The sequence below is a fragment of the Elephas maximus genome, chromosome 5 (assembly GCF_024166365.1).
Source record: "Elephas maximus indicus isolate mEleMax1 chromosome 5, mEleMax1 primary haplotype, whole genome shotgun sequence".
Lineage (NCBI taxonomy): Eukaryota > Metazoa > Chordata > Mammalia > Proboscidea > Elephantidae > Elephas > Elephas maximus.
Window position 1 is genome coordinate 52,788,376 of NC_064823.1, and position 72,089 is coordinate 52,860,464.

Here is a 72,089-nt window from a genome sequence, read left to right on the forward strand (position 1 = left end):
TGACAACTTCATTCTTTTCCCCGTTTATCTGGATGTTGCTTATTGGTCCATTTGTGAGGATTTTTGTTTTCCTTATGTTGAGATGTAAGCCATACTGAAGGCTGTGGTCTTTGATCTTCATCAGTAAGTGCTTTAAGTCCTCTTCACTTTCAGCAAACAAGGTTGTGTCATCTGCATAACACAGGTTACTAGTGATTCTTCCTCCAATCCTGATGCCCCATTCTTCACACAGTGTAGCTTCTCGAATTATTTGCTCAGCATACAGATTGAATAGGTATGGTGAAAGGATGCAACCCTGACACACATCTTTCCTGACTTTAAACCACTCAGTATCCCCTTGTTCTGTGTGAGTAACTGCCTCTTGATCTATGTACAGGTTCCTCATGAGCACAATTAAGTGTTCTGGAATACCCAGTTTTCCCACTGTTATCCTCAATTTGTTATGATCCACACAATCAAATGCCTTTGTATAATCAATAAAGCACAGGTAAACATCTTTTTGGTATTCTCTGCTTTCGGCCAGGATTCATCTGACATCAGCAATGATATTCCTGGTTCCGCATTCTCTTCTGAACCTGGCTTGAATTTCTGGCAGTTTCCTGTCAATGTATTGCTGAAACTGTTTTTGAATTATCTTCAGCAAAATTTTACTCGGGTGTGATATAAATGATTTTTTTTTTTTTTTATAATTTCCACATTTGGTGGGATTACTTTCTTGGGAATAGGCATAAATGTAGATCTCGTTCAGTTGGTTGGCCAGGTAGCTGTCTTCCAAATTTCTTGGCATAGATGAGTGAGTACTTCCAGCACTGCACCCAATTGTTGAAGCACCTCAGTTGGTATTTCGTCAATTCCTGGAGCCTTGTTTTTTGACAATGCCTTCAGTGTAGCTTGGACCTCTTCCTTCAGTACCATTGGTTCCTACTCATATGGTACCTCCTGAAATGGTTGAACGTTGACCAATTTTTTTTGATATAGTGACTGTCTGTATTCCCTCTGTCTTCTTTTGATATTCCTGAGTCATTTAATATTTTCCCCATTAAAAAAAAAAATTTTTTTTCCATAGAACCCTTCAATATTGCCACTAAAGGCTTGAATTTTTTCTTCAGTTCTTTCATCTTGAGAAATGCAGAGTGCGTTCTTCCCTTTTGATTTTCCACCTTCAAATCTTTGCACATGTCATTATAATACTTTACTTTGTCTTCTTGAGCCACCCTTTGAAATCTGTTCAACTCTTTAACTTCATCATTTCTTCCTTTTGCTTTGGCTACTCAAAGTTCAAGAGAAAGTTTCAGAGTCTCTTCTGGCATCCATTTTGGTCTTTCCTTTCTTTCTTGTCTTTTTAATGATCTTTTGTTTTCTTCATGTATGATGTCATTGATGTCATCCTGCAACTACGTCTGGTTTTTGGTCATTAGTGTTCAACAAGGCAAACCTATTCTTGAGATGGTCTCTAAATTCAGGTGGGATACACTCAAGGTCATACTTTGGCTCTCGTCAACTTGTTCTAATTTTCTTCAGTTTCAATTTGAACTTGCATATGAGCAATTGATGGCCTGATCTGCAGTTGGCCCCTGTCCTTATTCTGACTGATGATATTGAGCTTTTCTATCATCTCTTCCCACAGATGTAGTTGATTCGATTCCTGTTTATTACACGCGGCAAGTTCCACGTGTATAATTACCGTTTATGTTGATGAAAAAAGGCATTTGCAATTAGGAAGTCATTGGTCTTGCAAAATTCTGTCATGCAATCTCCAGCATCATTTCTATTACCAAGGCTATAGTTTCCAACTACTGATCCTTCTTCTTTGTTTCCAACTTTCGCATTCCAATCTCCAGTAATTATCAATGCACCCTGATTGCATGATTGATCAGTTTCAGACTGCAGAAGTTGGTAAAAATCTTCAATTTCTTCATCTTTGGCCTTAGTGATTGGTGTGTAAATTTGATTAATAGGCATATTAACTGGTCTTCCTTGTAGGTTTATGGACATTATTCTATCACTGACAGTGTTGTACTTTGGAATAGATCTTGAAATGTCCTTTTTGACAATGAATGCAATGCCATTCCTCTTCAAGCTGTCATTCCTGGCATAGTAGACCATATGATTGTCCCATTCAAAATGGCCAATACCAGTCCGTTTTAGCTCACTAATGCCTAGGATATCAATGTTTATGCTTTCCATTTCATTTTTGACAACTTCCAATTTTCCTAGATTCATACTTTGTACATTCCACATTCAGATTATTAATGGATGTTTGCAGCTGTTTCTTCTCATTTTGAGTCCTGCCATATCAGCAAATGAAGATCCTGAAAGCTTGACTGCATCCACATCATTAAAGTCGACTCTACTTTGAGGAGGTAGCTCTTGCCCAATCATCTTTTGAGTGCCTTCCAACCTGAGGGGCTCATCTTCCGGCACTATATCAAACAATATTCTTCTGCTATTCATAAGGTTTTCACTGATGAAATATTTACAGGAGTAAACTGTCAGGTCCTTCTTCCTAGTCCGTCTTAGTCTGGAAGCTCAGCTGAAATCTGTCCACCATGGGTGACCCTGCTGGTATTTGAATACCAGTGGCATAGTTTCCAGTGTCACAGCAACACACAAGCCACCACAGTATGACAAACTGACAGATGCACTGGGGAGCATAACTTTAGGTATCCTTAAGAAACTAGTATTTTCTTGAAACCATATAATGGATTGTATTATCCCTTTAACTATATAAAGGATAAGATTTCTTTCTGTCTTTGCCATCTCTTTAGTGGATTGCCTGTGATGCATTATGTAATAGTTTAACAATTTTCGATAATAAAACTTTTCTTTCTCTTCCGTTTTTTGTAGAAAGTTTTTCTAAATTGAGAGTAGATTTTATTTTTAGTAATCTTTCCCCAACACATATCACCAACCTAGTTTATCCATGGAGTAACCCATTGCCAATGAGCTGATCCTGACTCATAGGGACCTTGTAGGACAAAGTAGAACTGCCCCATAGGGCCTCCAAGGCTGTAAATCTTTATGGAAGCAGACTGCCACACCTTTCTCCCCCAGAGCGGCTAGTGGGTTCAAGCCGCAGAACTTTCAGTTAACAGTTAAAGGCTTTAGCCACTGAGCCACCAGGGCAGCCTATCCATGGAGTAGGCCCTGGGAAAAGTTTGAAACTAATGGACATTTTGTGTGTGAACATTGGAAGGGCTGGAAAAGGGGATGGACAAGAAGAGGTTCAGTATTTCAGTTATGCTGTGGACATCTGTTAGTAAGGAAGGCATCCCTGAGGTGTGGAAACTGAGAAAAAAATCAGTTAGGTCATGATTTAATCAACCACATTTTTTTAAACTTAAAAATTTAACTAATAAATAAATAAAATGTGGTAGTAAACTTCTTTCTAATTAACAAACATAAAAACATAAAGTTTAAAAGTCTAAACTTTCAAGTATAAGTTAAGTCTTCCAAATAATTGCAACTGTTATTCTGGTTTTCATTTTCACGTTGAAGAAAATTTTGAACTTATATTTTCTTGAGTGCTTAAAGATGACCTTCTTACTGTGTATTGCCTTTTTGACCAAAGCTTAATTACTTCCAAGTAATATTAAAAGTATTTAAGCATCTATTTGCAGTTAGCCAAGTAGTAGACATCAATTTGTCTCCTTACACTCTTAAATACCTGTGCAAGTTCCAAAAATAGCTCACTTCCTAGCCAGCCATGGTAGCATTCTCTCCTTAAATGCCTGACATTCTTCCCATCAGATTCATTCTTTACCCAAACTCCAACTTTCTTTACTTAAGTTTCTCTTTCCGTCCTAGCTGTTCTTCCTAGGTGAAGTTATCCACACTATACCTTTATGCAAGCGATACCCAAATATGTAAATCACACCAAGATTCCCACTCTCCAGGCCCTCATATGCGACTGCCTCTGAATGTCTCCACTGGACAACCCATCTGTACCTCAAACTCAATATGTTCTAGAGGAATTTATCATATCCCTTCTAAAATGTGCTCTTGTGTGACACCATCTTTCAAGATAATTAAGCTCAAAATCTTGATGTTGTCTTTGAATCATCTTCTCATTATCCACAGCAAGTAAATTTTCATGGTCAATGTGTTTTGTTTTTTATTTCCCAATCACTCTGGCATAAGCCTCTAACTTTTCACTTACAACCACCCTGCCCATGTTCCTCTCATTGGGACTATTATTATCATCATTTAATTGATTTCTCTGCCTCCTGTATCTGTCCCTCTCTAAATCATTTTCCCTCTGCTTTCAGAATTAGCACTCTTTCTCACCCTTACTAAACTTTCCATACATAATTAAAATCCAAACTTTGCCACCTGACATACTGGCTCTGTCTTTCCTCCCAGGTTTCCCTGTTATTATAATCCCATCTCATTGTCACCTGTTGAAATAATAACCATCAGTACTGGCTAGCATAGGCTTAGTTGTGCTGCAGTAAAAAAAGCCCCAAAATCCACTTCTTTTGAGTAGGCTGCAATTCTACCCCATGTTGTTTTCATTTGAGGACCCAGGTGAAAAAGTCTTTTCCTAGAACATCATGATCTTGGGACAGAGGGAAAAGAATGATGTCAGAAACATGTAATGACTCCTTAAGCTTCTATCCAAATTTCACTAGTCAGAATTATACCTCCTACCCTGGCATTAATGGGGTAGGAGGTATAATTCTCTCACGGGGAAGGACCCAGTAGTGAGCACCAGTAAATATTTTAGACAGATGATACAAAATACCACACCATCGTTAAAGGTACAGCATAAGTCCCACGATGTTTTCAATGTTTCATTTCCTCTATAGCTAGATCTCTCGACCTCACCATTACTGACATTTTGGACCTGATAATTCTTTGTTATGGGGGGCTGTCTGTGCATTGTAAGATGTTTGCCAGCATCTGTGGTGTCTGCTCAATAGATGCCAGTATGCCCCCTTCCACACACTCACCTGCTGTGGCAATCAAAAATGTCTCAGACATTGTGAAATATTCCCTGCAGGGGATAAATTGGCCTAGAATGTGACCCCTTACAGAGCAGGAACTATGTCTTAGTCATTATTGCATCCCCTGGTACCTGGTAGGATAAATGGCATAAGCTTAATAATTATTTTATTATTAAAATAATTATTACAGAATGATATTTTCTTCAAACATCAAGGGCAATGTTTATCTCTCAGGTTTTTTTTTTTTTTTTTTTTTCCTAGAACAAACACAAACTTTAGAGACAGAAAGACCTAAATTTTAATCCTGGCTTCTCCATTCTATGAGAGCCTAGGCAAGTTGCTTAACCTCTAAATCTCAGTTACTTCATCTTCAAAATGAGGGCGATGGCATTTTTCCTGTAATTTTGTGGTGAAGAGTAAGTGTATATTGCCTAACACGTGGTATGAGCTCAATAAATGGTGGCTACCAGCATCATGGAGCCTGGGTGGTGCAGTGGTTAAGAGCTCAACTGCTAACCAAAAGGTCAGCAGTTCAAATCCACCAGCTGCTCCTTAGAAGTCCTATAGGAAAGTACTGCTCTGTTCTATAGGGTTACTATATGAGTCGGAATCGACTGGACAGCAACAGGTTTGGGTTTTTTTGTTTTTTATCAGCATCATCATGAGGCACTGGTGGTTCAGTGATAGAATTCTCACCTTTCATGCAGGAGGCCTGGGCTCAATTCCCGACCAATGTACGTCATGCGAAGTCACCACCTGTCTGTGGAGGCTTGAGTGCTGCTATGATGCCGATAGATTTAAGTGGAGCTTCCAAACGAAGACAAACTAAAAAGAAAGGCCTGGTGAACTGCTTCTGAAAATCAGAGAAAGCCTTCTGGATCACAGTGGAACACTGCCTAATCTGCAAGGAATCATGGGGATGGCACAGGACTGGGTAGCATTTTGTTCCATTGTCCATTAGGTTGCCATGAGTCAAGGTTGACTTGATGGCAACTGACAACAACGACAACAAGAATCAGTATCAGCAGCAGGAGCAAGAGAAACACCGGTTTCCCAGTCGCTCCCATAAAATATGAGATGCTTAAAATACCGTTTGCTTCTTTGCGTAGAAAGGTCAAAAGTTACTCCCAGAAAGGGAACAACATAGTTCCACAAAATATTGCCTGCTTTTGTTTCTCCATAAATAAGACTTGTTGTCAAGAAACTCGAGATCAGTGCTAGTGAATTTGCCATGAAATACGTAAGCTTGGAATTGAGCAACAGGTTTTTGTGGCACTTTCCTGGGTGTCAGCAGGAACTCTGAAATCAGGCTCAAAAAGACCAAACCATATACCCTCAGCAACTTGCCAAAAACCAATAAAAGTTGCTGATCATAGAGCCCAAATCAAGGAGGCAGACAGGGACAGTCTGGGGCCACAAACCCCAATAAAATTACAAATAAATGCGTATCACTTTAGTATGATCCTGACTGAACAAAATCATTTCAAATGGTGAAAAGAATCTTCCCATAGCTACATAGGAGCCCTGGTGGCGCAGCGGCTAAGAACTAGGGCTGCTTACCAAGAGGCTGGCAATTCAAATCCACCAGCTGCTCCTTGGAAACCTTATGGGGCAGTTCTACTCTTTCCTTTAGGGTTGCTATGAGTCAAAATCGACTCCACAGCAATGGGTTTGATTTTTTGGCATAGCTACATACCATACGGTCAGGAAACATTAAAACGATAAATCTCTTTTAGATTCTTTTAAATCCAGCCATTTAGATAAAGATATGTTGACAGTTCAGTGGTTTTGCAGTTAGGAAGTGTAACTCAGCATCATAGAATTGGTCTCTGCTCAATAGATGCCAGTAAACCCCCTTCCACACTCTTCCATTTTGGCGATCGAAAAAAAAAAAAAAGAGAGAGCGAGAGTGGCATATTGCAACATTTGCAAGGGACGTGGCATTTTATATCCAGGGGCAAAACGCCTCTTTTGTTTTCTGGTGAAGAAGTTCACCGCATGGCAATCAACACAAGTTTAAAAGAGAAAGAGAACAAATGTCTTAGTTTATGAAAAACAGGCAGTGCGTTCTATTTTCAAATTAGTTTAATTCACAGGCCAGTGAAACTAAAATTTGAAAGACTTGTGGCTTTGTATGTCTTCTTTTTTTTTTGTTTTGTGTATGTGTGTGAGTGTGTGTGTGTTTAAAGACCCTGTGAGACTTTCAAGCTGGTAGAAAGATTTAGACCTGAAAGCCCCGGTGATAAAATGTTCCCTTCCCAGCCCTAGCAGCAACTACTGCTGCCGCAGCAGCAACATTAAAGAGTTGTGTTTCCATCGGAGCTAAAATTTCAATTCCAAAACCAGCCTCTGTGATTCAGCCTGTTTCTTCAGTTAAACTGGGGTCAGCCAGCTCTGAGGATTAACCGTATTTGACCCTGCGCATCAACACTCACAAACACGCTGCCGCAGGGGTCGCGTTCCTGCATGCTGTAAGCAGATCTCTTCCTCCACGGTGGCGGAGCGGCACCACGTAACCCCCCCAGGATACCTGCCTGCCATCTGGCCCAGGCCAACAGGGTCGTAGTAACCAGCTGACTTGTCAGCAGCAACAACACACCCGGCTCTAAAGTGTATTTTCTTCCCTTGCAACATTCCCGGGCCTGATGTGGAAGTCTGGCTTCATGAGTCCCAAAGATATGCGGTTGCCACGTATCTGCACTGAATTCTAATTAGACAATGACACCGGATATCAAAAATATTTATTTATTTCTGTAGATTTCAAACAAAGGCTGATATTCGTGCAACCAAAATCCCGCCACCCAAAAATTCCCAATCACTTTTTGAAATAAAGAAGTTAAAGGTTTAGTTCCAAACTGAAAGCTTTTTTCTAAATTAGTAATTGCCTTGGTCAAGGTTCTGGGGCTGATCAAGGATATTTCTTAAGGACTGAGAGAGAATGAGTACAGAGACCCTCATTCATACATGCATTTAGTCAGTAAATAGTTATTCAGCACCCACTTTGTCAGGCACTGTGCTGGGCACCCAATAGTAGTAAGGTTCTACGGTTGAAGTTGGGATTTAAATGATTTGAGAGAAAACAATCTAATGACGACAGCAACAAATATATGTATGTATATACATATACAAAAGGGTTTTATATATATATACACACACACACAGATATGTAATTTAGACTAAAAAATAGCCTGTCAATCCTTAGATTTCATGTTTATTTACACTGACCTCAGCATTTCATCATGGATAACCAGCCAGACACAAGAACTTCCTTGTGCGCTTTTTGTTTTATATACTTTTTGACTCTTTCCATTACGAACAGATATGCAAACTAGAATAAGTATTACCTTTCTGGAAGTAGTTTTGGTACACAAAGCAAAAGCAGAAACCTAAAGCGACTTGCCTGTGGAAAAATTGTTTTAACTGAAGATAAAAATTGTCGATAGGAATTTCATGCTTTACTGTTCCTGAAGACTTTTAGGGGAAATGGGACGATTTCCAGTTGTCAAAAAGTTTTCTGGGGACATTGAGGCAAAAATATTAAAAAAAAACCTTTTTAATGGGGAATAGCTGGCTTATCCTGTCTTTCTCTTTTCTTTCATGCACCCAAAAAATGCGTAACTTTTTTATTCAGAGTTTTTCCATTCCTTTTGTAGAAATATTTAAAAGGTTACTTAAATTTCCCTAGACATGTTCTTAATTTTCTCTTATTTTCTTCCGCATTTGCCAAATCTTTACTACTTCTTCTCTTTGGGAAAAAGATTGACAATATATTATATAAGAAATTAAGTGCAGAGTGTGGTATAGTCTTTTCTTCTTCTTTCTTCATACCTAATTCATCTCTTCAGGGAATTAAGGATATTATTTATATTCCCATAGCAAGCCTTTGGCAAGACAGTGTTAACCAGAAATATCAGAGAGCAATGTTAGACTACTCTGCACCCTGGCAAACACTAGGTGGAAAAGCGAAACATTCAAACATCTGGAAATTTCCCAGATGTTTTGTTTCACCTGGACACAGTATTTCAATTATTAGAAATGACATATTCGCTTTTCACCTGGCTGTGTGTTTTTAATAATAGCCTTAGAGCTAGAAATAAAATCTTGGCAATATTAGAATTACTTCCTCAGTTTAGCTTTCTCCAAGAGAAAGATATAAATTAATTACGGCTGATGGGAACAATAGCATTATAACATTACTATAGATGGAAATGAGTCCCAAAAAATGTGTATCAATTTGGCTAGGCCATGATTTCCAGTATTCTGTGGTTGTACACCATTTTATAATCTCAAAGGATTATCCTATGTGTTGTAAATCCTAACCTTTATGATGTTAATGAGGCAGGATTAGAGGCAATTACATTAATGAGGCAAGACTCAATCTACAGGACTAGGTTGTATCTCGAGTCAACCTTTTTGAGATATAAAAGAGAGAATTGAGCAAAGAGGAGAGGGACCTCCTGCAACCAAAAAAAGAGTCTAGAGCAGAGCACATCCTTTGGACCCAGGGTCTCTGCACTGAGTAACTCCTACCTAGACCCAGAGGAAGATTGATGACAAGAGACTTTCCCCTGAGCCTTCAGAGAGAGAAAGCCTTCCTCTGGAGCTGGCACCCTGAATTCAGACTTCCAGCCTCCCAGGCTGTGAGAGAATAGATTTCTCTTCGTTAAAGCTATTCACTTGTGGTATTTCTGTTATAGCAGCACTAGATAACTAAGACAAATATCAACTATGTTTTCTATCACAGCAGACTGGGAAGGGCTGATGTGATAAATGCTCCTCCTTAGGCCATTCTACCATGTGTTCCTCTTCTCTAAACACCATCAGCAATTTTAGAATAACACACACACAGGCAACCCTTTATCAGAGATGTGCCAAATAGACCGTTTTTTTAAACTACATTTAGTGATGATTTCCACCATGGAATTTACCAAGCTTCTTTTGAAATATATGTCAGCTTAAAACCTGTTGCTGTCAAGTCAACTCCAACTTATGTGTGTTAGAGTAGAGCTGTGCTCCAAAGGGTTTTCAATGGATGATTTTTCAGAAGTGCGTCGCCAGGCATTTCTTCCAAGATGCCTCTGGGTAGACTCAAACTTCCAGCATTTCAGTTAGCAGGCAAGTACCTTAACTCAGAGACTTATGCCAGCCTAGCTAGGGAAGTTTTTCTTTTAAAATATATTAACAGTAACTATTAATTATGGCTTATTTTTATTGATATCAAAACTCTCTCTCATGGTGGAATCAACTCAACTGCACACACAAACAGTAGGATCCATACTGTGTATCCTGTTATGCTGGCTCTCCAATGAAGACCCTGTATGCAACTTTTGGAGTTAAGGGCAGAAGGAACACAAACCTGAGGCACACAAGTGCTGAAATCTGAGACCTGAGTCACAGATCTGCAGGCTAATCTGAGTCAATGTTAAGTGATATAGGGAGCCAGGTGCAGTAGCAGGGAAACGGGTTGACAGAAACAAGGCTAAGGAAACCAGGCTACAAATTCGGGCTAGAATTTAGGCCCAGAAGGCAAATCCAATGAAAACGAGGAACACAGACGAAGGCAAGTGAGGCAGATGACTGTGAGTATTAAATAAGGAGGCTGCAACATGTTGCAAATTTCAGACAGGTAGCAGGGTCTACGTTCACTCCAGCCGCCTGAGATGTAGGTTTCAAACCATTTCCAGATCCTACTCAATGATGAGAACACATGCAGCTCCTAAACTCCTACCAATGGTTCAAAGAGCAGGCAGGGCTCTGTCTGCACTGACAGCTCCATAGCCCCTTATCCAAAACCTTTGGGCTAAATGTGTTTTGGAGTTTAGGATTTTTCAGATATTAAAAGGCAATATGGCACAACAACTTGTGTGAATCTCCCAGACAATTATGCTGAAGGAAAAAAATTCAATCACAAAAAGGTTGCAAAATGTACAATTCCATTTATATAACATTAAAGAAATGACAAAATTATAGAGCTGGAGGATAGATTAGTGGTTGCCAGTGGTTAGGGAGTTGCGGAGGGAGAGAGGTGACTATGCCCATAAAAGCATAGCATGAGGGATCCTTGTGATGGAACAGGCTGCATCTTGACTGTGACGGTGGTCACACAATCTGCTCATGTGACAAAATTGCACAGCACACAGGCACACACATACAAATGAGCGAGTGCATGTAAAACTGGTGAAACCTGAAAAGGTCAATGAATTCTGTCAATTTCCTGGTTGTGATACTGTACTATAGTTATACAAGATGTTACCATTGTGGGAAAAAAGATGATGAGGATAGTACATCTGTCCGTATTATTTCTTAGGACTGCATGTGACTCTACAATTATCTAAAAATAAAAAAGTTAAAAAAAAACTTTTTTTTTAAAAAAAAGCAATGAAGTGCACGCAGCATATATTATGTAACGCTTAAGGCAGTGTCAAGTGCATCACTATTTCTTCAGCAAAGCGTGTGACTATTCACACCAAGTGAAATGTATGTTATAAATAGCCTCTCGTCAGCTTGGGTCAGGTTTTATGGCCAGATGACTTCAGGTTTAGTCAGGTTTTACTGCCTAATCAGTCACAAAACCCCTTTAGTTTTTTCAGAGCTTTTTGGATTTCAGAACTATAGATCAAGAATTATAAACCTAAATCCCACACTGGCCACCTAGAGGAGGCCAGGAATGGAAAGCACTTACTGATTTGTTTGATACCTCCTGTTTCTGTTTATTCTTATTTTGCATTTAGCAGAGAAAATTTTAGGAAGATTGCAATTTTTTAATATAATACTTCTATCACAGAAGGTTTGAAAAAAAGAGCTGTTTTGTGCATTCTTTTGAGAAGTTAACCAGCAACAACCAGAATAAAATTTGATGGATGGAGGCTGTGGACAGAAAGGCACGATCCACATGGAACAATAAGGAACGCCCTTAGATTCTCCCAGGGTGTCTTCATAGTACCACTCTCTTATTTGATTGGGAATAAATTTTCAATACAAATAGCACTACAACCACAGATACAGGGTATAGGATTCCAACACATATGTTGGGAGGACACAATTCAACCTGTAATAGACTCTATCTAAAAATATTTGACCATAATGCAAATACTTCATGATCATACAGCTTTTCAGCATTAAATGAGGATAGATGTTCAGAATTTGCAGTGAACCTAATTCAAATTAAATTTAAACCCAAGCAATGTGGAAGGAACCTAATTTATTCACCTTTAACTTGAGTCCTCAGGTTTTGTCCTAGTCTGTGCTATTCTCCACACTGCAGTTAGAATTATCCTATTGAAATATAAACATAACTATGTCACTCTCTTTTCAGTCTTCTCTGTAGCTAGAACAGTATCCTCACTCTCTAGGGTGAAAGAAGAGGCGCACAGTGACATGAATGCAGGTGATCACAGTTAAGAGTCACATGTCTCTCCATTCTCCCCATTCCAGGTTATGCTCCTACCACACTAATTACTTCCAGTTTTCTGAATGGGCCATGCTTCTTCACTTCCATATTTCCTGCCCTCCTATAACTTAATGTTTTAGATTAACATGGATGCAAGATTCCTTCCTAGATGAAGAGAGAGGCCTCAACTGAATAAGCACATCATAAATGAATGAGGAGAAACCAACCGAAATAAAACCTGGTGCTGTTGAGTTGATTTCAACTCATAGCAACCTTGTAGGACACAGTAGAACTGCTCCATGGGATTTCCAAGGCTGTAATCTTCAGGGAAGCACATTGCCACATCTTTCTCAAACAGAGCCACTAGGTTGGTTTGAACTGCCTATCTTTTGGTTAGCAGCTGAGCATTTAACCACTGTGCCATCAAGGCTCTCACATATCACTAGGATTTGCATTTGGCTGTAAATAACAAAGACCAGGCTACAGTAGCTTAAACATATTAGGACTGTATTCTTTCACATAAAATGATGTCCAAAAGTAGGCAGTCCGGAGCCCAAATGGTAGCTCTACTAAGTTCATCGGGGACCCAAGCTCCATCTATCATTCTGTTCTACCATCCCAAGTGCATGACTTCTACCCTCAAGTCGTAAAATGGCTTCTGAAGTTCCATCACATCCATTTTCTAGCAGGAAGGAATGAAAAAGCAAATGGCAAAATGTGCAAAAACCCCCACTCAATGGCCACTTACTAGTCATTCCTACTAAAAAAGGAAGGGAAATAGACCTTGGGTGGACAGCTAGCAATCTCTATCACAGCTCAGAAATTAAGGGCCAGATTATTGATCAGGACTTAATAGCAGTCATGAACTTATCAGTACAAATTAGGTGGGAGAAAAATTTGTCTCTAAAAAGGGAACAAAGGAAAAACTGGAGGAGGAACAACGGTGTACATTGTTGTTGTTAGGTGCAGTCGAGTCAGTTCCAATTCATAGCAACCCTATGTACAACAGAACAAAACACTACCCAGTTCTGTGCCATCCTCATGAAAGTCAATATGCTTAGCCCATTGTTGTTGCAACTGTCAATCCATTTCATTGAGCATCTTCCTCTTTTTTGCCGACTCTCTACTTTAGCAAGCATGATGTCCTTCTCCAGGGACTGATCCCTCCAGATAACTTGTCCAAAGTATGTGAGATGAAGTCTCGCCATCCTTGCTTCTAAGAAGCATTCTGGCTGTACTTCTTCCGAGACAGATTTGTCCATTCTTTTGGCAGTCCACGGTATAGTCAATATAGTTCCCCAACACCATAATTCAAAGGTGTTAATTCTTCTTCCATCTTCCTTATTCATTGCCCAGCTTTCACATGCATATGAGGTGATTGAAAACACCAGGTCAGGTGCAACTTAGTCCTTAAAGTGATACCTTTGCTTTTCAACACTTCATAAAAAAAAAAAATAGAGGTCTTCAAATCTGCTGATTTGCCTGATGCAATGTGTCATTTGACTTCTCAACTGCTGCTTCTATGGGTGTTGATTGTGGATCCAAGTAAAATGAAGTCATTGACAACTTCAATCTTTTCTCCATTTATCATGATGTTGCTTATTGGTCCAGTTGTGAGGGTTTTTGTTTTCATTTTGTTGAGGTGTAATCCATATTGAAGGCTGTAGTCTTTGAGCTTCATCAGTAAATGCTTCAAGTCCTCTTCACTGTCAGCAAGCAAAGTTGTGTCATCTGCAGAAAGCAGGTTATTAATGAGTCTTCCTCCAATCCTGATGCTCTGTTCATCTTCATATAGTCCAGCTTCTCAGATTATTTGCTCAGTATACAGACTGAATAGGTATGGTGAAAGGATACAACCCTGACACACAGCTTTCCTAACTTTAAACCATGCAGTATCCCTCATTCTGTTTGAACAACTTCCTCTTGATCTATGTACAGGTTTCTCATGAGCACAATTAAGTGTTCTGGAATTGCCATTCTTCACAATGTTATCCATAATTTGTTATGATCCACACAGTAAAATGCCTTTACATAGTTGGTAAAACACAGGTAAACATTTTCTGCTTTCAGTCAGGATTCATCTCACATCAGCAATGATATCCTTTATTCCATGTTTCCTTCTGAATCCAGCTTCAATTTCTGGCAGTTCCCTGTCAATGTACTGCTGCAACAGCTTTTGAATGATTTTCAGAAAAATTTTACTTGCATGTGATATTAATGATATTCAATAATTTCTGTATTAGGTTAGATCACCTTTCTTTGGAACAGGCATAAATATGGACCTCTTCCAGTTGGCTGGTCATAGCTGTCTTCCAAAATCTTGGCATAGATGAGCGAGCACTTCCAGTGCTTCATCCATTTCTTGAAACATCTCCATTGGTATTCTGTCAGTTCCTGAAGCTTTGGTTTTCGCCAATGCCTTCATTGTAGCTTGGACCTCTCCCTTCATTACCATCAGTTCTCAATCATATGCTATCTCCTGAAATGGCTGAACATCAACCAATTGTTTTTGGTAGAGGGACTCCGTGTATTCCTTCTATCTTCTTTTGACGTTTTCTGCATCATTCACTATTTTGCCCATAGAATCCTTCACTAATACAACCCAAGGCTTAAATTTTTTCTTTGGTTCTTTCAGCTTGAGAAATGCTGAGTGTGTTTTTCCCTTTTGTTTTTCTAACTCCAGATCTTTTCACATTCCTTTATAATACTTTGATGATGATGGTGTATGGGAGATTCAAAACAGGAAAACTTCGCAGCTTAATGAGGACAGGGTTTTCAACACTTCAAAATGATGGCTCAAACCATGTCACTGAGGGATGAGCTTTGAGGTGGGGGATAAATACAATAAGCAAGATGTTTGCAAAATCGTATCAACTCTCTGTGACTATGCCCTGGCCAACCTTGCCAACTATATAGCAATCACTCAATAAATATGTGTTAAATGAATTAGTCATGGTACACTTTACCACTAAGATTGTCCATTTCATCAGAATCCTTCTCACTCATCTCTCCAGGCAGCCATCACCAATCAATCAGAGATGTAATGAGAAGGGAAACATACCTGCCACCTTTATGTTTGAATCCAGTTATCCTATGCTCAGCAACCTATACCTTGGAAACTTCAACTCTTCCTCATTATTTAGTCAAGGCTTTTTTAAGGAAAAAAAAAAACTCAACAGGATCAAGAGTAAATAAAGAAAAAAAAAATTTCCTCTTGGCACAGAATTTAAAAAGAGATAGTAATAGTATATGCCTAAGCACCAAATAAGGTGGAAGAAACAGGATTCCACATGAAAAAAAATTCCACATGAAAGTAAAACTTGGCAAAAATAGGAAAACAGCTGCCTTCCCCACATGTAGGTTCCCCTTGAGGGGTGTGTGTGTGTGTGTTGTGTTTCAAAAAAAGCAATGTCTTTACAATTCAAAAACTCCATTTCCCATTTAACCTAAATAAAAGATTACTTGTTGATGATCCTCTGAGGAGAGAAATGAGAATAAAGTCACCCAAACCATAAGGAATATTTCAGAGAGAGTTCATTCAATTAGTATTTGTTAAGTGCCTACTATCTGTGTGGTTCAAAATCGTAAAAGGTGTACATCAGTATTGTATCCCTTTACCTTACTTATTCAATCTGTACACTGAAAAAATAATCTGAGAAGCTGTACTATATGAAGAAGAACACAGCATCAAATTTGGAGAAAGACTCATTAACTATGACGAAGAACATAAAGTCAAACAAATAGAAAACTATCATTAGAAAAGTTAAGGAATTTGTCGTACATGATACAGATAGGGAAAAAAAGGAAATTAGATGAATAATAATTTCATGAATATTACCAATGATCAGCAAGATTCAAAATGAGAAGCAGCTGCAGATATCCATTAATAATCATAACATGGAATGTGCAAAGTATGAATTTAGAAAAGTTGGAAGTCTCCAAAAATTAAATGGAATGCATAAACATTGCTATCCTAGGCATTAGTGAGCTGAAATGGACAGGTATTGGCCATTTTGAATCAGACAATCATATGGCCTATTACGCGAGGAATGACAAGTTGGAGAGGAATGGTGTCACACTCTCTGTCAAAAAGAACATTTCAAGATCTGTCCTGAAGTACAACACTCTCAGTGATAGGATAATATCCATATGCCTACAAGGAAGAACAGTTAATATGACTATAATTCAAATTTACACACCAACCACTAATGCCAAAGATGAAAAAATTTAAGATTTTTATCAACTTCTGCAGTCTGAAATTGATCAAACATGCAATCACGATGCATTGATAATTACTGGTGATTGGAATGCAAAAGTTGGAAACAAAGAATAAGGGTTGGTATTTGGAAAACATGTCCTTGGTAGTAGAAATAACGCCGGAGAACGCAGGATAGAATTTTCTAAGACCAAAGACTTCTTCGTTGTGAATACCTTTTTCTAACAACATAAGTGGCGACTCTACATGTGGACCTCGCCAGATGAAATACATGGGAATCAAATTGACTACATCTGTGGAAAGAGATCATAGAAAAGCTCAATATCATCAGTCAGAACAAGGCCAGGGGCCGACTGTGGAACAGACCATCAGTTGTTCATATGCACGTTCAACTTGAAGATGAACTTGCTATTTTTTACTAGGAATAACCAAACTTCCTGTATTGACTGACTGATCCACTAATTCATCAATTCAGCATACATTTCTTGACCATCCATTGTAAGAAGAGTCTTTGTAGGCATCATCAGAACGCAGGAAGAGTATGGGCTATAATCATTACCTTCAAGTTGCCATTGGCTTCTCTGACAAAAAAATGCTAAACTATCCAAAAATATCACTAAAGTTCAACCTACAGGGTAACATTCCCAGACTTCTTGATGAGGCAGAGAAAGGTAGAAATACTATTCAGCAGCTGACATTTGGAGTTTCGTTTTGGAAAACTTTAAAGAGTTTGGCACCAATAAATGTTTATTGAATACAGCAGTGAATGAAGTGCAGTAGCTCAATTCTCCCACACACCCTACTTTGTCCAGTTCTTTTGATTCACTATGCAGATTCCACTTACAGTTTGGCCTTTTGAGACTACTTTTGAATTCTGCAAAATAAATCACATCCACTAGGAAATAAAGTCTGCATTGTGTCTCCCCTCTCTTCACTCTAATATAAATGGGACCTTCCTGAAGTTTGAGGTTATAACATCTTACAGCTTGCATTCTTTGGTGCATTTACTTAGAGGTATGATCCACTTTTCCTTATTTGGCAAAAATGTAATCTAAAGAGTAAGACAATAGCCTTCTCCTTCTTTATGTTTTTTTAACGGAATTAAAAAAAAAAAAAAAAAAAGCAGTCCAGTAAAACAAGGTTTCATTTTATAGAAAATAGCTATTTATAAAATCTTGAAATAATTTAACTACTAACAATTCAAGTAACTGAAATAACTATGATATGTATTATATGCTAGGTACAGGGTATCATATTATAATTATTTAAGAGTGAAAGCCCCGGGATCCAACTGCCTGCCTTCACATCCCAGCTCTACCTCTTTTTTGCTGTGTGACTTTGACAATACTTAACTTTATTCACTTTGGTCTTATTATCTTTAAAAGGCGAATGAAAATATTTATCTTGTAGGATGATTTAGAGAATTGAATGCATATAAAATCCTTTCCAAAATCCTCAGAACATAACAAGCACTCAATAAAGATTAGTTTCATGGATATAGTCTCTCTCCTTTCTACAAAACTCAAAATCTATTGGAGAGAAAGACAGGAAATGAGTAATCATGCCCAAAATGCTATTAGTGAATGTTGAAAGTACTGTGGAGCACACAAGAAGGAGCGAGTCATTCTACCTGGGGAATTAAACAGAAGTTTCAAAGAGGAAGTGGCATTTGATTCTTCTACTCAGACTATGTCAACAAGTGTAAATTCATCTCATTAATGTGACTTAATTCATGTTTAATTATAAACCGATGATCAACTGACTCAAAATAATGAAGATTTCTAGTTCCAGGACCAAAATCTGATGTGCAAGTATAAGCTCTTTCCTCTTTTTTTCCTTACACCTTCCATTTACTCTTCCCTCTAATACCTTTACCCACTTCCTGTCTTTTCTTTTCTTCTTCTATCCTTCTTCTCTTCTCTTTGCCCTTCCTACTCTGTTTCCTCATTCACAGGAAACCTTCTAACTCATATTTTTCAGTACGGCTCTGAAATTTTATTCAAGATGATAGACAGTAGTGTTGTTTGTCTGCCTTCCATGTTTCGTCTCTGGAAGACATAGGGAACAGATGGAATTCTCTCCTACCTTGAGTCAGTAAAAACCGGATTTTCTCATCATCTGAGACTTGTACAATGTGACAGGCTGGAAAATGACTCCGTGGAATCTATGAATGTTACCTTATATGCAGAAAAAAATGCCTTGAGATGGGGAAATTATCCTGGATTACCCAGGTAGGCCCTAAATGCAATCACGTGTATCCTTATAAGAGGGAGTCAGAGGGAGGTTTCACACATAGAAGAAGAGGAGAAGGCAGTGTGACCACAGAAGTAGAGATTAGAGTGATAGGGTCATAGGCCAAATGCTGGCCACCACCAGAAGCCACTAGAGACAGAAAGTGCAGCGCACCTAAACCTGTATTTTAGCCCAGTGAAACTGAGTTTAGACTTCTAAAAAATAACAGTGCCGTCAAGTCGATTCTGACTCATAACTTCTAGCCTGCAGAATTGTGAGAGAATAAATTTCTGTTGTTTTAAGACACCAAGTTTGTAAATTTGTGGTAATTTGTTACAGCAGCCATGGAAAACTAATACATAGGCTTAAAGGTGGTGCCTTGTCCTTTACCATGTTTTAAACCTTCTGGCTTTCATGGTTTGGAAACTGCTGATACTCATAAAAATAGGCCTTGAAAATTTTCCTTAATATTAGTCTTGAATCACTTGCCTTTACTTATTTTACATTGTGCATTCAGACACTACCAATGCCTAATCTTATTGCTCCTCATTATTCCCTATCCTATTTACATTACCCCATCCCTACAAGAGTATATCCCTATTAACCGTGATTTGGATTCCTCTTTACTGTATTGATTTGGTCTTGGATTTTTCTAATTTAGCCCAGCCTCTGCCATTCATACTATGTCTGTGAATTCACTCCAGCATTTCAGAACTAGTCTTCTTTTGGATAATTTTGAATGATCTTCTACTACCTAGTTCTCCTGATCCTGTTTAAAACCAACACATTACATCAGTGCCATTACGCCTTGACTTTGGAAACATTTTCAATTATTCTGAAACATGTCTGAGCCTAATAACCTCTAAATAAAATCATTTTTCTCCCAACAACAACAAAAAAAAAGCCCCAGGCCCAGACAGCTACACTGGAGAAATCTACCAAACATTCAGAGAAGATTTGACACCAATTCTATTCAAACAATTCCATAACATAGAAAAGGAAAGAATACTCCCTAATTCATTCTATGAAGCTAGCATAAGCAAACCAAAAATAAACCAAACCCAGTGCTGTCGAGTCGATTCCGACTCATAGCAACCCTATAGGATAGAGTAGAACTGCCCCATAGAGTTTCCAAGGAGCGCATGGCGGATTTGAACTGCCAACCCTTTGGTTAGCAGCCATAGCACTTAACCACTACGCCACCAGGGTTTCCAGCATAACCAAAACCAGGCAAAACACCACTAAAAAAGAAAATTACAGAACAATGTCTCTCACGAATATAGATGCAAAATTCTCCACAAAATTCTAGCCAACAGACTTCAACAGCATATGAAAAAAAAATACATCATGATCGAGTGGGATTCATACCAGGGATGCAAGGATGGCTCAACATTAGAAAATCAATCAACTTAATTCACCACATAAATAAAACAAAGGAGAAGAATCACACTATCATCTCAATTGACAGAAAAAGCATTTGATAAAATCCAACACCCTTTCCTGTTAAACACTCTCAACAAAGTAGAAATAAAAGGGAAATTCCTCAATATAATTAAGGACATATATGCAAAACCAACAGCAAACGCTGTTCTCAATGGAGAAAGATTGACAGCATTCCCCTTGAGAATAGTGACGAGACAAGGGTACCTTTTATCACAATACTTAGTCCATATTGTACTGAAAGTTCTAGCCAGAACAGTAAGGCAAGAAATGGAAATAAAGATGATGAATTTAATAAGCAAGAAGAAATTTAATAGGCCCAATTGAAAGTTATTCCACATTTCTCTGTAAATCAAGGTTTAAAAAAAATGATGTAATACCTATAAGAAAGCATAAATGCTAACTAGCTGCTCCTAAAGCCATATTTCTCCCAACATATTTAAACAGTAAAGTCCTCTAAGTAAATATTGAATGTACAATGTTGACTTTTTTAAACTGCATTTATCTTTTTACATACAAGTTAATTAGAAAGAATCAAGAGTTCACTGTACTCAGTACAGTCTCTTGTAAAGAGGTTCTTATAATTTTTCAGAATTGAGAACATGAAAGATTGTACCACCATCATCTGTCAGTTTGTCGTGCTGAGGTGGCTTGCATATTGTTATAATGCTGAAACCTGGGCCACCAGTATTTCAAATGTCACCAGGGTCACCTATGGTGAACAGGTTTTAGCAGAGCTTCCAGACTAACACACACTGGGAAGAAAGGCCTGGCAATCTGCTTCCAAAAGTTAGCCAGTAAAAACCCTATGGATCACATCAGAATATTATCTGATACTGTGCTAGAAGATGCACCCACTAGGTTGGAAGACATTCAAAATACACCGTGGCCACAACAATGGACTGGAGCATGTCAACAATTGTGAAGATGATGCAGGACTGGGCAACATTTTGTTCTGCTATACAGAAGATGGCCATGAGTAGGAGATGACGACAGCAGCAACAACTGCCAAGACTAGATTTTCAGCTTTAAAAAGTGAGGAATTCCATATTCTCTATGATTCCAAGTTCTAAGAATTAGTCACCTCGTTTTTTATCTCCTTCGCATTACAAGTACAAATTCTAATGTTCTCTAAAGATAAATTTCGAAAAGTAAATAGCTGAGGGGACAAAAAAGGAAGTCAAGCTATGGGCATTAGTCAAAGGAGTTTCTAACATAATAGGACTTAATAAAAAAGAGGAAGGCCTTTGTGTATTGTTATCCTTCACTGTCTGAAATCCAAGTATCTGAGAACCTTATGTGCAAAGCTTGCCTTTTTTCTATTTTCTACCAAAGACTCTTTTTTTTTCAAGTCACACCAGTTGTGTATCACACATTTATTAGAGTTATTATTAACAACAGCAGCAAAAATACCTGGGAAGGTCTTTAATGATCACTCACTTGGACTTTCTTCTTTTAAGGAATGAAGGATTTAGGCCCAGATCATACAATGAATTTGTTAGTGGTTTATTGACAATCAGAGCTGGGGTGCACCAAATGATTCTGACCATTCCCTGTAGGTCTTTTAAAAAGTCTAAATTGCCCATGCCAGTGTGCTAGAAGCGTAGGAGTCACTGCAGGGATTAGCAATCCATCTCCAGAATCCTTCCAGATCACTTCAGTTGGCTAGCTCCCTCTGCTTCTTTATCCTGGCTGTTCTCCTCCACCATCTCCCCCAGATAGAGACTGCTCTCTCAGCTGGTCGTTTGTGTCCGGTTCAGTACATGATTTTTGTATTTTTCTCCCTCTGGCCCTCCACACACACACTACATCAGTGTGGTGAAACGATCCTTCTCTAATGTCCCAACGGGGTCCATGCCATTTTATAAGAGGCAGCCTCTCAGGCACAGGACCCTTACACTGTGGCCCTACCTTGCCTCCCCTTCTCTTGGCCATTTGCTAAAATACTTGTAACTAAACATAGCCACATATGAGGATTTAGTAAATTTCACCTCATAGTTACAACAAAAATATTGGATGTAATTGATATTTTCAGACCAGAAAACTCTAAGTATCAGCTGATTTGATTAGTATGTAGTACCCCTAGGCTTTGCAGACATTTTTCCCTATGAGACAGAAATTTTCTTTTACTCTTCTAGCTCTTTGTGTTTGAATTAAATGCCAATGATGTCATGAAGTGAAAGGGAAGGAAACACATAATTCAGAAAGAGTTTTAAAAACCAAATCAATAACACCATTGCTGAAGTGAGTGGGGCGGGGGGGGAGACACAAAAGCCAGTAAAAATAAATCAATAAATAAAACTCAGATCAACTGTCATGCTGTGATGCTACAGAAAAATTCCTCAGGGGAAAATAACACACACGCACATTCACACCAACAATCTGGCTTAATTAAAGTTCATTCCTTGTCAGCATTTTGTCTCCGTAAAGTTTTCACTTTAAATATAGCAAAGTGACCCAAACTGTCTTTTGTCATTTTCACGTACGTAATTTCTCACAGCTATTCTGTCAATATGCAAACCTGGTTTTCAATCTGTTTACCCTCCCACAGCCTGATAACTGAAGTCTAAAAAGAAAATGAAGCATGTTTTTACCATTCCCACCCCTAACCGTTTTATTCCTTCATGCAATGAACCTCACATTGGCTCTTATCTTGATAAATGTCCTTTCACATCCTACACATCAACATTTAAAACAATTTAATTGCTCTGTCCTTTAGAATTCCTAAATTATCCATAGTCTGCACATTTCTAAGTGATTCTCAAACACATTTTTGCTCTCTTCTCTTCCCTCCCCGAAATTAATAGCTCAAGGTAATTTATTTTTACAAGATATACACAAATGGTTTTACCATTTATGACAGGCCACTCTGAGCAGTCCCGTAAGGAACAGCCATGTTGAACTATAGATACAGAATGCAAAAATCATAATGTATAAACTAAATGGTCTATATCCAGTGAGTAGAGTAACTATTTCTAATAATAATGCTTTCAAAATAATTGAGATGGCTCTAAGAATTTATTTCCCTATAAAGACTGCTGTATATTGTAATTTATGTACAACACAATTTTATAAACTAAAACAGTATCTCCTAAAGAGAATTTTCTCACTAGGCAAAATATTAAAATTAAAAAAAAAACAATATGGAAAGAAAAAATAAAGGCTACCATTTATTTAGCCCCTACTGTATACATATGAGGAGGGAGACCTGGTGGTGCAATGGTTAAGCATTTGGCTGCTAATCAAAAGGCTAGCAGTTCGAATCCACCAGCCACTCCTTGGAAACCTTACGGGACAGTTCTACTCTGTCCTATAGGGTCGCTATGAGTTGGAACTGACTTAACTGCAATGGGTTTATACATATTAGGAAGCCCTGGTGGTATAGTCATTAGGAGCTCTGCTGCTAACCAGAAGGTCAGCAGGTCAGATCTACCAACTGTTCCTTGGAAACCCTATGGGGCAGTTCTACTCTGTCCTATAGGTTCACTATGTGTTAGAATGAACTCAATGGCAATGGATATACATATTGGAACAAATTCAACAGCAAATAATAAGAAGAAATGTAAATGTCATCTTTTCCCTTACATTCGTCCTGTCAAATAGTTGTTATTAGCTGCATTTTATAAGACTAAGATAGATTAAGATGTGGCCAAAGGGCACAGAGTTAATAAATGTCAGAGTGGAGGTTTGAATCTGGCTCTCTCAGATGCTAAAACTTAAGACTCCTTCAACTAAGCCTGCTACCTCCCAAAGGCACCTGACATCTTCAAATAAAAAGGGAGAAAGTGTTTGAAAAGAAATAACATTAGGAAGAGAATCACATAGGAAAAATAATATTAAATACCTCTTCCTTGTAAACAGTATGAAATATTATGTCAAAGTCTCACAAACCTAAAAGCTCGCACATTTTACAAATTCAAGTATGATTTGGCCAATGTGTTTATCCTGCTTTAGTCATTAAGAAATGTTTAAAGAATTAGTGTAGGTCTCTACCAAAACCAAAAATACGTGTGTCGCATAGTTCAAGAAAAAAAAAAGTTTTCATACTTCAATTAACGTAGGTATAAATAATCAATACCGATCTCAAGCCATTCAGTCTGGTGGAGGAAATCAACGTGGCTGCAGTTAAACCCCAGGGTACTTCAGTTCTACTATGGCCATTTTCTTGACGTACATAGACAGCTTTGGATCAGAAATACGTACACATTCTATCAAGTGCAAAAAAAAAATTCTTGTTCTGGAAAATGCATGGGATCATTTCGGGGAATGGGGCTGGCTGGATGAAAGAAAAAGGCAGGCAATCAAAACGTGAAGCAAGCCAGCGCTATGGGGTTGACGTTTTATGTATAGTAGCAATTTCTTTGAGGTAGACCAAAGAGTGTCTTGTCTAATATAAAAGTATCTGGCCTAATAGACCATGAAGAAAAGCTGAATTGTTTCTCTTGGGACCTTTATGCTTTTGTTGACTTATCTTGCCCATCAGGAGTTAGACTCCTGAATTTAAAAGACTTATTTTGTCTTCAATCTCAAGGAGATCACTAAATTGATACTTTTTTTTCTCCTCAGATTCCAACTTTGTATTTATGACTATAAATGTTGTCACAGCCTTATAAAAGTGAATCACCCAGGGTAAATAGAAACATGTTTATGCAGCAGCTCCCTTTGGACTTTGAAAAATAAAAAGTGATCTGATACAAAAGGAACACTGAAAATCATTAGTAAGGATTGAAATTTCCCTCATAAAACTACTTATCATTTTCTTAATTGGCTGTATTTACCCTAGTATGAAAAGGTGCATGTTTGAAAGATTTCCCGTGGCTCCTGAGAGAAACGCTCTGGCAAAAAGATCTTAAGTGTGTCACTTTATATTTGGTGAGAGAATTGTTCATACCCTAATTATATTATAAAGGACACCTTCATTAACCAAAGTGGCAGCAATAACAAAAAACACCTAGTACTTATTCCACCTGGACGTTTCACAAAGCCCAATGTCTTTTCCTATTCAAAACTGCCTCTCTAGAGCATTTATCAAAATGAGCTTTCAACAAAACCATTGGCTAGAGAGAGAAGATCTCCTCAACAGTGCAAAAACCTGATTTCCTCTTAGTTCCGAAACAGCTTCATAAATATTTCAGTACAGGGGTGAGGGAAAACATTTCGAGATCAAAAGTTATGGCAGCATCTACAGATTTAGGACTAAAAACCAAACCCACCGCCATTGAGTTGAATCTGGCTCATAGTAATCCTATAGGGTTTCTGAGGCTGTAAATCTCTATGGAAGCAGACTGCCACACCTTTCTCCCAAGGAGCCACTGGTGGTTTCAAACCACCAACCTTTCAGTTAGCAGTCAATCGCTTCGACCACTGTGCCACCAGGGCTTCATCACAGATTTAGGAATAGTCATAAGTAATTCATGTCAATTCCCCTAATGGGCAACTTTAGTTCAAGGACTCTCATCTTCATGGCTGAAATTTTCTTAGAGCTGTGCTGGAGTCTAAAGACTCTTCTTAATCTCAACTTCCTGTCTTCCCTCTCTTCCTATTGTTATTTAATTTCTTGAAAAGTTACATTTTCACAAACTAAACCCATTCCCGTTGAGCCAATTCCAGCTCATAGCAATCCAATAGGACTGAGTAGAACTGCTGCATAGGGTTTCTAAGGCTGTAAATCTTTATGGAAGCAGACTGAAACATCTTTTTCCCACAGAGCTGTTGGTGGATTCAAACCACTGGCCTTTCCGTTAGCAGCCAAGTGCATAACTATTGTGCCATCAAAGATTACAGTGAAGAGCAGTTCTACCCTATCGAGCAGTTTTATTCTGTAACGCAGGGGGTTGCCATGAGTTGGAATTGACTCAACAGCAATGGGTTTGGTTTTTGTTTAGTCCCCACATAGGCATAAATCAGAGAAGTGATCAATATAAATAGCAATGGATTTGCATTCTTAAGTGGATCAGAATCCACTTAGACCTCCTTCCTCTTTTCAGGACCATCATTTGAAGGATCAACTATGAAGCATAGCTCTTAATGGATGACTTCCACATAATGATGAGAGGTCGCTAACAATTGTTCTAGCCTTCCAAAAGGACAAACGGCCCAGAAAAAAAAAAAAAAGCATATCCTTTGGACTACGCCTTTTCATTAGTCTATGCAAACATCATGGACTGCATCTACATAAAACAAAAATACTCCATTAAGAGAATTCATCAAGAAAGCTAATGTGGTATTGTGTTGATAAAAATAAGAAGAGAATAGGCTGATTTTGTTTTTTACTTTTTAATTGCTAGCATTGGTGTCATGTTAACTTAGTTTCAGAATCAACCTAACTCTGTCACTTCTGATCATGTAATATTTATAGGGTTCTTCTCCAGCCACAAAGGAACCTGTGCAATTGGCATTTCTATGACAATAAACGAAGACTCAGTCTGACTAAAACAATAGAGGTACAGATTCTTCTACCAGGCACTATCAAATTTAGATTTATACTTATATATAAAATCAATTTTTCCTTTTTTTATAATTACTTATATTTCTTTGCTACTATTTTATTATTCACATTCCTATTTTAAGCAATTCGAAATCCTTCTGGAATTGTTGGTGAATAGATACATGAATAGGCTTAGAGAGAGGTCATGAATTTTATATGGAACACAACAAAGAAAATGGATATATAATTCAAACTTTCTTGGTTTCTTTTATAGCACTAACCTAAGAAATTGAAATTTAAATGATAAGTTAAATTTTGTTCCCAGCTTTTACAAATTCCTGAAAAGAGTATGACCATCTGTAGTGGGAGCACACTGATTTTTGGAGACAAAAGATGAAAAACCATGCATTGGCTTCTATAAAAACTACTTTAAATTAATACTCTAACTATTATGGATTAAAAAAAATGTGTGTCAACTTGGCTAGGCTATGATTGCCAGTATTGTGTGATATTTCACCATTTTGTCATCTGACGTGATTTTCCTATGTATTGTAAATCCTACTTCTATGATGTTAATGAGGTAGGATTAGAGACAGTTATGTTAATAAGGCAGGATTCACTCTACAAGATTAGCTTGTGTTTTAAGCCAATCTCTTTTGTGATATAAAAGAGAGAGGTGAGCAGAGAGACATGGAGACCTCATAACATCAAGAAAGTAGTGCCAGGAGAAGAGCACATCCTTTGGATCTGGGGTCCCTGTGCTAAGAAACTCCTAGTCCAGGGGAATATTGATGACAAGGACCTTCCTCCAGAGCCAACAGAAAGAGAAAGTCTTCCTCTGAAGCTGCCACCCTGAATTTGGACTTTTAGCCTACTAGACTGTGAGAAAATAAATTTCTATTTGATAAAGCCATCCTCTGTGGTATTTCTGTTATAGCAGCACTAGATGCCTAAGACACTAACTTTAATCATCTCCCATAAAAAATATTTTTATCAAATAAAGATGCAAGAGGTGGCATATGATCAGGAATCGATGGTACTGAAGGAAGAAGTCCAAGCTGCTCTGAAGGCATTGGCAAAAAACAAGGCTCCAGGAATCGATGGAATATCAATTGAGATATTTCAACAAACAGATGCAGCACTGGAGGTGCTCGCTCGTCTATGCCAAGAAATATGGAAGACAGCTTCCTGGCCAACTGATTGGAAGAGATCCATATTTAGGCCTATTCCCAAGAAAGGTGATCCAACTGAATGTGGAAATTATAGGACAATATCATTAATATCACACATAAGCAAAATTTTGCTGAAGATCATTCAAAAACAGCTGCAGCAGTATATCAACAGGGAACTGCCAGAAATTCAGGCCAGTTTCAGAAGAGGATGTGGAACCAGGGATATCATTGCTGATGTCAGATGGATCCTGGATGAAAGCAGAGAATACCAGAAGAATGTTTACCTGTGTTTTATTGACTATGCAAAGGCATTTGGCTGTGTGGATCATAACAAACTATGGAAAACATCACGAAGAATGGGAATTCCAGAACACTTAATTGTGCTCATGAGGAACCTTTATATAGATCAAGAGGCAGTTGTTCGGACAGAACAAGAGGATGCTGATTGGTTTAAAGGCAGGAAAGGTGTGCATCAGGGTTGTATTCTTTCACCATACCTATTTAATCTGTATGCTGAGCAAATAATCCGAGAATGTGCACTATATGAAGAAGAACGGAGCATCAGGATTCGAGGAAGGCTCATTAACAACCTGCGTTATGCAGGTGATACAACCTTCCTTGCTGAAAGTGAAGAGGACTTGAAGCACTTACTAATGAAGAGCAAAGACCACAGCCTTCAGTATGGATTACACCTCAACATAAAGAAAACAAAAATCCTCACAACTGGATCAATGAGCAACATCATGATAAATGGAGAAAAGATTGAAGTTGTCAAGGATTTCATTTTACTTGGATCCACAATCAACAGCCATGGAAGCAGCAGTCAAGAAATCAAAAGACGCATTACATTGGGTAAATCTGCTGCAAAGGACCTCTTTAAAGTGTTGAAGAGCAAAGATGTCACCCTGAAGACTAAGGTGTGCCTGACCCAAGCCATGGTATTTTCAATTGCATCATATGCATGTGAAAGCTGGACAATGCAAAAGGAAGACCGAAGAAGAATTGACACCTTTGAATTGTGATATTGGCGAAGAATATTGAATATACCCTGGACTGTCAAAAGAATGAACAAATCTGCCTTAGAAGAAGTACAACCAAAATGCTCCTTAGAAGGGTGGCAACACTGCATCTTACATACTTCGGACATGTTGTCAGGAGGGATCAGTCCCTGGAGAAGGACATCATGCTTGGCAGAGTACAGGGTCAGCGCAAAGGAGGAAGACCCTCAACGAGGTGTATTGACACAGTGGCTGCAACAATGAGCTCAAGCACAACAATGATGGTGAGGATGGCTCAGGACCGGGCAGTGTTTCATTCTGTTGTGCATAGGGTTGCTATGAGTCGGAAATGACTCGACGGCACCTAAGAACAACATTTTCTTGTTTGGGATGCTTATAAATACCCTTGGCTTTTATAAGCAGCCCTAGTGGTGCAAAGGTTAACTGCTCATCTGGGTAAGCACTCGATTGCTAACTGAAAGGTTAGTAGTTCGAACCCACCAGCCACTCCCTAGAATAAAAATGTGGGAGTCTGCTCCCATAAAATTATAGCCTCGGAAATCCTATGGGGCAGTTCTACTCTGTCCTGTATGTAGGGTTGCTATAGTACGGATCTACTCAATGGCAACAGGTTTTTTTTTTTTTTTGTATAAGCAGCAGAAAGAGGAAAATATATACCCCCATCATTGTCAATTACCCTGCAGAACAACTAAAAAGTCAAAGGACCCATTTTCTTTACCCACTCTGAAATACGTAACCAAACTTTTGTTCCATTCCTTCCACAACTGTGTGCTATTCAAGATTCTATCTGAGCCTATCTCAGAATATTTCATCTTAATCTGTCTTAGAATGTCCAACCCCTTAGGCTAAAAAACCTGGTCCTACCATTCCTGCACATAAGAAATGAGGGTCTACGTTTTTTTTTTTTTTTCTACTGCTTGAAATTTGCTCCTTTTGTATAATTTATCCTGGTAACAATCCTCCAAGATTTGCTTGGACAGCTTGATTAGGTTAAAGGAAACTAAAATCTCAGGCTGTTTTAACTATGTCTTTGACCTTGTTGTTGGAAATGAGCCTTACCTGACACTTGATATTAATCACAGACACTGGAGAAACAGCTCAGGAAGCCAGGATTGTCATCTGCAGCCAATCAAGTCTCACTGGACACAGCCACTGCTCTGTGTAGCTTTAACTTGTGCTGAGATGTCACACCTGTCACCCAGCTAGCACTTCTTTCCAAGGACTTGCTAGGGTTAGTTTTCTCGTTGTCTATAAATGCAAAATATGTTAGCAACTTTCATTGACAAATTTCATCAGTATTTTTTTTCCCCTACTCGAGCTGTTATCGCAATTGTCAAATACAGGAATTTCTCTTTAGTCCACGAAGAATTCAGAACCACAGTCAGAGCTAGGGGAAAATAACAGCATTGATTGACAGCACATTCATCAAGATTTCCCAACAGTTGCTTAGCTGTTTATATATGCTCCCCCTGCCTCCCATCTCTCCAGCAAATGGAATACTGAGGAATAGTACCTGAACTTTGTATAGATACAAACAACTGAAAGTCATCAATATAGATTAAGTAGTAGTTTAATGAAAGTTAGCCATTGTGGTATAGTGGTTAAGAGCTCATCTGTTAATCAAAAGGCCGGTAGTTCAAATCCACTCTTTGGAAACACTAAGGAGCAATTCTACTCTGTCTGTAGGGTCATTATAAGTTGGAATTGACTGGACGGCAATGGTTTGTTTGTTTGTTTGCTTAATTTTAAATTATCCATTTACTTGGGGTTAGTAATTTTCTTTACGGGCTAGCCTCTTAAATGACCCCAACATTATGTCTGGGCTCTGCCCAAGAGGCCAGAAAGATTGATGGTGAGCAGAGGGAACAAAAAGCAGGGAAGATACTAAGGATCAGGTGGAGCTTGGAGATGCTCCTAAGAGATCGTCTTTAAATTATTAAAGCCACATAGAACAAATATAAGCAATAGTGAATATAACTTTGCTTAAAGGTAGATTTAAAAGAGGAAAGGCTGAGAGGTTGGTACTGAAGAAAATTGAGAGAATGGAGTGAGGGAATTTTGGGATTGGGTAAAACTAGCTTGTCATATATTCAAAACCATGAATACTGGAAATGAAGCTGAGTATTCTTTTTAGTGGATCCTAAGACACCTCTTTGGGACAGAGTTTCCTGAAATATTCTAGGTATATGTTGTGTTCAAAACACTTAACCAGTAGCCAGTTGCCCTCAAGTTGACTCTGACTCATGGTGACCCTGTGTTTGTCAGAGTAGAACTGTGCTCCCTGGGGTTTTCAGTGGATAATTTTTCAGAAGTAGATCACCAGGCCTTTCTTCTGAGGTACCTCTGGGTGGACTCAAATCTCCAACTTTTCGGTTAGCAGTCAACCTGTTAACTGTTTGCATCATCCAGGGTTTCCTCAAAACAATAACAACGGTGCAAAGAGAAAGGAGATAAATGACCCAGGGACTCCAGAAGGAACATGGTCCTGTGGCGCAATGAATGACTTAATATGGCCCTTCTAGCCATAGTCTAGAATGTGGAAATTATCAAACAATATCATTAATATCACATGCAAGTAAAATTTTGCTGAAAATCTTTCAAAAGTGGCTGCAGTAGTATATTGACAGGGAACTGCCAGAAATTCAAGTTGGTTTCAGAAAAGGACATGGAAGCAGGGATATGATTGCTGATGTCAGTTGGATCCTGGCTGAAAGCAGAGAATACCAGAAAGATATTTACCTGTGTTTTATTGACTATGCAAAGGCATTTGACTAGGTGGACCATAACAAATTATGGATAATATCACAAAGAATGGGAATTTCAGAGCACTTATTGTGCCCCTAAGGAACCAGTACATAGATCAAGAAGCAGTTGTTTGAACAGAACAAGGGGATACTGCATGGTTTAGAGTCAAGAAAGGTATGCGTCAGGGTTGTCTTTTTCACCATACCTACTCAATTTGTATGCTGAGCAAATAATTGTACACCTGTACACCAGAGTACAGGAAGAATAGGGTATTGAGACTGGAGGAAGACTCATTAACAACCTACATTATGCAGATAAAAACACCTTGCTTGCTGAAAGCGAAGAGGAGTTGAAGCACTTACTGATGAAGATCAAAGACCACAGCTGTCATTATGGATTACATCTCAACATGAAGAAAACAAAAATCCTCCCAACTGGACTAACAAGCAACATCATGAATATTGGACCAAAGATTGAAGTTGTCAAGAATTTCATTTTACTTGGATCTACAGTCAACACCCATGGAAGCAGCAGTCAAGAAACCAAAAGATGCGTTGCATTGGGCAAACCTGCTGCAAAAGAACTCTTTAAAGTGTTGAAAAGCAGAGATGTCATCTTGAAGACTAAGATGCACCTGACCCAAGCCATGGTGTTTTTAATCACCTCATATGGATGTGAAAGCTGGACAGTGAATAAGGAAGACTGAAGAATTGATTCCTTTGAATTACGGTGTTGGTGAAGAATATTGAATATACCACGGACTGCCAAAAGAACGAACAAGTCTGTCTTGGAAGAAGTACATCATAATGTTCCTTAGAAGCAAGGATGGTGAGACTCCGTCTCACATATTTTGGACATGTTATCAGAAAGCCTCAGTTCCTGGAAAAGGACATCATGCTTGGTAAAGTAGAGGGTCAGCAAAAAAGAGGAAAACCCTCAATGAGATGGACTGACAAAGTGGCTGTAACAATGGGCTCAAGCACAACAATTGTGAGGATGGCCCAGGACCAGGCAGTGTTTCATTCTGTTGTACATAGGGTCACTATGAGTCAGAACCCACTCAACTGCACCTAAAACAACAACAATACAATAAGCCATAGCCTTTTTGACTCATACACAATGATTGAGTGGGCCCGTGCAAATAAGGTATATGGAGACTTAACAAAGAGACTGGTCAATTTTGCCATCCCATTAAGCATAAAATAAGCCATCCCAGAGGCAGGAGGGGAGGATCTCAACACCACCAAAAAGAAGAGCCAGGAGTGGAGCGTGCCTTTTGGACCTAGGATCCCTGCACTGGGAACCTCTTAGATTCAGGAAACAGAGACTGGAGCTGTAACATGAAGACAGAGAGAGGCAGCAGAAGCAGCAGAACCACAACAGAGATGGGGAGATGTAACATGGAACACAGAGAGGGAGAGCTGTAACACTGGAGATGGTGAGAAGTACCAGCAGAGAAACAGTGGCAGCAGAACTAGGAGACCAGCAGATGAGCAGGAGACAGTGCAGTGGGTTTCCTGGCCCACAGAGTGAGAAAGATGAGCACCTTCAGGCAGGAGGCTTGCTGGTGAAGTAGGGTGCATCCAGGCACTTGGCAGAGTAGGGTGCCTCCAGGCACTTAGTGCTAGTGCCAATGGAAGGCTTTCTTTCTCTGTCGGCTGTGGGGGAAGGCCTTTGCCATCAATCTTCTTCTGAGTCTATGTGTTTCTCAGCACAGGAACCCCAGGTCCAAGGGACATGCTCTGCTCTTGGCTCTTCATTCTTGATGGTAGGAGGTCCCTCTCCTCTTTGCTTAATTCTGTCTTTCATATCTCAAAAGAGAGTAACTCAAGATACAACCTAATCCTATAGATTGAGTCCCACCTCATTAACATAACTGCCTCTAATCCTGCCTCATTAACCTCATAGAGGTTAGAATTTATAACACATAAAATAATCACATCAGATCACAAAATGGTGGACAATCACACAATACTGGGAATCATGGCTTAGCCAAGTTGACACACATTTTGGGGGGACACAATTCAATCAGTAACACTCCACCTTTTGGCCTCTAAAAATTCATGTCCTTGCCACATGTAAAACCCTTTAATCCTGTCATGTCATCCCAAAAGTCTTAAATTGACTCCAAACCCAAATTCCATCCTGGGGCAAAATTCTTCGTCTGTGAAATCTAGAATACAAGTTACCTGCTTCCAAAGTAGAATGGTAGAATAGGCACAAGCTAGACATTTCTATTACAAATGGGAGAAATTAGAGAGATAAAAGGGATAACAGGCATTAGGCATGTCAGCAGAACACATTATATTAATTCTCAAGGCTTCAAAATAATCCTCTGTTCTCTGAGAACATTTAGACAATGGCCCTGCCCTCCAGACTCTGGGTGTTGGTCACACTCTCCAGATTCTGGGTGGAGGCTCCTCAGGCCTGGGATTCAGCTCCATCTTCCATGCCCAATGGGATGACAAATCTGCTTCCTCAGATTTGGGCAGCCCCACTTTCCTAGTCTGCCTGAGAGGCATCCCTAACCCTTCAGCCACAGCAGGCCCTGTTCTTCTGTGCCTTGGGCATGGCAGTGCCACCCCCTCAGCTTTGGGCGGTGAATCTGGCTCCATATCACTGGCGCTCATAAAAGGCAGCCCCACATTCTGGAACTGAGTTGGTGAAGATCTGACTCTTTGAAACCTAGGAGGTTGTAGCCCCACTCTTTGAGACCCTGCAGTCTATGGTTCCACACTTTGAGACCCCACAGATTCTGGCCCTACCCTTTGAGACCAAGGCAGCTCTGCTTCCTGTGCTTCTTGTCTCTTCAGCTTCTGCTTTATGATTCCTTGGCCTCTCAGCCCTGGGGTCCTCAGACCCTCGGGCCTCTTGGGCTGGCCCAGTGTCTGCCCTGCTCAGGCAAGTGTTCCAAAGCTCTTTAGCTCTACTGATAACTGCCTGGAAGTACACCCACGCCACCAATAAACCTCAGCCAAAAGGTACTCAGCTGTTTTGCTCCATGGGTCACGTCCACACAGTCTAGCACCCATCTCTTGGTTCTGCTAAAGCTGTTTCTCTACTGCTGCTTCTTGCTATCTGAGCCATCTCCAGTGTTACAGCTCTCCTCACTTCCTTCTGAGCCCTCACCAGAATTGACTTTGTTGTACATAATTCCACCAACAGACTCTCCAAGTCAATATAGGTTTTCACTATCTGTCACCTTAAAACTATTCGAGCCTCTACCCATTCAGTTTCAAAACCACGTCCACATTTTAGGTATCTGTTAGAGCAGCACCCCACTCTTCTGGTACCAAATTTCTATAGCACCAGAGACAGTGAGAAGCAGTGGCAGAGAAATAGTGGCAGCAGAACCAGGAAACTGAAGGAGAATGGCAGGAGAGGGCACGGTGGGCTAAAGCTGAGCACCTTTGGGCAGAGGCTTACTGGCTGAGTGAGGTGCCCCTGGGCACTTATCGGCAAAGCTAAAAGAGCTTTGTAACACTTGCCCAAGCAGGGCAAAGGCCAGATCAAAAGGCCGAGGAATGAAGGGCAGGGAGAGGCTTGCCTGTGGGCACAGCTGAGAAGAAGCTGTGCTGATTGGAAGAACTGCACCCTGAGAGTTCCCAAACCTGAACTGTAATTTGTTACTTCCCTAATAACCCTCATAATCATGAGTACTGTCTGTGAGTTCTGTGTGGCCGTTGCAATGAATTGTCAAACTCAGCAGAGAAGGAGAGAGTGCTGTGGGATGGACAAATGTTGCCAGAGTTGGTGAAAAGTACCGGCAAGAGGAAGTATGCCTCATGGGAATCAGCCTCGGCCTATTGATCTTGATTCTCCTTCCCCCTTGTGAAGTTACAGGAGGTCAGATACTGCCTCCACCATGCCATTTTTACAGGTCCAATAATTGTAATTTTGATTTTACATAGAAGATTGTAAGTTTTTTGTTAAATTGACCTTTCTCTAGTTTTGAGAAAATGAGAACATGTTTGGAGTCTGGTGAAGCCAAGATCTGTCATTCATCCAGAGCAGCTTTGAGAATGCAGTCCTGGCCACAACCATGACCAGGCTGGAATAAAATTCAAAAGCCTTTGCCAATCAGAATTTGCTTCGTGTTTCCCACTGCAGCTGTATCATTTTACACTTAAAAATGTCACTAATCATGAACACGGTCTTTTGAGATCCTAAGATCCCACCTGTGTTAAATCATGAGTAGAAGATTTAGAATTTTTTCTCTGTCTCAAGCAAGCAAAGTCAGAAATGCTCAATTCATTAATAATATCCCTTAATGTCCTGGACTCACATGGCAGATTTATTCACAACGTTAAAAGTTAGGGTCTTTTTTTTCCCCCCCTCTTTTCATAAATACATAAAGTTAAAATATGAGGTTAATGAAAAGCAGTTGTTTACATAAGCTACATTTTTATGTAATTTATCTCTCTGGTAAAACCAAGGGATGAAGACTTGAGTTCACTGTCATGTAAAAGAAAACCCTGGTTGATCCATAGAGTTGGCAACAAATTGGACATGAACTACATTATGCTGGGTCCTTCGAGGAGTAGAGTAATGTAATAAATCTTTGTTCGCTCACTTGCCCCAAGTCCTTTGCAAAGTATTTTGTACCCTATCTACTATTAACACCTACCTGAAATAGAAGGAGAAAAGTTGATCTCTCAGTGAACGATTGCATTGGCCTAAATTCCCTAGGATCCTGTATCCGGCCAGTCCCTGAGGCAGTATGCTCTTAGCCCGATCATACCTGGCAGCCTAACAGAGCATGCTCCCTTCACTCAGGACATGACTGCAAACCCTCAAGGACAGCATGACTTACTCTGGTTTCACCCTTACCTCTGAAACGTATCCATCGTTGGGGCAGCATGACTAATGATAATTAGGAGGCCACATGGTATGATGGAAAAAGAACTGAATTTGGGATCAGAAAGCAAGCATTCTGGTTCCAGTTGTAACCCTTGTTAGCTACATGACTCTAGGCAAGTCTCTTCAAATCCCTGTCCTCGGCCTCTCATTTAAAAATATCGATAATGAGAATTTACCATACCAAGTAGCTTTTGAGACTCATATAAAATATGTGAAAGCACTTTGTAAACAATGAAACAATGTGCATGTGTGGGATACCACATGTAATTAGTAAATTTAACATTTTCTGATCACAGGATGTCAATTAATTTGCCTACTCCCACAGAGTTGCAGTAGTTGATTTTTCAAAAAAGGTCGCTTAACCAAAGGCCCTGTGCTCCTTGGTCGAAAGTGCTTTAGCAGAATATTTACTCTTCCAAGATGGCTGTAATTGTGTTGAGACTCCAGGATATACTTGAGTCGTGCAATATTTTCAGAGATTTTGAATCTACGCTGATTTGTCCACATTTTTCTCCTGACTGGGTGAGAGGAATGAGTAATGACAAAAATAAATGCTGCTCCCTTGACAATTCTTGGTTTAAGAGACTTTTTTCAGCTACATTGAATTATAGGTAATTAATCTCAGAATAAAGAACCTTGCCCTTGCTTTCCCTGGGAAAATAGGTGAATGATATTGACAGATAAGGCTCACATGTAACCTTGGCTGCAGCTGGCAGAGGAAGACTCTGCACTAGGAGTTAGAAACCAGTGAGGGCTAAAAGCACATGTCACCTCAAACAAGACCCCCAATGTCTTTGGAATCTTTTTTTCCATTTATTAGATGGGAGAAACATGAGGATTAGCATTCAATTATTCTCAGTTTGTGTGTGTGTGTGTGTTGTGGACCTATATAAACATTAAAATCACAATCGCATATGAAAAGGTATTAATTTATCACCATCTTATTTTCAGATAACTGAATCTTAGAGTATTTGATTAATACAAAATAAAATTTGCACCCACATAGGCCATCTACAGAGGACTTTAGGTTAAGAACTTCTGAATTAAAGCACATAATGTTTACTTATGAATTTCTTTTCTAAAATGAAAGTCACATGTTTCCATGTATTATACACAAATCATGGTCTAAAGTGTCCAATTTATGTGCAACGATAAAAGAAAAAATTACCTACCAATGGATATTCAGGAAACCCTGGTGGTGTACTGGTTAAGTGCTATGGCTGCTAACCAAAATGTCGGCGGTTCGAATCCACCAGGCACTCTTTGGAAACTCTGTGGGGGCAGTTCTACTCTGTCCTATAGGGTTGCTATCACTTGAGGGCAGTGGGTTTGGAATGGATATATAAGACTGCTATACACAATAAGATAACAGCACATCTTTTAATTAATGTCAATGTTTCTATGTAATAGAAATAAATTCAATTCATCTTAAGGTCACCCAGAGAAGCTGCTGCCAGTAGACCCTGAATTTGCCCTAAGTCTACTCTCTTCCTAATGCAAACTAGATTGGCCAGTTTTGTCAGTGATGGGGGACTCTCACTTTTTGAATCCTCCCTTTTATAGATCACAGCTTTGTGAAATCTAAGTCAATACTAAGTAAAAGTTTGAATGTAATAAACAGGACTTTTGGCCAACAAGGCACCATAGACAGAAGCCCCACACCATCTCGCCACAGCAAAGGCCTGAAAAACTAAGTAAGACAGAGACAAACATCATTCCTGGAACCTGAAGTGTCCAATGAAGAGATAAAAATCTCAGCCAAACACTGAATGAAATAAAAAAATGACATAGGAGAGAGACGTGCACAGGTCCCCTATCAGCTAAAGCAGCACAGATGCGCCATCTTGGACTCCCATCGAGGATTTGGTTGACAGGGAACACGGGAAAGCAGCTTCACAGAGCTCCTAACAGGAGACAGAGCACCCAGTAACTAGCGAAACATGCTTTCCCACCCCTCATCCTCCCCCGCTGCTCTACCTCCGCGCTTCCTGGCTGGCTGTGGTGGCTTGGCCAGCTGCGAAGTGTGGTGTCCCTCCTGCTTGGCTTCGCCCCACTCACATCGCAGATCAGCAAACACAGAGTATGGAAAGCAGCTTCATGTAGTTCCCAGCAGGAGACAGAGCACCCAGTGACGAGCAATACACTTTTTCCTAACCCCCACCCTTCTTCCCCACCCCTTTTCTGCCTCCTCTGCAAACCACTATCTACAGTCTCCTGGCCAGGAGGCAATGGCTTTGGCCTCAGGCTGCTTGGATTCATCCTGCCCACACTGGCCAGCTCCCTGAGCTGATGTTACTTCTTTCCCTTTCTTTTGGTTTCTTCCATGCCTCCCACCACCTCCCCCTCCTTTCTCTCAAACGCATGGCTCTGTGTGCCATCTTCGCTTTTTCTTGAAAGGCTTTGAAGCCCGGCTCGACGAGGAACCACTCCCCTGGGCCCCGACACCATGTTGGTGGGATCACTGGGGCTTTTTTTTTTTTTTTTTGCTTATTTTATTTTGTTTTGCTTTTTTTCTGTTTTGTTTTCTTTGTTGGTTTTCTTTTTGTGGCTTGGGAGAGCCTTCTAGCTGAGCTGCATTGCACTGCTTAGGAGCCACTCCCCCAATCTGTGCAGCCACATAGGTGGGATCCCTGGGGGCATTTCTTTTTTTCTTTTTTTTCTCTCTTTTCCCCTTTCTTCATTCTCAGGTCTCATCTTTCTATACTTACCTTCTTTTCCTGTCTTCTGAATACCTCGTGTTGTGTGGTATCTATACCCCCTCTAGCCATGCTGTACTGAGCAAGCTGGGAGTCACTTCCCTGGTCTTTGTGGCCCCACTGGTGGGACTCCAGGGGCTTCTCTTTTCTTTTGTTTTTCTTTCTTTTCCAGTTTTTTACCTAGTTATTCTGGTTTTCTTTTTCCATTTTTATTTTTCCTTTTTGCTTTTCTACATTTCTCAGTTTCTTTTCTCTCCATTCCAATGGCAATGTCCCTTAGCATTCTTTTTTTTTTTTTTATTTATTTTGTTTGTTTTTGGCTCCTGTATCTCTCTCCTTTCTCTCCTCTTTCCCATACCCATATTAACTCCACACATCACAACCTCCACCCTCTTTCTTGCCTACCTGCGCCATGGGTTGAACATCACACCCCCAAGCAGCACAGGCATGGCCTACCAGAACCTGCCCAGCACTGACTCCTGGCCTGCCCTGTTGACCCTAGTATATGCCACAAACAACCCATCCCATCCCCTCCCCTTCTGGTGGACCTACAGTGCTGCACCATAGCTGAGTGAATGGCCGTGCCCATTGGAGAGAGAAGTGAAAAGTATTGTGACTACAGACGAGCAAACAACAAAGAATGCACACCCCACCTGCTCAGATAAAACCAAATTAAACAAAAAAGCTGGATGAAACAAACAAATCTAAAATCAACAAACAAAGAAAATAACTATTGAATGTCCTGAATACAACAGATAATATCAAAACATATTAAAAAAAAAAAAAAAAAAGGACAGGATCATTCCAGTAGGTGTCGAAAATAAAGCATCAGACGACTTTCCAGTAGAAGAAAAGGCACTAAAACTACCTGGCAGGTAATTCAAATCTCTAATATTCAGAGCAATCCAATAGTTGAAACAAATAGCAGAGAAAAATGAGAAAAAAATAGACAAATTTATGGAAAGTACAAAGAATTGGAAAAATTCAGTAAAATAATACAGGAACAAAATGCCAAAAGAAATTCACGACTAAAAATCATACAAAAGCAATTAAAAGTTCAAAAGAGAAATAACAAAATTTCAGAAATGGACAGTGTCATAGAAAGGCTGAGGAGCAGGTTTGAAATGGTGAAAGACAGCAACAGTGAAAATGACGATAAATACTTGGATAGAACTCTGTTTCAGGAAAAATCGAAAAAAGAATGAAGAAACTCTGAGCATTACGTGGAATACAACAAAAAGCAAAAATTTGAGAGTGATTAGAGTTCCAGGACAGGCAGAGAAAATGGAAAACATGGAGAGGATCATTGAAGAATTGCTGACAGAAAACTTCCCTAATGCCACAAATGATGAAAAACTGACAATCCAAGAACCTCAATGAACCCCATATAGGATAGACCCCAAAAGAAAAACACAAAGGCATATCATAATCACACTCACTAAAACCAAAGACAAAGAAAAAATCCTGAGAGCAGCTCAAGAAAAACAAAAAGTCACATTCAGAGGAGAAACAATAAGACTAAGCTCTGATTATTCAGCAGAAACCATGTAGGCAAGAAGGCAATGGGATAATATACAAAAATCCGTAAAAGAAAAAAATTGCCAACCAAAAATATAATATATCCTGTAAAACTTTTGTTCAGATATGAAGGTGTCTTAGTCATCTAGTGCTGCTATAATAGAAATATCACAAATGGATGGCTTTAACAAAGAGAAATTTATTTCTTCATAGTAAAGTAGGCTAAAAGTCTAAATTCAGGGTGTCAGCTCCAGGGGAAGGCTTTCTGTCTCTGTTGGCCTTCTCATCAGTCTTCCCTCAGACTAAGAGTTTCTTTGCACAGGAATCCTGGGTCCAAAGGACACGCTTCACTCCTGGCACTGCTTTCTTGGTGGTATGAGGTTCCCCAGTCTCTCTGCTCGCTTCTTTCTTTTATACCTGAAGAGATTGCCTCAAGACACAATCTAAACTTGTAGATTGAGTACTGCCTCACTAACACAGCTGCCACCCATCATCCCTCATTAACATCATAGAGGCAGGATTTACAACATATACGAAAATCACAAAATATTGGGACTCATGGCCCAGCCCAATTGATACACACAATTTGGGGGAGACATAATTCACTCCATGACAGATGCTGAAATTAGGACATTTCCAGATAAACAGAAATTAAGGGAATATGTAAAATCCAAACCAAACTAACAAGAATTATTAAAGGGAGACCTTTGGTCTCAGAACAAACAACATCAGACCACAGTCTGGATCTAGGACTAGAGATTGTACCAACCAGATACTAACTTCAGAAATGAACTCTCAAGGACTACCCAAAACCAAAAGAATTGCAATAGGGAACCAGAGAGGTTAATCTGTAAATGACAAAAACATCAGAAGGATATAAGAGGGAATAAATGGTGCAGGCATAGAACTTTCTAACAGAGAGGAAGGTAAGGCAATACCAAGTAATAACAGACTGGTTCAACCTAGGAAGATAAGGGTACATTTCAAGGTAACCACAAAGAAAGTTAACAAACCTACTCATCAAAATAAAGAAGAAAAACATAAAGTCTCAATAAAAACAAAATCTACAAAAACAAAAGAAATGAAAAAGAAAAACACGAACAAAAGGAACTCAGCACGGGAGCCTAGAGGAACAAAGAAAACGTTAGCACCACAAAAAAGTACTACAAAATGACAGCAATAAACTCACACCTATCAATAATTACACTGAATGTAAATGGCCTAAATGCACCCATAAAGAGACACAGAGTGACAGAATGGATAAAAAAGCAGGATTAATCAATATGCCTTAAAAACAAAGATGCAAATTTATTAAAAATCAAAGGATGGAAAAAAATATATAAAGCAAATAACTACCAAAAAAGAGCAGGAGTGGCAAGACTAATCTCAGATAAAATTGACTTTAAAACAAAATCCACCATAAAAGACAAGGAAAGGAACTATATAATGATTAAATGGATGATCCATCAAGAAGACTTAACCAATGACAGGGCTCCAAAATACAAAAAACAAATTCTAACAGCACTGAAAAGAGAAATTGACAGTTCCACAATAATAGTAGGAAACTTCAACACACCACTCTTGGTAAAGGACAGAACATCTAGAAAGAAACTCAACAAAGATACAGAAGCACTAAAGAACACAATCAGCCAACATGACCTCAGAGACATATATAGAACACTCCACACAACAGCTACAAAGTACAGTCTTTTCCAACTCACGTGGAACATTCTCCAGAATAGACCACATCTTAGGCCACAGAGCAAGCCTCAACAAAATCCAAAACATTGAGATAATAAAAAGTATCTTCTCTGACCACAATGCCATCAAAGTAACAACAGGAAGGGTAAGGAAAGAAAACAATTACATGGAAAATGAATAACACCCTGCTTAAAACCACTGGGCAATAGAAGAATCAGAGATGGAATAAAAAAATTCCTAGAACCAAACGAGAATGAAAACACATCATGACAAAACCTTTGGGACACAGCAAAGGCAGTGCTCAGAGGTCAATTAATAGCAATAGATGCACGTATCAAAAAAAGAAGAAAGGGACAAAATCAAAACATTAGCTATACAACTTGAACAAACAGAAAGAGAACAGCAAAAGAACCCCACAGCCACGTAAAGAAAGAAAATAATAAATATCAGAGCAGAAATAAATGAAATAGAGAATAGAAAAACAATAGAATCAACAAAACCAACAGGTGGTTCTTTGAAAAGATCAACAAAATCAACAAACCATTGACCAAAGTGACAAAAGAAAAACAGGAGAGGACATAAATAATCCAAATAAGAAATGAAATGGGGGACATTACAACAGACCCAACTGAAATAAAATGGATCATAACGGAGTATTATGAAAAACTATGCTTCAACAAATTTGAAAACCTAGAGGAAATGAACAAATTTCTAGAGACACACTACCTACCCAAACTAACACAAAATGATGTTGAAAATCTGAACAAGCCCATAACAAAAGAAGAGATCGAAAAGGAAAAAAAAAAAAAAAAAAAACTCCCAACAAAAAAAAAGCCACGGCCCAGATGGTTTCACCGGAGAATTCTACCAAACATTCAGAGAAGAGCTTACACCAATACTAGTCAAACTATTTCAGAACATAGAAAAGGAAGCAATACTTCTGAATTCATTCTTTGAAGCCAGCATAACCCTGATACCAAACCCAGGCAAAGACACCACAAAAAAAAGAAAATTACAGACCAATATCTCTCACGAATATAGATGCAAAAATTTCCAACAAAATTCTAGCCAACAGAATTCAGAATTATATACATAAAAAAAAATACACCACGATGAAGTAGGATTAATACAAGGTATGCAAAGATGGTTCAACAATAGAAAATCAATCAAGGTAATCCACCACATAAATAAAAGGGAAGAAAAGAATCACATGATCATCACAATAGATGCAGAAAGGAGTTCAACAAAGTCCAACACCCATTCCTGATTAAAACTCTCAATAAAATAGGTGTAGAAGGGAAATTTCTCAACATAATAAAGGGCATCTATGCAAAACCAACGGCCAGCATCATTCGTAAGGGAAAGTAAAAACATTCCCCTGGAGAACAGGAACAAGACAAGGATGCCCTTTATCACTACTTCTATTTAACATTGTGCTGGAAGTCGTAGCTAGAGCAATAAGGCAAGAAACAGAAATAAAGGGCACCAAAATTGGTAATGAAGAAGTTAAACTGTCCCTATTTGCAGATGAAATGATACTATATGTAGGGAATCCAAAAGACTCCATGAGAAAACTACTAGAACTAATAGAAAGATTCAGCAGAGTAGAGGATACAAGATTAAAAAAAAAAAATCAGTTGGATTCCCATACACCAATAAAGAGAATGATGAAAAGGAAATCAGTAAAACTAGCCCCTAAAAAAAAAATACTTGGGAATAAATCCAACTGGGGATGAAAAAGACCTATACAAAGAAAACTACAAAACACTATTGCAAGAAACCAAAAGAGATCTACATAAATGGAAAAATATACCATTCTCATGAAGAGGTAGACTTGACATTATGAAAATGACAATCCTACCCAAAGCAATTTACAAATACAATGCAATACCAATCCAAATACCAACAACATTCTTTAAAGAGATGGGAAAACTTATCATCAGTTTTGTATGGAAAGGAAAGAAGCCCTGGTTAAGTAAAGCACTATTGAAGAAGAATAAAGTAGGAGGACTCGCACTACCTGAACTCAGAACCTACTATATAGATACTGTAGTCAAAACAGCACAGTACTGGTACAACGACAGGTACATTGACCGATGGAAAGGAATAGAGAATCCAGATATAAATCCATCCACCTATGGTCACCTGATCATCAACAAGGGCCCAAGTCCACCAAATGGGGAAAAGACAGTCTTATTAACAAATGGTGCTGGCAAAACTGGATGTCCATCCTCAAAAAAATGAAACTGGACCCATACCTCATACCATATGCAAAAACTAACTCAAAATGGAACAAAGACCGAAATATAAACCCAAAAACTATGAAGTTCATAAAAGAAAAAATAGGATCCACTCTAGAGGCCCTAATACAGGATAATACATTAAGAGGATACAAACCACAACCAACAACATACAAGTTCCAGAGGATAAGCTAGATAACTGGAATCTTCTAGAATTAAACACTATGCTCATCAAAAGACTTCACCAAAAGAGTAAAAAGAGAACCTACAAACTGGGAGAAAACTTTTGGCTATTGTGAATCAGACAAAGGCCTAATCTCTAAAATCTATAAGCAAATTCAACACCTCTACAACAAAAAGACAATTCAATTAAAACATGGACAAAGGAAATGAACAGACACTTCACCGAAGAAGATATTCAAGCAGCCAACAGACACATGAGGAAATACAATCTCTAGCCATCAGAATAATGCAAATCAAAACCACAATGTGATACCATCTCACCCCAGCATTACTGGCAGGAACCAATAAAACAGGAAATAACAAATGTTGGAGAGGCTCTGGGGGGATCAGAACTCTTATGCACTGCTGGTGGGAATGCAAAATGATACAACCATTTTGGAAAACCACATGGCCCTTTCTTAGAAAGCTGGAAATAGAAATACCATATGATCCAGCAATGCCACTCCTAGGAATATATCCTAGAGAAAGAAGAGTCGTCACAGCAATGTTCATTACAGCACTGTTCACAATAGCAAAAAGATGGAAACAACCTAGACGCCCATCAACAGATGAATGGATTAACAAACTGTGGTACGTACACACAATGAAGTATTATGCAATGATAAAGAACAACAATGAATCTGTGAAGCACCTCATAACATTGATGAATCTGGAGGGCATTATGCTGAATGAAACGAGTCAATCACAAAAGGACAAATATTGTATGAGACCGCTACTGTAAAAACTCATGAAAAGGTTCACACTGAAAAAGAAACAATCTTTGATAGTTATGAGGGAGGGAAGTGGTGGGGATGGAAAAATACTTAATTGACAGTAGATAAGTGGTAAATCTGGTGAAAGATAAGACAGTACACAACACTGGGGAAGCCAGCACAACCTACCCAAGGCAGGGTCGTGGTAGCTCCATAGATACATCCAAACTCCCTGAAGGACTGAGTTGCCTGGCTGAGGGCTGTGGGGACCATGGTCTCCGGGAACATCTAGCTCAACTGGCATAACATAGTTTATAAAGAAAATGTTCTACAGTCTACTTTGGTGAGTAGAATCTGGGGTCTTAAAAGCCTATGAGTGGCCATCTAGGATACTCCACTGGTCTCACCACTTCGGGAGCAAGGAAGAATGAAGAAAACTAAAGACACAAGGGAAAGATTAGTCCAAAGGACTAATGGACCACATCTACCACAGCCTCCACCAGACTGAGTCCAGTACAACTAGATGGTGCCCAGCTACCACCACTGACTGCTCTGACAGAGGTCACAACAGAGGGTCCCAGACAGAGCTGGAGAAAAATGTAGAACAAAATTCTAACTCAAAAAGAAAGACCAGACTTGCTGGCCTGAAGAGATTTGAGACACCCTGAGAGATTCCCCCCCAGACACCCTTTTAGCTCAGTAGTGAGGCCACTCCTGAGGTTCACCCTTCAGCCAAAGATTGAACAGGCCCATAAAACAAAATGAGACTAAAGGGGCACACCAGCCCAGGAACATGTGCTGCAAGACAGAAGGAAACTGGAAAGCTGGTAATAGGGAACCCAGGGTTGAGAAGGGAGAGTGTTGACATGTTGTGGAGTTATTAACCAATGCCATACAACAATGTGTGTACTAACTGTCCGATGAAAAACTAGTTTGTTCTGTAAACCTTCATCTAAAATACAAAAAAAAAAAAAAAAGGAATGGAATAAACACATTTTCAGATATCCAAGTTCTCCAAAAATTGTATTTATGTGCACCATTTTTTAGATGAATGCTGGAGGATGTGCCCCATCAAAACAAGTAAGTACACCAAAGAAAGCAAGATATGAAATCCAGGTAAGGTGAGCTGTAATTAAAGAGAAGCCCCAAAACCACAGCTGAGCAGCAGGCCTAGAACAAACCATCAAGATTAGAGCAAGGAGAGTGTGTGGAAAATAAGATTGAAAGTTATTCTACAGACCTGTTGGAGGATGTGGGAGATCTTAGCCAGAAACATGAAGAAAGCCAAATGAAAGAAAAAAGAGGTAACGAACTATTGGCAAAAATAAAAGCTTATAAAGAAATTCACTCAGGAGTGAATACTTAAATAATCAAACCAAATCCATTGCCATAGAGTCGATCATGACTTTCAGCAACCCTGTAGGACAGAGCAGAATTGCCCCATAGGGTTTCCAAGGCTGTAATCTTTATAGAGAAGCCCTGGTGGTATAGTGGCTTAAAAGCTCAGCTGCTAACCAAAAGGTCAGCAGTTCAATTCCACCAGCCACTCCTTGGAAACTGTATGGGGCAGTTCTGCTCTGTTCTATAGCATCACTATGAGTTGGAATCAACTCGACAGTGATGGGTTTAGTTTTTTTGGTTCAATCTTTACCGAGTAGGCTGCCACATCTTTCTCCTGCAGAGCTACTGATGGGTTCAAACCTCTGAGCTTTTGGTTAGCAGCCAAGCGCTTAACCACTGCACCGCCAGGGCTCCTAGTGAATATTTACAATGTCATAATAATGAAAACTCTGAATACGAACTTAACCATAAAGTTATTTCTGCAAGTTTTCAGGAAGAAGAAATATGTGCATGTGAGAGGTCTAAGAGAGAAAATCCTTGTCCTTTACAGTCAATAGATAATATCTAAAATGTAAAAAAGCTAAAGAAATAGTTGTGAATGCATGCTATTACAAATACATGAGTAATTACTAGAAGCAACAGCTTGAGGAGATTAAAATGGTTGCACTTGGGGCGTGGGAAAGGCGATTGTTAAAGGGTGAAGCCAACTTTGTAACTTTAGACAATTAAAACTATGTAAAATAAATATTTTGAATAAAAAATTAAACAGAAACACAATAATAAGATAAAATAAGCAGCAGTCATATCTGACCCACACTGGGGAGGGGTAAATGCTTTTATTGGTCTTCCCTTCTAATTCTGAGGAGGCTTTGAGTTCATCTGCAGAACCTCTTCCTCGACCTCACAGTGGAGGCTGCAGGTCCTCTTGGTTCCATGAAGCTTTGGAACGAAAATTGCTTCATAGACTTTCATTATTTTCCCTTTAAATGTGATTTAGAAGTAATATGAAAAGTTTTGGGCAAAAAGATATTACTTTCAATTTATCATTGTGTTTTAAATAATATTTTAACTAAAAGATCTAGTGCAATATTAATGCAGTATTGTTGAGTCAAGATCACTTGTGGGTAGTCTTGCTCTCATCTTCTCAAGTTCAATGTGGGCATTGCTTTCAAAAGCCCTCACTCATTATACTGCTATGTTACCTGGTAAGTAATTCACACAACTTGTGAACTTACAAACTCTAAACTAAAAACAAAATGACACATGAATCAGAATATCCTGACCAAAGATATACTGAAATGTGGAGTATGGAACAGAAACATATCCCCCAATGCTTTTGGATGCTAAAAGGAAATGTCCTAAGTTGCTACTGCCTGCTCAAGGTTTGAATGTACTAAAAATGTGCAAATACTTGCTCTTTCCACACTTGGTCCTTCTACCTTTTCCAGTATTACTTAGTGTTTCCACCTCCGAAAAACATAAAGAGTGGGTCTCTTAGTAAGAAAACTGTGCCCACCCAGAAGCTACAATAGATATTGCACTTAAGCATGTAGCTAATGAGACTAGAGCAACAGATTTTATTTTAGGAAGAAGTGTTTAGCTTCTTCCAGCCACAGACTCCAAGCACCAGGAAAAAGATCTCGTAAATCCACATCTTTGAACACACAGGAAACTGAAAAAACAATGTGGATGGTTTACTCTCATTGTTAGTAAGAGCTCCAAGTATAAGTCCTAATAAAAATGCATGAATTTCCAGATCCATTTTTTCTAATCTACATAATATGTTGACACACATATTTTCGAGTTGAAGGAGATTTTTAAGATAGCCGAACCACTCATCCAATGCATATTTCTCACTCTGCCCCTGCCTCTGGAGACACAGATCTCACTTCTTCCAAAAGCAGCCCAGTTGTGTACACCACTGAGACTTGGTCTATTGCTCAATGGCTTCAACCCAATAAACCTTGTGTTTCCTGTGGAGAAATAAAATAAAAACGAAACTCTCTTTCACGTTATAGCCCTTAAGATATTTGATGACAGCTTTCATCCCTCCCACCACAAATCATCTCCTTTTTTCTCATTTAAATGTTCTCAGTTTCTTCAGCTTTTCTCATATACCATGGCCCTAATTCCTTTCACTGGATGGGGTAACATGATGAGTAGTGTTGCACAGGGCTTTGAATAGGGAATTCAAATTCAGACAAACATGGGTTTCATTTCTACATCTGCCCTGTATATACATGACTTTGAGCAAGTCAACTCTCTAAGCTTCAGTCTCCTAGTCTATAAATAAAGGAAATAACAATAAACGCCAGAATCGGTTGCTGTCAAGTCAATCACGACTCATGGCAAGCCCATGCGGATATGTGCCACCTAGAGTTTTCAGTGGCTGATATTTCTGAAGTAGCCTACCAAGACTTTCTTCAGAAGTACTCTGGGTGGACTGGGACCTCCAACTTCTCAGTTAGCAGCCAAGAATAGTAATTGTTTATACCAACCAAGGGCTCCAGAAATAGCAAACCTTACCTGTTAATGATATAATATGGGTAAACCCTAATCAAGCTGCTGTGGTAGTCAGGTGTGGCTGCAGTGTACTATTCTCTGATGAATTATCTTGGTGAATGCAGCTCAATATCTAAACTGAGTTAAAAAAAATACAAGGGACCAAACAACTTATGTGTCCATGAGTTATATTTTTTATTTTATGAATATGGCTTTTTGTAGAGAAGAGAAATTCATAAGGTCTCTGAGCTTTCAGAATAAGAAACCACAGCAAAGATGGCAAGGCTAAAATTATACAAAAAAGTTATCTCTGGAATCTAGTAGCTAGAGCACTAAATAGAGATCATGCACTTTGGTACTTATTTTTTTCATAATAATTGCAGCATACCAATAATTCAGGGAAAAAAAAATAACTTTTTTTTCCGGTTATTTCCAGACACACCTAAACTTTGTAGAAACTAGGCAAACCATTTTAGGCTGCCCTTCACGTTTAAACAGAAGAGCCACACTATCAACCTGAAAGCAAAGATCTGTTTATTGAGTAGTGAATGGATTCTGGAGAAAAGGAAAAAGAATGCGTTAAATGAAACTAGTGTGACTACAGAGGAAGCATCGAGATTTTTAATGACATATAAAAATGATGAAAAGAGGAATGCTTGCCCAGTGAAAAACACAATTAAAAAAATAGTGGAACTAAAATAATGTCATGGAACCAAAATTCTGAAATGAAGAAGGATCGTCAAAAGAGCTAAAGGTAATAAGAGGGACCTTTAAGTTAGTTTAAAGCAGCAAGGGAAAATACCACTGATTATGAAAGATGGTGTTATGTTCGCAGATGTCTGAACGAAGATAGAAGTCTCTTTTTGTGCTTATCTTTCCCAGTGAGAAGAATGGGCTTCATATTAGAAAGCGTAGATGATCTTTCCAACTCCAACAGAAGGGATTCGAGGAATGTTTCACTTCTCAGCAGATTGCTTGTGCTTTGGATAAACACCACCAGACATACGAATTCAAAGCCAAAAAACTTCTTAGAAGTTTAATAACTAAGAAGCAACTCTTCACAGAATAGGATACCTGAAATCAAAAGCTTAAATACATTATATTAGAACTATGGATATGTGCACACATAATATCACATACATATGCAAAGAACTGCAATGTGGCACACAACTAAAAATATAAAGCTTAAATTTTGCAGGCCAGTGTTACAGAGTATAACCTTTAACATTTCAACAGCACTCATTGTTTTTCTTCAAATATTTGAAATCATAAATTATTTGAGAACATATCAGCTATTCTATTTTTCAGAACATTTCCTTAGTAGTAAAGAAATCCAGATCATGTTCTGAGTTGCACCCAGAAGTATAAGCCAAACTTCTTTTTCACTAAGAAAACTAATAGTAATTTCCCCTGTTAATCAAAATCCTGTGATCAGTCCCCTACCATTTTTTTAGAATTAGATAACATGCAAAAATTAAATTTCTGAAAGATACTAAGATAAGTGTAAAGATAATTTATAGGCTTATAATTTTTATAATTATAAGTATATATATATATATAATTTGGAAACCCTGGTGACACAGTGGTTAAGAGCTACTGCTGCTAACCAAGAGGTCAGCAGTTCGAATCTGCCAGGTGCTCCTTGGAAACTCTATGGGGCAGTTCTACTCTGTCCCATAGTGTCGCCACGAGTCAGAACTGACTCGACGGCAGTGGGTTTGGTTTTTTTGGTTTATATATAACTTATTTATCATTCTTATAATTTATAATTTATAGATGCAAGGTTAAGTATAAAGATAACTAGTATGGGAAAACAATTTAAAATGTTAAAAAAAGTTAATTTGTTAAATTTGTGGTATCATAAAATTCATCTTAAATTGACTGTTTCTTACACAATTCTCAGTTAAAAATGTAATCTGGTACCCACATTCTTACTTCAGCAACTAAATTTTTTAAATTTTAAGAGTTAATAATTAAAAAATTAAATATATGCGTGTGGGTAGATAGATGGATGATGGATAGATTAACAGGTAGATAGATAGGTATACACACATACAGTTTTTTTTTTTTTTTTTTTTACTGTTTAGTCTGTTTTGCTTTTTAGTAAAAGATGTCAGGCTACAAGATTTTTTCTAAGAAATGTGCTCCTAACCTGAAATGTGTATCTGTCTTTAGGAACTATCTGATCAGCCTTGTTAATACCTCAGTTGTTGTTGCTGGGGTTACGGTGCTCTGTAATGGAAGTAATATTTAAAAATATATATATACTTTCTGTTTTGTCTTTTTAAGTAAATTTCCTGGAACTTTTTGTTGTTGTTGTTGGATGGGGAGAGGTGTGGCTAGTGATTAGAAATCCAAAGAGAAAAGACAAATTCTGATATTCAGACTAGAATTAGGCAGCAAGACTTACATTATTGTTTTGAGAGATAATTTTCAAAATAATTAAGTCCAACCTCCTTTGAAAAATTGGGGCCCTGGTGGCACAGTGGTTAAGAGTCTGGCTGCTAACCAAAAGCTCAGCAGTTCTAATCCACCAGCCGCTCCTTGAAAACCCTATAGGGCGGCTCTACTCTGTCCTATAGGGTCACTATGAGTCAAAATCCACTAGATAGCAATGGGTTCCATTTGGTTGTTTTGAAACATCTGTCACTAAGGAAAGAGGAGTCAGTTCCCACAGTCTTTTTAGAGTATACAGAAGATACCCTTGTCCTCTATTAAGCCTTGGCTAGAACTAGAAAGAAAATAAGATATAAGGGAAGGAAAGGAACAATACTCCTAGGTTCAATGAGAAGCCCTGGTGGCACAATGGTTAAGAGCTTGGTTGCTAACCAAAAGGTTGACAACTGGAATTCACCAGCAGTTCCTTGGAAACCCTATAGGGCAGTTAGTTCTACTTTGTCCTATATGGTCTCTATGAGTCGGAATCAACTGGATGGCAACGGATTAACGGGTTAGGTGTAATGATGCTGGCAAGAAGAAAAGGGGGGAAAGCAGGAGAGTAAAATCACCTAACATGGGTCCTAATATTCCTATTTGGGTTTTGGCCCAGATAGGGAGAAAAGAGCTATATCAGTGAGGGTCAACTGAGGTCAGAAACATACTATCATCACCCTGCCTGTTAGCATTCAGGTAAAAGATGAGCTTTTCCAACCACCAAAGTCAGGGCCAAATAAGACATTCCACCAGACCTTAGAGTGCTCTAGCTCCAGTAAGAGCCTAAGATAATGTGAAGCCAGCTTCATCACAACGGCAATAGGAGCCCAACCCAAAGTGACGGTTACACTGGCCACCAACTTCAGTTGTGTGTGACAGGGGGCAAGCAACATCAGGTCAATATGGAGGATCAAGTTTGAGGACCTTGATGCTTCCTCACCACACAAGACCACATAACTCACACTCCTCTATACACTTTAGAAAAAAAGCAAGGGGAGAGAGAAGCTACCAAATAACTGGGCACTCCTGTCCAGGAAAGACAGACTATTTTCTAAATGGACTAATTAAATTATTAGATTCGATTAAGCTTTGAACAAATACAGCATTTATTTTTTTTTTCTTGCTAATCAGTAAATAGAGGTTTTGGAAGAAAGGCAAAGTTACGTACATAATAAAGAAATTGCGTTTTTTTTTTTTAATAATTTTTATTGTGCTTTAAGTGAAAGTTTACAAATCAAGTCAGTCTCTCACACAAAAACCCATATACACATTGCTACACACTCCCAATTACTCTCCCCCTAATGAGACAGTCTGCTCTCTCCCTCCACTCTCTCTTTTCGTGTCCATTTCGCCAGCTTCTAACCCCCTCCACCCTCTCATCTCCCCTCCAGGCAGGAGATGCCAACGTAGTCTCAAGTGTCCACCTGATCCAAGAAGCTCACTCCTCACCAGCATCCCTCTCCAACCCATTGTCCGGTCCAATCCCTGTCTGAAGAGTTGGCTTCGGGAATGGTTCTTGTCCTGGGCCAACAGAAGGTCTGGGGGCCATGACCACCGGGGTCCTTCTAGTCTCAGTCAGACCATTAAGTCTGGTCTTATGAGAATTTGGGGTCTGCATCCTACTACTCTCCTGCTCCCTCAGGAGTTCTCTGTTGTGTTCCCTGTCAGGGCAGTCATCGGTTATAGCCGGGCACCATCTAGTTCTTCTGGTCTCAGGATGAGGTAGTCGCTGGTTTATGTGGCCCTTTCTGTCTCTTGGGCTTGTAATCGCCTTGTGTCCTTGGTGTTCTTCATTCTCCTTTGATCCAGGTGGGTTGAGACCAATTGATGCATCTTAGATGGCTGCTTCCTAGCGTTTAAGACCCCAGGCGCCACTCTTCAAAGTGGGTTACAGAATGTTTTCTTAATAGATTTTATTATCCCAATTGACTTAGATGTCCCCTGAAACCATGGTCCCCAGACCCCTACCCCTGCTACGCTGGCCTTTGAAGCATTCAGTTTATTCAGGAAACTTCTTTGCATTTGGTTTAGTCCAATTGTGCTGACCTCCGCTGTATTGTGTGCTGTCTTTCCCTTCACCTAAGGTAGTTCTTACCTACTATCTAATTAGTGAATGCCCCTCTCCCACCCTCCCTCCCTCCCTCCTCTTGTAACCACAAAAGAATGTTTTCTTCTCAGTTTAAACTATTGCTCAAGTTCTTATAATAGTGGTCTTATACAATATTTGTCCTTTTGCAGCTGACTAATTTCACTCAGCATAATGCCTTCCAGCTTCCTCCATGTTATAAAATGTTTCACAAATTCTTCACTGTTCTTTATCGATGTGTAGTATTCTATTGTGTGAATATACCATAATTTATTTATCCAGTCATCCATTGATGGGCACCTTGGTTGCTTCCATCTTTTTGCTATTGTAAACAGTGCTGCAATAAACATGGGTGTGCATATATCTGTTTGTGTAAAGGCTCTTATTTCTCTAAGATATATTCCAAGGAGTGGGATTTCTGGATCCTATGGTAGTCCTATTTCTAGCTTTTTAAGAAAGCCCCAAATCGATTTCCAAAGTGGTTGTACCATTTTACATTCCCATCAGCAGTGTATAAGTGTTCCAATCTCTCCACAGTCTCTCCAACATTTATTATTTTGTGTTTTTTGGATTAATGCCAGCCTTGTTGGTCACTATGAGTGTTGGAGTGAGTTAAAATCTCATTGTAGTTTTGATTTGCATTTCTCTAATGGCTAGTGATCATGAACATTTCCTCATATATCTATTAGCTACCTGAATGTCTTCTTTAGTGAAGTGTCTATTCATATCTTTTGCCCATTTTTTAATTGGGTTATTTGTCTCTCTGCAGTTGAGTTTTTGCAGTATCACGTAGATTTTAGAGATCAGGTGCTGATCAGAAATGTCATAGCTAAAAACTTTTTCCAGGTTTGTAGGTAGTCTCTTTACTCTTTTGGTGAAGTCTTTGGATGAGCATAGGTGTTTGATTTTTAGGAGCTCCCAGTTATCTAGTTTTTCTTCTACATTCCTTATAATGTTTTTATACTGTTTATGCCATGTATTAGGGCTCCTAACGTTGCCCCTAATTTTTCTTCCATGATCTTTATCATTTTAGATTTTATATTTAGGTCTTTGATCCATTTTGAGTTAGTTTTTGTGCATGGACTGAGGTATGGGTCTTGTTTCATTTTTTTGCAGATGGATATCCAGTTATGCCAGCATCATTTGTTAAAAAGACTGTCTTTTCCCCAGTTAACTGTTTTGGGGCCTTTGTCAAATATCAACTGCTCATATCTGGATGGATTTATGTCTGGATTCTCAATTCTGTTCCATTGGTCCATGTATCTGTTGTTGTACCAGTACCAGGCTGTTTTGACTACTGTGGTGGTGTAATAGGTTCTAAAATCAGGTAAAGTAAGGCCTCCCACTTTGTTCTTCTTTTTCATTAATGCCTTATTTATCCAGGGCTTCTTTCCCTTCCATATGAAATTGGTGATTTATTTTTCCATCTCCTTAAAGAATGTCCTTGGGATTTTGACCGGAATTGCATTAAATGTATAGATTGCTTTTGGTAGAATAGACATTTTTATAATGTTAAGTCTTCCTATCCACAAGCAAGGTATGTTCTTCCACTTATGTAAGTCTCTTTTGGTTTCTTGCAGAACTGTACTGTAGTTTTCTTTCTGTAAGTCTTTTACATCTCTGGTAAGATTTATTCCTAAATATTTTATCTTCTTGGGGGCTACTGTAAATGGCATTGATTTGGTGATTTCCTCTTCGATGTTCTCTTTGTTGGTGTAGAGAAATAAAACTGATTTTTTTTTTTTTTTATCTTGTATCCTGATACACTGCCGAACTCTTCTATTAGTTTCAGTAGTTTTCTGGAGGATTCCTTAGGGTTTTCTGTGTATAAGATCATGTCATCTGCAAATAGAGATACTTTTACTTCTTCCTTGCCAATCTGGATGCCCATTATTTCTTTATCTAGCCAAATTGCTCTGCCTAGGACTTCCAGCATAATGTTGAATAAGAGTGGTGATAAAGGGCATCCTTGTCTGGTTTCCGATCTCAGAGGGAATGTTTTCAGGCTCTCTCCATTTAGCGTGATGTTTGCTGTTGGCTTTGTATAAATGCCCTTTATTATGTTGAGAAATTTTCCTTCTATTCCTATTTTGCTGAGAGTTTTTATCATGAATGGGTGTTGAACTTTGTCAAATGCCTTTTCTGCATCAATTGATAAAATCATGTGATTCTTGTCTTTTGTTTTATTTATGTGGTGGATTACATTAATTGTTTTTCTAATGTTGAACCATCCCTGCATACCTGGCATGAATCCCACTTGGTCATGGTGAATTATTTTTTTGATATGTTGTTGAATTCTATTGGATGGAATTTTGTTGAGGATTTTTGCATCTACATTCATGAAGGATATAGGTCTATAATTTTCTTTTCTTGTGGTGTCTTTACCTGGTTTTGGTATCAGGGATATGGTGGCTTCAAAGAATGAGTTTGGGAGTATTCCATCCTTTCTGTGCTCTGAAATACCTTTAGTAGTAGTGGTGTTAACTCTTGTCTGAAAGCTTGGTAGAACTCTGCAGTGAAGCTGTCCGGACCAGGGCTTTTTTTTTGTTGGGAGTTTTTTGATTACCTTTTCAATCCCTTCTTTTGTTATGGGTCTATTTAGTTGTTCTACCTCTGTTTGTGTTAGTTTAGGTAGGTAGTGTGTTTCTAGGAAGTCACCCATTTCTTCTAGGTTTTCAAATTTGTTTGAGTATACTTTTTCATAGTAATCTGATATGATTCTTTTAATTTCAGTTGGGTCTGTTGTAATATTGCCCCTCTCATTTCTTATTCGGGTTATTTGCTTCCTCTCCTGTTTTTCTTTTGTCAGTTTGCCAGTGGTTTATCAATTTTGTTGATTTTTTCAAAAAAACAGCTTTTGGTCTTGTTAACTCTTTTCAGTTGTTTTTCTGCTTTCTATTTCATTTAGTTCAGCTCTAATTTTTTATTATTTGTTTTCTCTTGGTGCCTCTGAGTTTCTTTTGTTGCTCTCTTTCTATTTGTTCAAGTTGTAAGGATAATTCCTTGATTTTGGCCCTTTCCTCTTTTTGGATGTGTGCATTTATTGATATAAATTGGCCTCTGAGCACCGCTTTTGCTGTGTCCCAAAGGTTCTGATAGGAAGTGTTCTCATTCTCATTGGAGTCTCTGAATTTCTTTATTCCATCCTTAATGTCTTCTATAATCCAGTCTTTTTTGAGCAGGGTATTGTTCAGTTTCCAAGTGTTTGATTTCTTTTCCCTGCTTTTCCTGTTATTGATTTCTACTTTTATGGCCTTATGGTCAGAGAAGATGCTTTGTAATATTTCAATGTTTTGGATTCTGCTAAGGCTTGCTTTATGACCTAATATGTGGTCTATTCTGGAGGATGTTCCATGTGCACTAGAAAAGAAAGTATACTTTGTTGCTGTTGGGTGGAGTGTTCTGTATATGTCTACGAGGTCAAGTTGGTTGATTTTGGCATTTAGATCTTCCATGTCTTTATTGAGCTTCTTTCTGGATGTCCTGCCCTTCACCCAAAGTGGTGTGTTAAAGTCTCCTACTATTATTGTGGAGCTGTCTATCTCATTTTTCAATGCTGATAGAGTTTGTTTTATGTATCTCGCAGCCCTGTCATTGGGTGCGTAAATATGTAATATGGTTATATCTTCTTGGTGTATTGTCCCTTTAATCATTGTATAGTGTCCTTCCTTATCCTTTCTGATGGATTTAACTTTAAAGTCTATTTTGTCAGAAATTAATATTGCCACTCCTGCTCTTTTTTGATTGTTGTTTGCTTGATGTATTTTTTTTCCATCCTTTGAGTTTTAGTTTGTTTGTGTCTCTAAGTCTAAGGTGTGTCTCTTCTAGGCAGCATATAGACGGATCTTATTTTTTTAATCCATTCTGCCACTCTCTGTCTCTTTATTGGTGCATTTAGTCCAGTTACATTCAGGGTAATTATGGATAGGTATGAATTTAGTGCTATCATTTTGATGTCTTTTTTTGTGTGCTGACAGTTTTTTCCCACTTGATTTTATGTGCTGATTAGATTTTCTTTATATATTGTCCTTTACTCGTATTTGTTGTTGTTGATTTTGTTTCTGCTGAGTATGTATTTTTCCCTTGTATTTTATTTTGATGAGTAGGATAGTTTGCCTCCTTTGTGATTACCTTATTATTTACTCCTATTTTTCTAAATTTAAAACTAAATTTTATTTCTTTGTATCGCCATATCTTCCTCTCCATATGGAAGGTGTATGATTACATTTCTGGGTCCCTCTTTATTATTTCAGTGTTGTCTTCTTTTATAAAATAACATTGCCATTACCTTGTGTTTGGCTTTTTTTTTTTTTTTTAAATCTTGCTTTGTTTTTTTGGCTTTCCCTTTCTGGGTTGATTTCTGATTGCTCTGCCCAGTGTTCTAGTCTTGGGTTGATACCTGATATTGATTTTCTAACCAAAGAACTCCCTTTAGTATTTCTTCTAATTTTGCTTTGGTTTTTATGAATTCCCTCAGCTTGTGTTTATCTGGAAATGTCTTAATTTCACCTTCATATTTAAGAGACAGTTTTGATGGATATATGATTTTTGGCAGGCAATTTTTTTCCTTCAATTTTTTAAATATATCATCCCATTGCCTTCTTGCCTGCATGGTTTCTGCCAAGTAGTCCAAACTTATTCTTATTGGCTCTCCTTTGTAGGTGACTTTTCTTTTATCCATTGCTGCTCTTACAATTGTCTTTTTATCTTTGGTTTTAGGCAAGCTTGATTATAACATGTCTTGGTGACTTTCTTTTAAGATCTACCTTATGTGGAGTTCGATGAGCATCTTGGATAGATATCTTCTTATCTTTTACGATATCAGGGAAGTTTTCTGCCAACAACTCTTCAACAATTTTCTCTGTATTTCTGTTATCCCTGCCTGTTCTGGTACTCCAATCACTCATAGGTTATTTCTCTTGATAGAGTCCCACATCATTCTTAAGGTTTCTTCATTTTTTTTTAATGCTTTTATCTGATTTTTCTTCTAATATATTAGTGCCAAGTGATTTATCTTCGAGTTCAGAAATTCTAGCTTCTACTTGCTCATTTCTGTTCCTCCGACTTTCTATTGAGTTACCTAATTCTGTAATTTTATTGTTAATCTTCTGAATTTCTGATTGCTGTCTATTGATTTTTCCAACTTATTAAATTTTTCATTTTGTTCCTGAATAATCTTTCTAATTTCCCCAGTTTCTTTATCTGTGTGTTCCTTGGCTTGTTCTGCATATTGCCTCATTTTCTTCCTGATGTCTTGAAGGGTTCTGTATATTAAACTTTTGTATTCCGCCTCTGGTAATTCCAGGAATGCACTTTCATCTAGAAGATCCCTGTATTCTTTATTTTGAGAGCCTACTGAGGTGATCGTGGTCTGTTTCTTTACGTGACTTGATATTGACTGTTGTCTCTGAGCCATCTATAAGTTATTGTATTTGTTTATCCTTTCTTACTGTGTCATAGCTGCTTGCTTTGTTTTGTTTGTGTATACCCCCATGGGTTGCTTGAGTGAGCTAGCTTGATTATTTTCACCTTTGGAGCTCTGGTGTCCTGTCCCCAGCAGGCTAGAGTTGTTATCAGGTATATCAGTCTTGGAGTCCATTCAGTTTTCTTGTATGAATTCAGCTCAGGTTTCCAGGTAGCTGATATCAAGTGTGTGGTACAGGCTCTGTCCAACAGTCTTAGAGGGGCATGGGTGATTGGCGTATATACCGGTATCTGATTGCAGCAGGGGGCCATGCTCTGACCAAGGCAGGGGGCTGAGAACTGACCCCCAAGTGTCTCTGAGGAAAACATGTCTCTGTTCCCTAGAGCATGCTGGTGGGTGGGTTCTGCAGAGGGACCTTGGGCAACCAAATTTTTTGGTTGTGAGGACTAGGAGGTACCAGTTATCTTTGGACTCCTTTTGTGGATGTCTTGGGTGACCTGAGTGGAGCTACCAGTCCTTAGGTCCCCGATGTGGGTAGGTGAGGACCTTGTTTAATAGGCAAAGCAATGTCAAACATCAAACACCCACCTCTCCACCGCACAGTTGAAATGGTTGGAGTTTGCCATCAAGGGCTTATTCTCCCAAAATAGGCCCACACAGGTCCATGCAGAAGGGAAAGGTGCTCAAGGTCCACAGACAGTTTATGCCTGGACAGGAACCACTTCTGTCCTGAGCTCCCCCAGTTAATGGAGCTAGCAAATTATCTTTTCCCCCAGTTGCAAATTTTTTCCTTCCCCAAGGCCTGGAGAATGGCTCTAGGTGCTCATCAGGGTCTATCTCAGGCTCAGGGATTCAGCCACTGAAGCTGGCTTGGGAATTGGATGGGGGGGGAGGGGCGTGGTAAAATATATGCAAGTACTTAGCTTTTGCTGAGAGCACCTTTCTCCTCAGGTTCTGGAGGTATGAATGGGTTGTGCAGCTGGTTGCTTCTCCCTGAGGAAACTGAGGCCGATTGCTAGTACCAGCCCACCACCGCTGCTGCTGCCGCTCTGGCAGTGGTGCCTGAGGGCTCCCCGCGATTCAGGTCTGGTAACTCCTCTCCACTTCTGAACAGCCTCTTCCTCTCCTGTTCCTCAGTTCATTGTCTAAGCTTGCCTTTGATGCTCAGGGCTCCTAGCTTGTCACACATGTACTCATTTCCCATGTTTTTGGGGGTCTTTGTTGTAAAGAGGGCTCGATGGAAGTGTCTGTCTATTCCACCATCTTGGCTCTGCCTCCTTAAGAAATTGCATTTTTATTGTACTTACTAATTGTGAGGTGAATTATATTTGTGACTCTGCTAGCCCTGATCCTGCCCACTCACAAAATCTTGATTTAAATTGTCAACCAGTTCTTTACACTGGGACTTTTTGGGTACAGCCTAAGGATTTTTGAAAGACTAAATCCATACACAGCAGAAAGAACAGTATACAGTTTATGATAGTTACCTTAGATATAAATCTTTATAAGCCTCTGCAAGGTTACAAATTCAGGTTCTCACAATTTTGTTTCTGCAAAGGAAACAGTGAAAACCCTTAGTTCCTGCTCATGAGCTGGTCTCCATTCTGGTCTAGTTTTTGCCTTTTCTTCACATGTTTTCTAAGTGTCTGCTCTGAAGTTCTCATATTTACTTGTATCACATCCTGATGTCACTTTTATCAGGGTCAGTTTTGTTATTGTCTCTGCTAACATACTTGCTCAAACTCTCCTTATGTTGTTAGCTGCTGTCTAGTTGGCCCATGACTCGTGGTGACCCCATGCACAATGGAATGATACACTGTCTGATCCTTTGCCATCCCGTAATAGGTTGCAGATCAAACCATTGTTACCCACGGGGTTTTCATTGGCTGTCTTCCTTGTCTGTCTTAGTCTAGAAGCCCCACTGAAACCTGTTCAGCATGACAACACGCAAGCCTCCTGACAGACAAGTAGCGACTGCATATGAGGTGCATTGGCCAGGAATCAAACCCATATGGAAGGTGAAAATTTTACCACTGAACCAATGCCCTTGTTAACTCCCCTTACCAAACCAGTTGCCATCAAGCTGATTCCAACTCATGACGACATCATATGTTTCAGAGTAGAACTGTGCTCTATAGGGTTTTCAATGGCTGTGATCTTTTGGAAGTAAGTTGCCAGGCCTTTCTTTTAAGGCATCTCTGGGTGGAATTCAAACTGTCAACCTTTTGGTTAGTAGCCGACAGCTGAACCATTCATGCCACCCAGAAACTACTTTAATCCTCCTTAGGTGCACTCTATTTAATGAATCTTTATAACAGTTGCCTGCTTCAAATATGTACTGCTGCATTCTGGCTGCCTGCTTTATTTTCCTGGGTTTGGCTTGTGTCATTTGCTGAGCTCCAAAGTTCTCTTTCTGGCAAATATGCTCTTTGTCCTACCTTCTACATGAATGGATTGAAGCATAAAAAACGTCTTCAAGGATTACTAAAAAGGGCTGTCCCCAAAGTTCAGCCTCCCACGCTCAGGCATTTGACTGTGTGTATCATAACAAATTATGGATAACATTGAGGAGAATGGGAATTCCAGAGCACTTAACTGTGCTCATGAGGAATCTGTACAGGGATATCAGAGGCAGTCGTTCGAACAGAGCAAGGGGATACTACATGGTTTAAAGTCAGCAAAGGTGTGTGTCAGGGTTGTATCCTTTCATCATACCTACTCAACCTGTATGCTAAGCAAATAATCAGAGAAGCTGGACTATATGAAGAACAAAACCTCAGGATTGGAGGAAGACTCATTAACAATCTGTGTTGTGCAGATGACACAACCTTGCTTGCTGAAAGTGAAGAGGGCTTGAAGCATTTCCTGATAAAGATCAAAGACCATAGCCTTCAGTATGGATTACACCTCAACATAAAGAAAACAAAAATCCCACAACTGGACCAATAAGCAACATCATGATAAATGGAGAAAAGATTGAAGTTGTCAAGGATTTCATTTTGCTTGGATTCACAATCAACAGCCATGGAAGTAGCAGTCAAGAAATCAAAAGACTCAGTGCATTGGGTAAATCTGCTGCAAAAAACCTCTTTAAGGTGTTGAAAAGCAAAGATGTTACCTTGAAAATTAAGGTGAGCCTGGCCCAAGCCATGGTGTTTTAAATCGTCTCATATACATGCGAAGGCTGGGCAATGAATAAGGAAGACTGAAGAAGAATTGATGGCCTTGAACTGTGGTGTTGGCGAAGAATATTGAACATACCAAGGACTCCCAAAAGAATGAACAAATCTGTCTTGGAAGAAGTACAGCCAGAAAGTTTCTTAGCAGCAAGAAAGGCGAGACTACATCTCACATACTTTGGACATGTTGTCAGGAGGGATCAGACCCTGGAGAAGAACATCATGCTTGGTAAAATAGAGGGTCAGCGAAAAAGGGGAAGACCCTCAACAACAGTAGCTGCAACAATGGGCTCAAACACATGCTGTGCATAAGGTGGCTGTGAGTCTGAACTGACTTGACGGCACCTAACAACAACAACAAAGTACAGTACAAGGAAACTATAAGAATGCCTACGTAGCATTGTTAAATATTCCATACCCAACAGTGTGAAGATTTAATCATTAAAATGGCAAGTATCTTAGATATTGCAACCTCTCTAGCACATTTCTCCTGGATTTATGCTCACAATTACATTTTTGACAGTAGTTTTGCATTTATTACTTGCTGCTTTGGAAAAATTGCTTGGATTTTCAGTATTTTTATTTACTTTTGTAGTTACATGAGTACATTGCTTCAGTTAGTCAAATTTGAGTGTAGAACTTAAAAGAGTTATATCTAATGAGATGGTAGGAAAATTTTGCATGGGAACATTTCATTATTTAATAATTAAGATTTTTACTCCTCTGTGAAATGTAATGATAATGTGGTGACATTTTCATAAAAAAAAAATAAGAAGAGCAATGTCTTTTCTATTCTTTTACATAAACACATTTTTTATATACCAAGACTTAAATAAAGAATAGGAAAATAAATATTTAATTTCCACAAGATGGGCACTGAAACCAATGAACAACACACTATGGAAATCAAAGTTAAGTGTCCCATGTCCTAAATATAGCTTCTTTTTATTAGAACTGGTTATGGATTTACTTGTGTCCCCCAGACAGATATTTTCAAGTCTAAGCCCTGGTATCTGTGTATGTGACCTTATTTTAAATTAGCATCTTTGCAGATGAAATTAGGTAATATGAGGTCATACTGAGTGGGTCCTAATCCAATAGGACTAGCATCTTTGTAAGAACAGGAGAAAAGACAAAGAGATACACGTAGGGAAGTATACCATGTGCTGATGGAGGCAGAGTGATGCATCTACAAGCCAAGGCATGCCAAGGATTTCTGGCAACCACCAGAAGCTAGGAGAGAGGCATAGAATATACTTTCCCTCATAGCCCTCCAAAAGGAACCAATCATGCTGATAGCTTCATTTTGGACTTTTGGCCTCCAGAATGTGAGAGAATAAATTTCTGCTACTTTAAGCCATCCACTCTGAAGTAATTTGTTACAACAGCCCTACAAACTAATACAGGGCTCTGGTTGCAAGTCTCTGGCCACTTTAGTCTGTACACAGGAAGGGGAGAGCCCAGAACTTCCACTTCCATACCACATCTATTATCCACGGAATATGGTGCGAAAGAAAGAGGCAAAAACAGAGGGAATGGAATTCAATAATGGTAGGGCATACTCCCTAAGATATATTCCCTATATTCATACTCTCGGTAGAAAGTAATCAATCACCTATTTTGCATCAGGTACTGAACTGTGCACTCTAGACTAAACAAGGACATGGTCCCTACCTTTCAGAAGCTCACAGGCTAATAGGGGTGATAAAATATGCACAAATTATCCTCATGATAAGGAAGAGACAGTGGCTGCAGTAGAAACAGTACCAACAATAAACAATATAGAAGTTCAGAGGAATAAAGAGACTTTTCCTTTGGGAAAAGGTTCATGGAGATGGTTTTTGAGTTGAGACTTAAAAGATGGATATGATTTCCCCAGATAGACCTGAGAATTGTGACTTTTATAGGGGGAAAGTGAAACAAAAAGGCAGAGAGAGAAAACCAGTAAGCTGGCTCAGGACCTAGAGGTTACTAAAAGATCAGAAATAGGGAAAGGATAGCAATGGGAACTGCAGCAACCAAGAGAAGAAGAAAAGTGCTGAGTAACAGGGTGAAGGCAGGAGATGCTTGGCCTTCCGTCCCAGCTCTGCTCTAGACTCCCAAGTCGCTGCCAGGAAATCAGAGCCATTTCAAAAACTGCACAGCTAAGGAAGACAGGTTTGTTCAGCAAACAATAAAGTAGGATATTTAAGAACATAATCCCCCAGAACAGGAAAAGCTGACTGTGTTCGAGTGCATTGCCTTTCTGCTGCATTAGTTCAAGTTGGCTGATTTAAGAATCTGTGCCTCATTAGAGGTAAAAATGTAAACAAGATCAAACAAAATTTACATGGGATGTTTTATTCAACTGAGTTTTCCCTGAAATTCAAATTGGCTGGATAAAAACAAAAACAGTGGAAGACTGTTAACAAAGTCAAATTTTTGTAAGATCTCTGTATATTTTAGCCGTAATTTTGCAGTAAGGCTGTCAGGTAGCATAAAGAGCTATTTGCTTATATTCCTTCAAAACCATTCCATCATCTAGAGTCAAGATATCCCGTGACCACTATGACTTCAAAAAGAATTATTCTAAGAAATCTCAAGATTTGTGTATATTATCATTTAGCAGTAAGTGTGTGGAAACAAAAGAAAATTTTCTGTCAAAAAAGACAGAGATAGATAGGTTTAGTCTATCAAGACTGCACACAGCCCTGCCATCCTATTTTACGGCTCTGAAAATACAACTCCCATGAAGACAATTGAGTGTATTGTTCCTACAATTTCAAAATGTCCTCTGAACACTGTATACCACCGTTGTTTTATGTTCATTACTCACTAGCAAGTTATTTTAATTTGGGGAAAGATTCAAACATCACAATTCTAGAATCATCACCATATAACATCAGTTAAGAGGTTTTTAATGAAAGGCACTCTCTACTGGTACTATCTAGAAGAAACAAGTTAATCAAATACAGCCCTGGTCCAATAAGACCTTGATACCCAAAGGGGAACACAGAATCAAAGACGTCAAAGGGGAGAAAAGAACAGCATAGCAAAGCTAGACTTTGCAAAGGGGTGTTTTCCTCATTGTTCTGTGCTCACTGGTTATTTTGGATTGAATGGTGTCACCCCAAGATATGTGTGTTGGAATCCTAACCCCTTTACCTGTGGGTGTCATCCTGTTTAGAAATAGGGTTTTCTTTGTTATGTTAATGAGGGCACATCAGTTTAGGGTGTGTCCTAAACCTAATTACTTCTGAGTTATATGAAGATCAGCACAGACACAGAGATGTGCAAGCACATACTGGGGAAGACAGACGCCACGTGAGGATCACTAAGAACCAGGGAACATCCAGGGCTACCACAAGGAAGGAATCCACATGGCCAAGGCCCTGATTTGACTTTCAGTCTCCAGAACTGTGAAAAAATTAATTTCCATTCTTTAAAGCCACCCACTATGGTATTTCTGTTACAGCAGCAAAGGTTAACTAAGACATAGGTTTAATACTGGATTGAACCATCCACTTTCCTCAATTTATCTAATTAAAATGGCTGCTTGGAAAGAAAAAGCAAAAAGGCACATTAAAAAGATGACCTAAGTATTCTACCTAATATGTTAATAAATCTTTGATTAAGAATAGGGGGAAAAAAAAGCATTTAAGAGAAAAGGTGAAGTAAAGGCTTATCATACTTCAGCCAATTTGCTCTCTGGGGAAAAATGTCCATCTTATCTTTTATAAAAGTGCTTAGTCAAATACAAAATAACTATAATAGTCAACCTTAAGTCAACCTTGAACATTTTAAAATAATGATACCTATTTAAAAAAACTCCACATCCCACTTATATTTAGAAAATGTAATTTATTTTAAAGGTGCTTTCACCAGTCATCAAACATTGTTGTGTTGTTGTTAGATGCCATTGAATCAGTTCTGACTCATAGTGACCCTATGTACAACAGAACAAAACACTTCCCTGTCTTTAATACTTTCTAACATATTATATCCTTTACTTATTTATTATGTTTATTGCTTATTGTCTGTCTTTCTTAGTAGAAAGACAAGAACCTAGATAGTCTGGAACTGTGGAATAGAGCAATGGGATAGAACAGTAATGATATCCATCCTCACAATTGTTGCTATGTTTGAGACCATTGTTGCACCCACTATGTCAATCCATATCATTGAGGGTTTTCCTCTTTTTCACTGATACTCTACCTTCCCAAGCATGATATCCCTTTCTAGGGACTAGTCTCTTCTGGTAACATGTCCAAAGTACATGAAATGATGTCTCGCCATTCTCGCTTCCAAGGAGCTCTCTGGCTGTACTTCTTCCAAGACAGACTTATTCGTTCTTCAGGCAGTCCATGGTACATTCAATATTCTTTGCCTATACCATAATCGATCTTGAAGATCAATGACCACAGCCTTCAGTATGAATTACACATCAACATAAAAAAAAAAAAAATCCTCACAATCTGACCAATAAGCAACATCATGATAAATGGGGAAAAGAATGAAGTTGTCAAGGATTTCATTCTACTTGAATCCAGTCAACACCCATGGCAGCAGCAGTCAAGAAATCAAAAGATGCACTGTATTAGGCGAATCTGCTGCAAAAGACCTTTTTAAAGTATTGAAAAGCAAATTTGTCCCTTGAAGGCTAAGGGGTACCTGATCCAAGCCATGCTGTTGTCAGTCGCCTCCTATGCATGTGAAAGCTGGTCAATGAATAAGGAAGACTGAAGAATTAATGCCTTTGAATTGTGGTGTTGGAGAATGTTAAATATACCATGGACTGGCAAAAGAACAAACAAATGTCTTGGAAGGAGACAACCAGCACGCTCCCTAGAAGCAAGGATGGCAAGACTACATCTCACATACTTTGGACTTATTGTCAGGAGGGATCAGTCCCTGGAGAAGGACATCATGCTTGGTAAAGTAGAGCATCAGCAAAAAAGAGGAAGGCCCTCAACGAGATGGATTGACACAGTGGCTGCAGAGGTGGTCTTAAGCATAAAAATTGTGAGGATGGCACAGTACCCAGCAGTGTTGTGTACAGGGTCACTATGAGTCAGAACCGACTCAAAGGCACCTAAGAACAACAACACACCATAATTCACTTGAATTATGGTGTCATCAACCATACTAGCCTAAAAGAACGCAGTTCACCATGGGAGGACAGATCCAGAAGAGTAATGAATCTCTATCAATGGCTTTGGGTAACAACAATGCTATCAAATGACAGAATTCACTAAAAACCCTGCTGCCTAAAATTGCAAATATGGGCCTAGGAGATCTGTTTTTTGTTGTTGTTTGTGAAAGGCAATCACACAACCAAGCAATTCAGCCACCCATCCCAGAGATGTTTGTTGAACACTTATTCCTTGCTAGACATTATTTGGACTGTGTGGAGTCTGATGATACAAAATTAAGCAACACACAATTCCTGTCCTTAAGAAGCTTGCCAACTTGGGTGGTAGGGGAGGCCAGGTAAGCTGATAAATTAAAATACGATGTGGTGAATGCTCTTTAAAGGAAAGAGAAAAGGAACCTGGAGTACATGTAGGCAAGGTACAGATGTCAGAAAACCTACTTCTGCTTCTTTTTCTTTTCCCCTTAGATCAAAATCTTTTAAAATTCTTGATTTATCCATCACACCACAAAGTAGGCCTAAGTGTTATAGTGGGTTCACTGAAAACCTCAACCAACAAGGGAACAAATCTTTTCATTTAAAAGAAGGAAGCTCCCTATCTGAAAGCCAGAGGACCTCCCTTTATTAAGTAGGGATAGGAAGTACATGATTCCGTTGTTAGCGTCATTTCAGCTTCTCACGGGCTAATAAGCAGGTGCTTTTTTTTTCTTTCAAAGTCTCTTTTTCAAGAAACAGTTCTTCAAAGAACCTGCACTGTTTTCCTCACTATGCCATACTTAACCTCTCTAAGATCAGTTTCTCCATCTATAAAATGGTCACAATAATAATTCCTACCTCAAGTGTTGCTGTTAGAATTAAATGAGGTAGTAAAGCTAAAAAAAAAAAAAGTAAAATGTCTAAAACCATTAATAAATGTTCAGTAGGCATTTGCTATGATTAAATAACTCAATCCCTGGAAATTTTGTCTATTGTGATATTTATGGCTTCCCAAAAAGCTCGTTTACAGTTATGGGACAGGCAGTGTACTGGATTCCATTGAATTTTGAGTATATACATAGTTTTGGGAACAGTGTCTTAAATGCTATATTCCCAAATTATGGCTTTAAAGTGAACCAAAATTTCAGCCAATTGCCTTATTGCACCATAGTTATTGGTATTTTTAAGTAAATACATAATTACCTCTTTAAATGGTTACAGTACAGCTTAGCTGTACTTTATAATTTAATTGAGCTCTTCTCTGACTTTCCTGGTTAATACTGCACACGACCTGCTCTACCTTCCTTGCTTTCACTTCTTTTTTTTCCAAAGTCCTTAATACTTTCTAACGTATTATATCCTTTACTTATTTATTATGTTTACTGTTTATTGTCTGTCTTTCTTGGTAGGAAGACAAGAACCTAGATAGACAAGAACCCATGGGTTGGAACAGTAATGGTATCAGTAAGGCAAAATATCCAGGAGGTATAGGAGGAGATGAATTTGAGGTGAAGTTTCAAAACAGGGCAGGTACACTGAGATGCAGTTTTAAACCAAACCAAACCCAACCTGTTGCTGTCAGTTCGATTCCGAGTCATAGCGACCCTACAGGACAGAGTAGAACTGCCCCATAGGGTTTCCCAGGAGCAGCTGGCAGTTTCAAACTGCTGATCTTCTGGTTAGCAGCTGAGCTCTTAACCACTACACCATCAGAGCTCTGAGATGCTGCTTTACTGACTTCATAATGTTGGTAAGGGCCAGACGAGCACCGTGGAATGTGGATTTCAGGCTGGAGACATCTCTCTTTCACTTGGACGAGAATCCTCAAGTGAAAAACTTAACTTAGGAAAATAGTATAAAGGACTTCTAGCCCTTCCAAATAGTGGCATAGCTTGCCTACATGCCACACTACCTTTCGAAGTTGAGAGAAGGATGCAAGTAAAACATGTCATCCCAGCTTCCATGATGTGAACGCACATCTGGCTCTTCACAGCTTTAAGCATCACCTTTCCAAAATTTTGCTTGTGATCACAGAATGTACACTTAACATTTTGCTTCAAAAACACTTTCAGAAAATGTCTCATCTTCATTCATTTGCTCTTACTCTTTCTAATTCTACAAATGCCCTCGCTATCTCCCCTTTCTATTTCAACTATACTTATCCAGTATGGTTTTTATCCAGTAAGACACATTCAAATTCCATCTTCCCCATTGAGCTTCCCCAGTGCCTTCTTTTGTAGTTCGTGTTTTCTTGGCCCTCTGTATTCTTTTAACATTTGATTTCTATCTCAATTGCAGGTCACACTTAACTACACACTAGGAAGAAATGGACCTGTGTCTCCCCACTCCTCTAGACTTGAACTCTTTAACTCTAAGTAACCTACCTTCCATGTCTTTGTGCGTGCAGTGCACCTGCCTAATACAGGTGTTCAAAAAGCTCTGTTAATGAGTACATAAATAAAAGATACATGGCTTAAAGTCATAAGTGTGTTTTTTCTTACAGCATAGCTAAATGAATAGCCAATATTGTGCCGGCCAAAGAGCTGTCTTTTTAAGAAAGCCTTCTTCATTCACTTCCAATAACACGAAGGAGGTTTCAAAAAATTATTGAACCATAATCCAATTCCTAGACTTCCAGATGACCTACATTTTAAAATTCAGGCCAGTGAACTAATTCACAAATTAGGTTGACAAAGACTGTTTTAAAAACCTGTTCCTGGATGTAGGTCTTCCTTGGGAGAGCGTTTGCTGGGCAAACTCAGGGTTATTGGACTCATCACTGCATTTGGAACTCCTTTTACCAAAGGTTGGAAACCCTGGTGGTGTAGTGGTTAAGTGCTACAGCTGCTAATCAAAAGGTCGGCAGTTAAAATCCACCGGGCACTCCTTGGAAACTCTATGGGACTGTTCTACTCTGTCCTATAAGATCGCTATGAGTCAGAATCGACTCCATGGCAACGAGTTTTTATGGGTTTACCAAAGGTTAGCATTTGAGAGGAAAACAGAATGCACTTCACCACTTCCTCCTTGCTTCCCCTCTGCACTCAAGGATTTAACTGAGGTCTTCCCTGACTGTCCTGTTGATACTGCACACCACCTGCTCCACCTTCCTTGCTTTACTGTTTTTTTTTTCCAAAGTCCTTAACACTTTCTAACATAGAATATCCTTTACCTATTTATTATGTTTATTCATTATTGTCTGTCTTCCATGCTAGAATGTAAGCCCCACAAGAAATCTTTTTGTTCATTGATGTATCCCAAGAATTTACAACAGTGCCTTGTATACTTACTTGTATAGAGTGGGCGCTCAATAAATATCTATTGAAGAAATGAATAAACCAGCAATTAAGGGAGCGATCTCTTAAGAATTATTTTTTTGCTGGTGAGACAGGTAAAACGCAGTAAGTGGAACTGCTGAAGATGTAACATAGGAAGATTAAAGAGATTTAAGATGCCAAGTAAGACAAAATATATACCCACATTTACATGTAGAATCTCAGTTAGCTGAGGAACAAGGGGAAAATATTGTAAAATCTCAGCTCTGCCCACAATGTCTAAGAGAGCTTGTAAGTACAGTCCATTACTAGAAAAAAAACAAAAAACAAGCTACAATTAACTGATCGTACTCACATGAGCAGAGGGTGCTGAAAATGTTCTTTCCCACTGAGTTACTTTTCAGCTGGTTTTGAGAAGATTTCTCAATCTCAACACTACTGACATTTTGGGGTGGATAATTCTTTGTTGTGGGGCTGTCCTATGCATTTTCAGATATTTAGCAGCATCCTGGCCTCTATACACTAGATACCAATAGCACCTCCTCCAAAGCATGATAACCAGAAATGGTCAAATGTCACAGATTTGCCCCCTGTTGAAAACCATTAGTTTAGAGGCTGTCTGAGATGAATGTCCTGCAGCCCTTTTCTCCCTGGTCTCCCTTCTTCTTCTTTCCTCTCTCCTTATTCCACATTTGTATATCTGTTTTCCTTCCCTCCAAGTCCCAGCTCCATCCTGGAGCCTTCTTGAATTCACAGTGACCACCATTCCTGGTTTTGTCTTGAAAAGATGATTGTGGTTGTTTTTGTTAGTTGTCATTGAGTCCATTCCAACTCATGGTGACCCTATGTGTTACAGAGTAGACCTGTTCCATAGGGCTTTCAAGGCTTTGACCTGTGTAGGCATCTCTGGGTGGGTTGAGACCACCAGGTTTTCAGCTAGTAGTTGAGTGCTTAACTATTTGTGCCACTGGTAGGTGATATTTACTGGCCATCACAAGAATAAGTTTAGGTAAATCAGATTCTTCACTGGAAAGCATCTGCAAAAAAAGAAAGGAAACCAAGATCATCTTGCTAATACTTGCTAATATTATTCAACTTTCATAGCATGATTTCTGAACATTATTAGACTAAGTTTCTGTCTTTATACCTCCACCCCCAGGGGAATAGAAGGCATAAAGGGGAGAAAGAAACAAAGAACCTCCTT